Source organism: Diadema antillarum, unplaced genomic scaffold (genome assembly GCF_040938485.1).
Source record: "Diadema antillarum isolate AM-2024a unplaced genomic scaffold, OU_Dant_1.0 seq00000750_RagTag, whole genome shotgun sequence".
Taxonomy (NCBI): Eukaryota; Metazoa; Echinodermata; class Echinoidea; order Diadematoida; family Diadematidae; genus Diadema; species Diadema antillarum.
In genome coordinates, this window is record NW_027271644.1 from 160,372 (window position 1) to 232,460 (window position 72,089).

Sequence of the window (72,089 nt, forward strand, 5' to 3'; positions counted from 1 at the left end):
ATTCCTGAGACCTGTTACTATGAACCAATGCTTTGTGGAATATGCATACATATACTTTGATTATAACGTCAAGGCGTGATTTGTACATGATTAAACATTCAGGATTAAACCAATGAAGCCAAACATCAATATTTGCAATCCTACACAAATTTTGAACTTCTAAAAGTCTGACCTCACATTGTCCTTGGAGGTCAAAGTTGGATATACATAGGGTACCGTAATGGCCAATGTTCTGTGGGATGAGAAGACACTTCTTGTAGCATAAATGCTAATAGCATAATGCATAATTGCACACCAGGTATACAGTTAACCATTGAATATACATCAAATATCAATACCGTTTGTATTTTGATATTTTGAGGTCATTGACCTGTCACAATCCTCAGCGGTCAAAGGCAGAGACGTGTAAATAATTTCCCTTGATCTGAGGAATAAGAAACGATTCAGTTGTAACACAAATGAATGTTTAGGACATCGTTATCATGTTTATCATCAACCAATTGCACCAAATATCAAAATTCTGATAATTTGAGGTCATTGACCTCTGGAGGTCATTAGAGGTCAAAGCTAAAAACCTGTCAAGGATCTGCGGAACATTGAGGCAATTCCACTGTTTAAAAAAAAAAAAAAAGGTTTTAGTACATCATTGCCGTGTTGATCATTAATCAATGACAAAATATCAATATTCTGATATTTTGAGGTCATTGACCTCTGCAGGTCATCAGAGGTCAAAGGTAAACCTGTCAGGGTTCTATGGAATATGAAGACAATTCCACTGTAAGAAAGATGAGTCTTTAGTACATCATTACCATATTTAACATTAATTAATGACGCAAAATATCAATTTTTATCAAATTTTGAGGTCATTGACCTTTGGAGGTCATCAGAGGTCAATTCAGACTTACCTCCCGATCTTAAAATGAATCTTATAACATGTACTAACACTGGTGAAAGTTTCATGCTTTGGCAAATTTTGCACAATTTTTCGGCTTATTTGCTCTACTATATATATATATATATACATATATAAGCGTTAACTATATAATCTTTGGTCACTGCAGGTAGCCCATTAGGGGCCTACACATCCCCATCATACACCAATAAAGTTGTGGTCTTCCATGGAACCCGCAATAATATTGATTCCTGTTGTGCATGATTGATGAGATATCACAGAATATTCATTGCTTTTTTATCTCTTTCCTTATGATTCTCTCCCCCCCTCCTTCTTGTCAGATTTTTTGTTTTGTTTTGTATTGTCTTGTTTTTCGCACTCTCACCCGTTTTTATACGTATTTATACGTACTACTAGTAATTATTGGATGAGGGTCTACCACGGCGAGCAAAACTTTCACAGCGCGTGCACACACTCACTGATGAACGTGTACGAATCGAATCGTCGCGAGACCACAGAAATACTCACAGAACTCTTCGCAACACACAACCACAGAATATCTGTGCACACAACCCGAGCGGAGTAAGCATAGACGTTTTACGAGCGGTTTTATTGAATTTGATTGCCAAAAGCCACAGGCTTGCGTGTAAATAAAAAATACGCTGTCGGGCAGTAGCTGGGCGTATGCGGTCACTTTTGAAGCAGTGCGCATGCGCATCGACGAGTTCATCGTTCGTAGCAGATTTCTAGAACGTGTTCACCCTTGTTTTGCCGTCGTTTGAAAACTGTGACGACGTTGTTTGGATTTTTGGTAAGCACACACAAAATACCAATGTAGAAGTCACAAAATCATTGAAAATGGACCCAATTGACTTGATTCTGCGAGCGGAGAGGAGTGGAAGCGTAAGTTCTTTAAAATTAACACATTCTCTTGTGTGTGATTTCCCTCATTTCAAAATTGTTGCCGTATAATCCATAAAATGAGCACATTTGTAAGCCGATTTGCATCACACAACAACATGAATATTCATCATCGTCCAAAACACCGCTGATATATACGCAGGTAATTTCCTCCAAAAGTCTGTGAAGATTCGCCATGATTGTAATCTTGCAACTACCATGAAGATGACGTCACTGAGCTGTCGTCGTGTGAAATCGAAATGGTAAAAACGTACGTCTGCGTGCCTCGTCAACCCTGCTTCAAAACATGACCGCATACGTCGCAGTCCACCAGTGAACGTGCAAATCGAAAAGGCCCTATTGCAGCTACTATAGTACTCAACTCAACGAGCAATCAGATAATGAGGAACTATATAGGGGGTGCAGGTCCTGTGCTTTGGCACTGTTTTACATTAATATCTACCTAGTAAAATATTCTCCGCAAGGCGAGTAAAGACGAGTGTGAATCGATAGTCTTGCCTATGATTATGTAAATTATTTTGAGTAGTTTTATGTAGTTTTTATTTGTTTTGTATCTATAATGATGTATTATGCTATGAGAACTTTTCATTGCACGGACTAACTGAAAAACAGCCATGGATGATGTTGGTACCATGATTGAATAAAATGAATGAATGAATGAATGAATGAATGAATGAATGAATGAATGAATGAATGAATGAATGCAAGAAGTAATTCAATAACACAATACTGTCTCCTGAATTGTAACTCACGCTTCGTTATCTTGCGTCTCCATCACTGAATGCCTCACAGTTTTATGAGACTCAGACAAGCATCACAGGCGGAAGCATTTGGACCTAAAATATGGGCATTCAACCGGAACAACCGTACGGATATATGCAAGCCGCTAGACAGCTTTTAAAAGTGTGTCTCTCTCGAAAATCTTCTCCAGTCATCATGTTGTCGCCACTGCACCTGCTCGTGTTTGTTGGCCTTGTCCTGAGCTCCGCACAAGGTCTTATTCCGAAGTCGTCAGTAAAACTTGTCGACAATGGCTATGCCGATGTTGTTGTCGCCATACACAGCCGAGTGAATGAGAGTGATGAACTCGTTCAAGTAATTAAGGTAACAAAAACACGATGTTTTTGCTCTCCTTATTATAACTCACAGCTTTCTTGCGGATGTAACGTCGATAAATACAATGAGTTTAAAACCTGAGTGAACGAATACATAGGAATATCCCTTCATTCTCTGTCTTTGTTATCATAAGACATATAGTGGTCCAGCTGATGGATTATTCATATTAAACATTTGTTTCTTTTGCCGTGTAATTGTGTGCGTGCTTACTTTTTTTATGATTATGTGTTAACTAGGTTGGGCTCACCTATGATTATTTAGTCTTGTATGTACCTTGTAACCATCTTAAATAGGCCTCTTGCTTTCTTTCCCTTATTGATATTATTTTCTCATTATTTCATTTAAACAAGGATGTACATTCTTATCCCACAAGGCAATCTGGTAAATTTCATCTACAAAATCCAAAAACGGTGATGGCTCTGAAATCTATCAGACACACTGGACCTGATATTTGGAACTCTCTTCCTTCAGAAATTCGAACTTTAAAGTCTATGTATTCTTTCAAGAAAGCTGTAAAGATAATGCTGCTTTCTGGATATCAGTGATCTTATAATGTCATTGCAATTGTATTGTATATGAAATTCCCTCGTGGAATTATCGCCGTTTTGAATTTATTGCGGAATGTTATGTAACCGACCATGACCTGTAACTGTTCACCTGTACCTCGGTGAGAAAATACTTTACTATTCAGTAATCCAGGTGATCTAACTGTTCACCAGTGCCTCGGTGAGAAAATTTGTTGCGGAATGTTATGTAACCGACCATGACCTGTAACTGTTCACCTGTACCTCGGTGAGAAAATACTTTACTATTCAGTAATCCAGGTGATCTAACTGTTCACCTGTACCTCGGTGAGAAAATACTTTACTATTCAGTAATCCAGGTGATCTAACTTTGTGTATTAGCGAAAGCAGACAGACCTCTCCCCTCTCCTTTCTCCTATCCTATCTCTATGCAAGTCATCCCTCCCCTATTTTCCTATATGTTATGTATTATGTACGAGGGCTGCATGCAAATCAAGCATTGCTTAAGCTGTATTCCTTCTGCGTTATTCATTGCATCACTGATATGTTCTTTTGTACATTGTAAAGGCAATGAAGAAACTGTATTGCTTTATGATTATTCTAAAGGTAATGAAGAAACTTACTTTGTTAGCAACTAATGTTTATGTATATCTACACTGCAAAAAACACCGAGCTGGTGTTAAATTTTCGGTGCTCATTTATGGTGTTAAATTAACACCTCCGGGTGTCATTTCCAAATATAAAACTTTTTTTTTTGAAGAGTTTCTTAGTAACTGCACTTCTTGTTGATTTTTAATTTGAACAAGACGATCAAGAATTTACATTAAAATACTATATTTTTGAAAAAATGTGAAAATAAATTTACACCACAGTAACACCAGCTGGTGTGGTCTCTTATTGAAGCTGGACGGGTGTTAAACCATTGATATTAACACCAACAAATATCAAATCAACACCATGTGGTGTCATTTTTTAATTAACACCAGTACAGTGTCAAATATCACCAGGTACAGTGTCAAATTAACACCACGAAGTGTCAGGTGAACACTTTTCAACACCATCACAGTGCATTTTCTACACATGTGGGTGTGGTCCTCTATTAACACTTGATCGGTGTTAAATTTAACACCCATGGTGTCAAATCTAACACCGATGTTTTTACAGTGTATTTATATGTATGGTACCATCAATGTATATGATATATGTCTATGTATCAGCATGAGCAATGATATGATGCAGGAACCAATAAAATCAAAATCAAATCAAATTATGATTTACATGACATTTTTACTAGTTTTTTTTTTCAGACTAAAAAATTGAGTTTCGATGTTGATGTTGGCTCTCAAATGAGAAGAGGTGCGAAACTGCGTTTGAAACCTGAGAAGTTTCAATATCGAACATTCTATGAATTGAGCTGGTGAAAACTTCCTAATTACCATTTAATTGATAGTGGTCTCTGACGATAGATTTATAAATCAAAAATTCGTACTCGTTTGCGAGACAGCAGTTCCAGCAATATAATTCACTTGCTCTAAAAGTTAGCTCTATCTTTTGATGATGTACCAGCAATTTAATGTCATTGCAATCAATGTATCACATTTCTGGTTTAAAAATAATACTTGTTAGTCCATGGGCCAGGCCAGATATCGGTACCATCTGAGGTGGCAAAACCTTTTTGGTGTCATTTTGTTTGTCGGGCATAGATATGCTTATCAAGCTATGATAGCATTTCCAAATGAGTAGCTTAGTCATAGTAAATGCCCGACAAACAAACTGACACCAAAAAGGTTGTGCCACCTCAGATGGTACCAACAACCCATTTTTCGGGTCTTGGCCCACGGACTATGTACCTTGAACATACTTTGTGTGATCCTACTCCTAATGCAGAATATCTTCACGATATAACTATGACGAAGGGAAACGTATTTATTTAAAGTGTAAAGGGAAATCGTTTCATATAGCTTTCCATCAATAATTATTGTTAGCACTGTTGTTCATACCCCCACTGTTTTTAAACAGCACGTAAACATTAAAAAAAAAATGTATTATCTGTTAGTCTACCTTTAATTTCAATTATCATGCATAGACTCCTGGAAAATTGAGCCATAACTGAGCGGCTTTACCCCTTTTTAAGAGAACACAACGCGTCATGGTTTCATGCCATTGTATGCTTCGACAATGTCTTTGAGGGGAGCGTTTTGAAGAGTCGAAAAGACGATTGTCTTCCTATGTTCAATGGGAAGATCCAGGGAAATTACCTGTAGGTTATAGTTATACCGTCTTCACAGTCTGCCATTATCTACTCTTTAGCCTCCACCACAAGCCATTATTTAATTATCGACTCATCTACCTGCACCCTTCTTCCATCCGTTAACGTATAGGGTTATCTCCCATAACGCGTAGTTCGAAAGTTACTTATCTGCTTATGCGACGTAACGAAATTCTGTTGTTAAAACTGTAACCCAACTTTAATTAAATTTAGGTGAAGTGTATTAATCATGAGCTCGGTAGACACAATGTGATTAAGTTATTTGCATTATTTTACGCGTATACGTATTATTACTAAGTTTTGAAATCTGAGTTTGCGGTTATCTATCTCTTCTCTCAGTACTAATCGACGCATATGCTTGATATGAACAGAAACGTTATGAAATTACCTATAAAATGGCACCCTACTAGTTCTAATTATGGCTTACGTACACGGAGGAGCTTTGAAATGTTGGGTAAAAAAAGGCAAAATGGAAAAGTTGTAAAATGACCTAAAGTTGGTAAGCCACGGATTTTTGTCCTTTTTAACATGTTTAATACTGACAAGTGAGTTTCTTAATGCCGTTTGGTTGTTATGCGTCCTAACATCAGCATTAACTTGAAATCAAAGGAGCTTGTGTTCAACCAAACAAACAACAAACAAAATTTAATATAAGCATTTAAAAACAGTACTCAAGCTACTTATCTCGCGGAACATTCACCACATTTAGACATCAAGGTCATTATCAACTGAAGCGACAGGGGATTGATTTGCATGATCAAAGAAAAATTGAATATTGCTTCTGATGGTTCCATCCATGTGTCAATTAAATCATTACTAAGAGAAAGGGAAAGTAGTAGATCAAATTCGGATCTCGAAACCTTTTTTTCTCGGAGTTCAATTTAACTTTATCGCAACAACTACGTGTGCCTTTTCACCTACTTGCACAAGCAATTGTGGTTAATTCATAATAGTTTTGCGTTGTCTGATGATATTCAATTCAATTCAATTCAATTCAATTCATGCTTTATTTCATTTTTCGAAAAGAACATAAACATTTCACTTTCTTTGGTAACAGAGAATAAGGTTGCATAGTCAAAACAAAGTAAATTGAGAAAAATATAATCGAGGAACCTTGGGATAAGAAATACGTTGTGATGAAAATTGACTGAAGTGATAAAGACGATATAATACGTAAGACATCGAAAAATGGAGGGACCCACTAAAAAGACAATGCTTGTAGAATGTGGGCCCCTCAAGTACAGAATGTCAATAGAAATTGAACTGATGCAAAAAGGGGAAGAAAGACTGGGAATAAAGTCATAAAGAAAAAAATCTGGAAGCCCACTAGGAAGATAGAGTATCAAACAAACATACATACTCAGGCGAGTAAACATAAAACGAGACTGGGACGACGAAACTAATAAAGGGGGACTCATAGACAAGACAGAACGAGACAAGACTAACATAACAGGAAGACAATACAACGGACAGAAAGGCCAAACAGATCCAGTGATCCTCGACAGAATTCATTGAAAATGATACGATTATATAGAAAAGTATCGAGAAATAGATGCAGAAATAATATAAATGAAATCAAATCTACTCTGTAGGTGTCTGAGGACAAGAGGGACGAGAAAATACGTGACAGTATATCACTTGCAATCCAAATTTTTTCGAAAAGGAATTGAAATAAGCCAACAGGCTAATTCAATTCTGTGGGATCATAAGATTGCAATAAAGAAAACTTTAATCTTCTGTTAAATGAATGTATAGAGGGGGCATTTTTTATATCATTATTCAGGGAATTCCAGTAAATTGGGCCAGTGTAAATAAGTGTGTTCTTAGCAAACATCGTTCGTAAAAGAGGTAAATGAAATTCATTGGAGCGTCGAGTGGGATACTCATGGAATGATTGATTACTTTGAAACATAGAAGCAAAAATGGACGGGAGTGAGTTGTTGCTGTACATGTACATAAATTGCCCCAAATTATATAAAAAAGATCTTTAATTTTTAATAACTTATTGGAGGAAAATAACAAATTTGAGTGGGAGTTTATGGAAGGATAACAGGTGACACGGAGAGCTTTCTTTTGTAGAAGGGACACTCTATCCAGTAGATTCTGATCAGTGTTACCCCATACTAAAACACCATAATTAAGATAAGGCAATATCAATGAAGAATATAACATAAGTAATGATTTTTGTTGAATATACAAATTCATTCTATTTATGACGCCTATACGCGAGATTGTGTTGGATATATAATCAATATGTAACTTCCAGGAAAGTTTGTCGTCAACAATAATTCCAAGAAATTTAAAATGTGAAACTCTTTCTAACTGAATATCATTCAAAACTATAGCTGTACTCAGAGTATCAACAGTATTACTGAAAATCATATATTTCGTTTTTGGGGCATTCAAGGATAATTTATTTGCTCTTACCCAATTACTCACTTTTTGTAATTCAGAATTAACTTTTTGAACAAGAAAATTAGCATCATTGTGGGCAAAAAATACATTGGCATCGTCAGCAAAATGGATGAAAGAAAGTACTTCAGATGCCTGACAAAAATCATTAATATAAGTAATAAATAACAGTGGCCCTAATAAACTTCCCTGCGGAACACCACAATTTACTTCTCTTATTACTGAACAATAATTGTCTTTGATTATAACAAACTGTCTTCTATTTTCCAAATAACTCTTGAACCACTCCAAGGCCTTCCCACGTATTCCGTAATGTGATAACTTGTGGAGTAGAATATCGTGATCACCAGTGTCGAAGGCCTTGGATAAGTCCAAGAAAATACTAATTAAATGAGAATGATTATCAATTGCGTGAGCTACTTTATCAATGAAATATAAAAGAGCATGAGTTGTACTATGCTTCTCTCGAAAACCGAATTGCGAATTAGTAAAAATATTATGCAACTTCAAAAAACTAATGGTTCTCTTATAAATGAGTTTCTCTAAAACTTTGGACATTTCATTTCATTTCAATTCAATTCAATTCATTTATTTTCATTCTTTTTTTTTTCCAACAAAACTAACACATAATAAATCTGGAATAACATCATAAACATAAACATTCGACTTTGCAAAAGATAAATGATACAGACAAACAAAAGGATGCATGATAGCAAAAAAATGCAAAAAAAAAAAGAGAGAAAAGTATATGAAAAAAATATGAAAAAAAAAGAAAATGAAATACATAGCATACATGGTATATATATATTTTTTTCTGTATGATTCGTTAATTCATAATCATCCATTCATGCAAAAACCATTGTTACTTCGTTCTTTCCCGGACATTACCTTCTGCCAATGATAAGCATTATTGTGTGTAATCTGTACGACGTAGCTATCAAAATTATTTTGATACGTATTTTACTAATTGAAGGTGCTTCAGATAAACCAGCTCGTACATAACTAGCTTATCTGTATATTTCCTACAAGACCCTTCTTTTTTCGGTTGGTTAGGCACTTCACTCGTTTTCAAAGCGACACATAGCATATGATTGCCGAATGTAACAATTTATGAAATCCATAGTCAAACAAAGAATGAACTTGCGTAGACAAGGTGACCTTGATGGCTGGTCAATGTACTTTTTGAAGCATCTATTTTGTTATTCTTCTTTGAATGCACTAAAAACTAATTTCATTTATCACTGCATAATATACTTCCCTTTTTTAAATACAGTTTGTTGTCGTCAGATGGAAATGCATGAAAGTACCATTTTATGTCATTCACTTCATGAATAATCATTGCAACACAAATGGCTATCTCATTTAGTTTAAAAAATCACATCTGTTCCAATCACAAATTACCTTTTCCTGCGCAAGCGCAAACAACAAACCGGATTATTTGATGTTTTCAACGAACTTTAGTCTTGAAAAGATGATTTTCTGTAAGAGAAATGTTGATAACAATAAACCCCATGTCAACCTTCCATCCCCTCCTCCCCCCCCCCCCCCCCACACACACACACATCAACATCCCTATAATTGCACACCGCTAGCCGATTATCCCAAAGACAAATCAGCTATTTTCAGGAATTTTTACCTCCTATAAGAATGATGCATTTTTCGTCGTTGGAATTGCGTTATGAATAATGTTTGGCGTCGGTCTTCATGCAAACACACGTTTGTAATCAAAAGGAATTTCCAGACAATTTTCAAAATTTCATATCATGTAGTGCATAAATCGACAGCTCCATGATTAGATTTGTGGAATTCATTGTGGTCCTTGAGTAGAGAATCTCATAAATTTCCTTAATATTTTGCATTTAAGAGAGAGCATAAAGTTGTTTGTACTCTAGTGTTAAAACGAAATTATAAGAAGTGATGGTTTAGGATTCGCTTACGGCCTACAATTGGTTATTTTAAAGGTTCGGTTTTTGTAATACGCAGGCTCGTTATTCCCAACGCTCGTTATTCTGAAGGGTAGTCATTCCGAAAAGCCGTTAATTCGAAAATGAAATAAAGTTTGTTAATCCGAAACATTGATCGTTCTTTCGAAGGTCCGTTTTTTGGAAAGTTCATAATTCCAGAAGGAAGTGAAATAAATGTTCGTTATGCCCGAGGTTCGTTAGTCTGAAAATGAGGAATGTTCGTTTATACGAAAAGACAAATTAGGATCGCAAATCGGAAGTTTTCTTAGTGTACTCACCTTCCTTTTTTACCCTTGGATCAATGAAACTTCAGAATAATGAAAATTCCTATCATTTTCGGATTGACGAACCTTTAAATAGGAAAAACAAACATTAGAAAAACGCAACACATGCTAAACGAACCCTATTTCGAGTGTGTTAGCTTCATCACGAGAACGCACGAGTGGGAGCTCATCGTAAGAATGCATGAGTAGGAGTCTCACATAATATTATTTCAGAAGTGATAACAATGTAATTCCAGTACAATACCGGTTGCTAAACAAAGTAAGTCAACTGCGTGGGAGAATTTATGCAAGTTGTTTTTTTTTTCTCCTTTTGTTCTGCAGCCTTGAGCCCCGACTCATGGATTCTTAAGGTGCATGTCATCTTCCATGTTCATTGTGATTTGTTATAAATTTTGAAAACATATTCTTATTCCTTATCTCATGCTTAATGCAATCACTATAAATTCTGAAAGTCTGTACCAAGGATAACCAATTTATAATCATCCAAAATGTAAAAGTCTGAAAATCACCCCGAGTTCTTAAATGCTGATTCTTATGCTCCGTTTTTGCGAGCCTACGGTGGGCAGTTTTACAGAAGAAGTACAGTTTACCTACGACGTGCATTTGTGTGTGTTTTGTTTTATATTCTGTTTAGTTTTTGACGTTGTTCTTTGTTTTAAGTCTTCTGTATTTTTCAGTTATGATTATTCTGTAGTTCTTCTGGTGGTATTAAACTGTCCTGTAAGGTGATCGACCTGGGGTTGATAATTTTGTCCAGGAAGGTTAGTTATCAGAAGGGTAGTTATCAGGAGAGCAAGTGTCACGGAGGAAGGGGTGATTTCCCTATAGTCTACAATTATATCGCAAACTGTTCAAACAGTTGAAACGCCTAAAAGATGTTTCTTGCAGTGTCTTACCAAGGAGGTTTGAGAAATGGAGTTCCAACTGACTGTAAGCATTAAAACTGCTGTCAGTTTTCTTTGGACGTACAAAAGAATTCCACTGGTGCATTTGTGCCTTTGATGATCGGGGTTCGATGCCGTCGTCTTCCCGAGCTATGTGATCATTCATTTGGAACGCTAACATAATGTCGGCTATGCTTTGTTTGTTTTTGTATCAAAGTAAATTAAATTTCAGCTTATGATAAGGCTTATGTAAAAAGAAGTAAATCATGTCCAGGATTATGTCAAAAAATGTAAATCTTAGCCGTACGTTGTGAAAATACGTGAAACTGCACCCTTACTGGAAAGCGGATTTAATTATCTTTCCGATCACTTCCGACCAATGAAAGTGATAATAGTACTATGGTACAATCTTCGAGTGTAATTCTTTATTAATCTATATGTTAGATTAGTTTAAAAACATTCAAAGTCGAGTAATTTTAATTCTTATATCATCAATTTTTGTGGAATCTTTATTCGCACATCCCTGTACGCTCATGTTTCATATGAAGGGACCGCGAGGAGCAAATTACCATCATAAAGACATATCTTCATTTGAGAGAGACGAGTCATGATGCAATGTCACATGAATCGATTGTCTTCCTATCTGTGGGTAGGTCCAGTTTAGCACATACTTGAAATATTTCCTATATAGTGACGGCATCAAACATGGGATCAAACTGAATAACACTGTTGTTACTCCATCTCTTGTACCTCTTTGGTCTTTCCATTTTCAGAGAATGTTCACGCAGGGATCAAGCTACCTGTACACTGCAACTCGGAACAAGCTCTTCTTCAGAAATGTCACTATCATCATACCTACACACTGGACTTCCAAGCCGGAATACGGCCCACTTGGAGAAAACAGATTTGACCTGGCTGACGTCATCGTAGCTCCGGCCAATCCGCTGTGGGCGCCCGATCCATACACCTTGCAGATCCAGGGTTGTGGTAAACCCGGCAGCTTCATTCATTTCATGGATGAGTATTTGACCGACCCAGAAGTCGAGAACACCTACGGCAATCTTGGTAAAAAAGACATTTTTCAAGTTTTTGAATCATTTTATGTTTCTAGAGGGCAAACAGAACTCTCGAATTCGAAGTCTGTTGCGCTGTTTATTTGTTATGGAATTTTACACTTAACAAACAAAATGGGAAGCGCACTTCCTCAACCATGCATTCATTTTTTTTTTATTTGTTTCATACATTCACAGTACAATCAGCGAGTATTTCTTTTCAGTTAATCCTTTGAAGAGAAACAAGTAGGCCTATAGATGGATCATCACAAGAATGCAAATATGTAGTTCACCTGCTACCCCCGACGGACACTAAAGAATTAAAGAAACCTGAAATTGCATGACTACAGATAACTTCAAGTGAAAGAAATGAAAAAAAATAATAATGTGAGACAATAATATGAAGGAAATACATCAACTAGCTAACTCAAACACCATTCATTATGCACGTGAAAAACTTATAATTATGATTAAAGATAAACCGGGAAGATGAACAAAACCAAAACCACAACTTCACATTCCCTCTAATAAGAAATGAAACATTTGGATCTACGTCAACAACACTCATTGCTCCCATAAAATGATTCTTGATATCATTCTTTGTCTCACCACTGAGTACATAGACACATGAACAAAAGCTGTCCTTACGACATTCTCAACAAGGAAAATGCTCCCCTCTATATTATTGGTACAAAGAAGAGCCGCCGAGGACCTAATTTTCATTGCGATGACAAGATTACTGTAGTATGCTCTATGAAGGACCTTCTGTTTTTCATTTCGGCAATTTTAGATGTTATGTGGTTAAGTGTTAGAGCATTCCAGGAGCTTTGCAAGTTCATCCCGCTGAACCTTTAGACCTGTATAGTGCTATTGGGATGATTATTGTTCTGTATATACACATCACATCCTAGAGTTGGTGGGGCTCATAACAGGGATCCTGAAGATGGCGTCACACTGTCCCAAAATTGATATACAAGAGAATCATGCGAATATGGCATTTTCAGTTTTCTACGAAGTTTGTCCTCGAACGTAGTCAAAATTCATCAACAGCAAAAGCAAGTATGACACCTACTAGGTAACACGATGCCACTCTAACCACGCCAGGAGACTACACGAAGATTTGAAGCTTCTTATGATATGAACCATCGCAAAATCTTCTGACTATACTTTGGCTTGCCGAAGAAGTTAATGCCGGATCCTGAGAAAAATCCATTTGCAGTCATATACGATGGCTTAAGATGCTCCCACAAATGACCCGAAGTTTACACGATCAGAGCCGAATATGTAAAGTTTCTGTTTTTCGCGTGTCCATCTTTGCTCAAACTTGGGACAGTGTGCTCAACGCCTGTATTAAGCATCTTATAAGCCATCATAATTATAACCACCGGTGGAGTTTCTCAGGGTGCTAACACTCAGTGGTTCTTAGTCAACTCTTAACCAGGCTCGGATCAACTTTATATGGTGGCCCTGAAGTACGCTCGACTACAGGTCATGTGCGTCGTTAATTTTGCGACCAGGTCGCGAAATTCGCGATTTGGGACGCCAAGTTCGTGACTCGGGACGCGAATTTCATGACCCGGGACACGAACCTGGCGACCGGGGACGCAAAATTCGCGTCTTGTGGTCGCAAACTTCGCGATATTGGGTCGCGAATTTCGTGACCACAGGACGCAAATTTTGCGTCCTCGGTCGCCAAATTCGTGTCACCGGTCGCCAAGTTTGTGTCCCGGGTCACGAACTTGGCGTCCCAAATCGCAAATTTCGCGACCTGGTCGCAAAATTCACGTACTTCAGAGCCACCATAACTTTACTCGAAATTGAAAAATCCATATCCATCCTGTGCCAATTTCGAGACAGTGTGACGTCAGCCTACTTATGAATTTTCCTGAAGGACACACGATACGAAGATTTTACCCCTCCGCTAACAGCAACGAAGTGGCAGTTGTGCGTAGACCTTGAGAAACTACTCATGCTTACAGTCACGATGGTTTTATTAGGGAGGGGCTCCACCTTCCTGGTTTTATGATGCTTCTTACCAATGGCACAATGTTTACTACGATCAGAGCCTAATTTGAACGTTCCTTTTATTTCGTGTCCATCGTTGCACAAGTATGGGACAATTTGACGCCTATGCAGAAATCAAAACCGACGATTGTCTCCATGTTAAATGCGCAACGTTTCATTGTAGTCCCGTTAGCAACCAGTCAAAGTCGTGAATTATATTATTTAACGTGACGTCACTTCCCACAATATAACTCTTTGACTTTGCATAAGTCACGTGATTTCCAGAGTTATGACTAATCATCGACCAGTAATTTTAGACCATTTAGTATTACCTGACAGGGAACGAATTGATACCATGGGACTGGGGCTCCACACACAATATTTTTTTTTTCCTTTTCTGGTTTGTTTTGTTTTTGTTTTAGACTCACCAAAACTACATGTATATGATTTCTTGGAGTTACGTCTCCTTCCGGCATCTGTCCAACATTGTCCCTTGACCCCACCCCTTTCACTGAAAATAATCCACAATCCCCGAGTATTACCATCATTACGTTTACCATCATCACCATCATCATTATCAGCATCACCGTACTTAATTTGGGATATTAACTCGCAGGGCGAGTGCTGGTGCACGAGTGGGGACACTTCCGTTGGGGGCTCTTCAACGAATACCCTGACCCCGTGGGAGACCGAGAAAACGTGGCCTACTTTTACCAGTCAACCCTGCATAATAACGAGTGGAGAGCTGTGACGTAAGTGTGACATTAAAGGTTCTTGCTCCGCATATGAATACTAGAAAGTTTCATGTCAATTAACAACATGATGTGGGGTAATAGGCCGTATCACTCACGTTCCATTTGTCCTTCTCAAGAGCTTTTAATTTGAGAAGATGTTGTAGGATTGTATTAAAAGTATTTGGAATTGTACTTTATAACGTTGTACATCATGGAGTGTAATTTATAAAACATTTCACCTTTTGACATTGACCTTTTGTAAGAACCTAAATGTCACAGTTTCGGTTATATCATAGAAATAATCAAAGTTGGTTCAAAAACCACCACGATAGAGTAACATATTATGCAGTACACTTTTTACTTCACTAGACGTAGGTTACAAGAGATGTTTTACGGTGTAGTGGATATAATGCTCAGAAAGACGTTAATATACTCTCCCTTCACCTTACATATAGCAAACTCATCTTAATTCCAAATTAAGAAATGATGTTTTCGAACGCATAATCCTCATTGATCCAGAGTAGAGTCGCACTTAACGTGATATATCATAATAAATATATGTGTATGTGTGTGTGTTATTTATATATACACCTAGCAAAAAAAGAAAGTAAATACTTTTTCAATTTTATATTTCTCATAAAGTTTTTGGCTAAATGTTAATGTATTATATATCATATCATATGAAAGGTAATTTAATTGGCTATCAACTTGGTAAGTCAACAAAGGAAAAACTTGAAATATGAGTGAACACCTTTGCTTTTCTCTTCCAAGGCACAAAAGTAAAAATTGCAAAAATGAACAAGTTGTTATTCATGCCTACATGCTCTTTCATGAAACAATAAGAACAAAAGACAAATCTAACACAATAAAAACATAAATCCAGCTGCAGAAATATACGTATGATCTCTCTAATATCTTTGAAGCCAATAAATATCAATAAAGGCTAAAAATGATAAAGGAAAATGAAGAATTTTCGGTCAAATCCAAATTAAAATTAAATGAGAGAAGCAATATTAACAAAAATGTAGGATTTTGAATTGATTTCTCAGAGTAGGAGAATTGTGAATTATATTTTGTTCCTGAATTTGTCTCAATAATTCTTGAATTGTTAAATTGAATGAATGAAATAAAGATATTCTGTTCATTTACTCATTTTTGTGCCCTTAATTCCTATATGTCATTTGAAGTTTGAGTTGACAGAAAATTCTTATTTGCCCCTTAAGTTCCCCACTGTGATTTTGTTTGAGGTTATAAAGCAACAAAAACAACGAAAATTTATTTTTGCCTTTTCATTCATGTCCCCCATTGTGCTAAACTTGTTATTTTTTATCATTATTATCTTAAAGGGCTTTGCAAATGAAAGACAATATGGCAATTTTTCCGATTTTGACTCTTGTACTTTGGAGGACAAAAACAAATGTGTTCACTCCTGCTTGAAGTTTCCCTTTAAATTGACCCAATAGACTGATAGCCAATTAAATTACCTTTAATATGATTATAATACATTGATTTTGTTTGAGTCTGTTAGTATCTTCTATGAAAATTATGAACTCGAAAAGGTGTTTACTTTCTTTTTTGCTGAGTACATACACACACACACACACACACACACATATATATATATATATATATATATATATACAGTTTGTGTGTGCGTGTGAGTGTGTTTGTATTTATGTATTATACATATACCTATTCAAACTTGGCACAGACGTCTCTTTTATTTCATATATGATAATCAAACGGCAGTAGATTTCAGGAGCAATTTTGAGTTCGTGCTATATGGTTCTCTTGAAAACAAGTACTGGCAACTCGTAGTGTTTATTTCATTTTCGTCTCTAATCAAAAAGAAAAGTTCTTCTCCACAGGGTACGAAGGTTAAAAATTTGTAAAAGCATCCTCGACTTGACTGGCAGTATTATCATGACAGTTTGTGTATTTAATTCCCTATAGCGCTTCACATCAACGTTTTCCCAATGCATTAACAAATAAAATAAAAATATCCTCCTACCTCGAGTTCACGGGTGACAGTTGTGGACCGCAAAGCCACTATTTTGTGAGAGTGACTCACTTACTTTGTCTTCTTTATCTTGCTTGATAGGTGTCCAGATGAGAGCTACTTTAATATGTTCAGGTACGTGGAGCCATCTCCAGGCTCTTATAGGCCTTGCTCTGGTAACCCGAGCGACGGTTACGAAGAGGGCTGTGTATCAACCGTGAGGAGCCGTAACGGAGCAACAGCTTCCATCATGTTTGGAAACTTTCACCCTCAGGTTAATACTTTCACACGTTTGTTTGTTTGTTTGTTTGTTTGTTTGTTTGTTTGTTTGTTTGTTTGTTTTTTTCAAACATTCATCAGCTCTGCCTCAATATTTTCATTTTCGACTTCCTCCCCCTCACCCAACACTTCTTTTTTCGTTAGTTTTGAAATGTGGTGATTCGAGTGTGAAGTTCTTTGCTTGTCTTTTTTTTTTTGACTGATGTACCCGTAGACGTAGAACAAACATACAAACAATACTTATTTTTGTCTCGTTTTCCCCAAGACATTTACTTGAGCGTCCATGTGGGAACTTCATCCCCCTTCTTCCCCGATTTGTGTGCTTTTTCTTCGTTGTGTGTAGGCGTGCGTGACGATTGTGTTTACAGTGCTTGCGTATGTCTCTGGCATGTGCATTTATGTGAGCATGTTTTCAATAATCATTTATAGCGGAATGCACGACATGGGATCGAACTGGTCCCAAATTCACATAGACGGTTTAAATTTACTCGTATGGATGATTGCCAGGTGCTTTTGATACACGAAACACACACACACACACACACACACACATGCACACACAAACGAGATTCATCCTTTGTGGGCACTTACTGTCAGGCGCATGCGCCTTGTATAGAAGCCACACTCGTTTTAATCCATGGACTGAATGTCAACCATAGATTAAGATCAAGGATTAGGGATGACCTCTAATTCCTGGGACAGCAGTTCGAAAAAAAAATGGCGGGAAATCCTTCTCTAGGTAGGATGATCACGAGTGGTGCATATATTTCTTGCAAAATGAAGATTGATTTCATTTGTCAAATTCACTCGATAATTGTTCCATGATATCCTTTCAAAGTAAACATTCACTAATTCGATTCTGGTCCCCATGCCCTCACGAAAGAGAGTAAAAAATGGAATATTATTGAAATACTATGCATCAATTTACTCTTACGAGTTTACCACTTGAAACATTTTGTTATTGAATGTTATACCATTGACTCTTTCCTTCATTTACCTTTCAGATTTTACCATTCAAAGTACCATTCAAACTTTCTAGAATTGGAAGATCTAATTTGCATATTGAAAGGTAAATGAATGGTAACACTCAAATTTACCTTTCACCCCTTCCAAAAACATTTCAGTGATCAAATTGATTTGGTCAATGTACGTGTCCTTAGTACTTAATAACACAATCATAATAGTTATCGCCCTCTCTTTCTAGATTGAACATTTTTGTAGCAATGATACAAGCGATACAAGTAATCTGCATAATCGCGAAGCCATCAACAAACACAACCGTCTATGCGACTCAAGGAGTGCATGGGAAGTGATGCTGGAACATCCGGACTTTAGAGGTATGGAGACGGGGTGCACGTCACGAGACCGACATCTACGAGTCATACAGTCCGCGAGTCATCCAGCTCACAAGTCATACAGCCCATGAGTTATACAGCTCAGTACATAGAGTACATTAGTCAGTGTTAGTTCGACACTAAGCTAACAAGGCCCACGAGACCGACACATTAAAGGGACTGTACAGTACTGGGTGAGGTGGGGATTCATGTTTTTACATTCCTAAGTGAGATCATGAGAAACCTCTTATGAAATATGAAAGAGCATGTAATTTTAAGAAGGATTCAACGTTTATTTGATGAAAATTGGTTTTCAAATGGCTGAGATATCCAAAAAAGTGATAATAATAAAAGACTACAGGCCACAACTTTATTATGATCTCTTTGTTTCACCTTGTTTTTGGATATCTCGGCCACTTCAAAACCGGTTTTCATCAAATAAACTTTTGATACCCCTTAGAATTGCATGCTCTTTGACATCTCATAGAGTAGTTTCTGAATATCTCGCAAAACATTAAAAGCTAAATTCTCACCTCGACCAGAACTGTACACACCCTTTAAGCCCAGTTTGTATCTGTCGAACTCGTGGGCTGTTTTTAGCTAGTATCGAACTCATGGGCTTCATTTGCCTAGTGTCGAACCCATGGGCTGTGTGACTCGTGAGCTGTATGACTCATGGACCTGTTTTCAATGTCGAACTCGTGGGCCGTATGACTCGTGGGTGTCGGTCTAGTGGGATGACCCCATGGAGACGATCTCAAGCAGCCTTTGTAGTCTGGTAGGAATGGGGGGTCCCCATGCACCCCCCGAACACATTTTTTTTCACTTACTTTTTTGTAACCCTTAGGGTGTCTAGTTAGTGAATTTTTTTGTTCCCAAGAAAAAATCGTGTCCCATGGGGGTCATTGGCGGCCATCTTGGCAGCCATCTTGGATTTTCAGGGAAATTCATTATTTTCCATAACTTTTGAACTACACAGCATAAAATTATAAATAAAGCATTTCTTCAGGGTAAACGTAACACGAGGAATCATTTGCAATGGTTATTTACATGATTAAAGCAAGTTTGAAACAAGAAAAGCCTACAATATGCACATTTTGGTGTCATTTTCACCTAAAAATACCCAAATAGTTTAACTTTTGAATTACACAACAAACAGGGACAAATAAAACAGTACTTCAGAGTTGATGCGGCATGAGGAATAGTTTGAGATAGTTATTTACATGATAAAAGCAAGTTCCATACAAGACAAGTCCAAAAATGCGAGGAAAACCAGTGTCGTTTACTCTAGAAATATTCCAAAGTTGTCCATATACATGTACATGACAATCTCATACCTTCTAAGAGTAACTAACCACTTTTTCTTAACAGTCTGGTAGAAATAGGGGGAGGGGGGTCCCATGCACCCTTCTTTTTCTATCCCTTAGGGTGTCTATTTCATGATCTTTTATTTGTTTCCAAGTAAAATCGTGTCACATGGGAGTCATTGGCGGCCATCTTGGATTTGCAAGGAAAATCATTAATTTCTATAACTTTTGAACTTTCAAACATACAAGGAAAAATAAAACATTTCTTCAGGGTAAATGTGACATGAGGAATCGATTGAGATGGTTATTTACACCATTAAAGAACGTCTGATACAAGGAAAGTCCAAAATATGAAAAATTCTGTATCGGTTACACCGAAAAGTACCCAAATAGTTCAACTTTTGAACTATACACAACATACAGGGACAAATAAAGCATTTCTTCAGACGAAAAACAACATGAGGAATCAATTGAGATTGTCATTTACATGATGAAAGCAAGTTTGATACAAGAAATGTCCAAAAAAATGAAAAAAATTAAGTGCTGTTACTCTGGAAATGGCCCAAATATTTCATGCTACATACATGGCAAATTGCATACTTCACAAAAGTGACTAACAACTTTGTCTTTAGATCATTGCCCAAATAGGCCTTTTTTTGTTTGGTATCAAAAATAGAATCTGAAGAGAAAATTAATTTCAAGCATTGTCACCCCTCACTTGGTGAAATCGAGTAAGAATGTAAGCACTATGGTAATTCATATGCAAATACAAGTGTACCCTTAAAACAAGTGGTCAAAGGAGGTGACACATGATGATAATGTTGATCACAACATGTGAAAGTGACTAATGGACAAAGATAAAACTTGAACTGAAATTTAACACTCTTTGCGCGTTCAATTTCGTTTCATTTTGTATTAAAAAAGAGTTTGAGTTGGGATATTTTCAAGGAAACAATCACCGTGCCAAAATGTCGAGCCGATTTGAAAAATTTAGATGCCAAAATGTTTCCATTTACACTCAGGATAAAAAAAAGCAATTCATTCAAATGTATTTGTTTAAAGCTTATTGTCCGAAAACAAAGAGAAAAATTTCATTTGATAGCCGGAAATCTACCCTGTGAATAGGGACTGTATATCAATGTGGATTGCTGGTACTTTAATTTAGAAATATTTGCATATGAATCGCTTTTGTGATTACATCCTGTATGCATTCAATTCAAGTTCACATTGATTGGAATTAAGTTTTCTTTCGAATTCTGTTAAAAGTTGTCTAATACAAGACACAATATCCAAGCTATTATCAAAAGACAAAATGATATTTTAAATGGGTTAGTCAAATACCGATTAGTGTTTTCCTGAACACGGTCACGTGATGGAGGTACATTCGTTATGTTTGCCCATGGGCGAACATTCTTGTAATGTTCTCCAATGGGAAAACATGTTCACGTAACAAATGACAGGACTAGGACCGCACAGCACTTATAACCTCCCTCAGTAGCATTTAAAGTATGTTCCCTCCGCCGCCAGTCATCATCTATTATATCTTAACATCTCTGACGTGTGTATATGCTTTTCATGAAGTATACGGAATTAACGTAGTTATTGAAATAATGCCTCCGGCACCACTTCGTGGCGGAGGCATAAAAATAAAGTAACACAATATGACTTCACTTTTCTAAAAGTATTCTGAATTGTCATCCTGTGTAACTGTACAAACACAGAAGCGGCTATGCGATATATCAGCTTTCCATTTCACACTTCTTTAATGTCTAGTCATCATCAAAACGATCATTGTAATCAATGTCTGGCTCCTCTTCTTCATCCTCCTTCATCTCCTTAGTAATTTTCTGAAGCAAGTCAATGAGGGAAGTCGGAAAGATAGGGCCACTTGACCACACTGGCTCCATCATAACAAAGGCTATCTTCTGCCATCCTTGTCCAGGTTCAAATGGGTCATATACAGAGCATCAGAAGATTGGTTGGTCAGCTCTCTTTAAGATGGCAAGGCGATGGGTCACACAAGGTGGATGCATGAAGAAATCCACATTGGAGTTTGTCGTCATTTGTTCGCCCTCTCCCATCATCTGCTTTGGATGCTGCTGCTGTAAATAGACTTCTCCGGCTCTTATGGTCACACATTAGGCATGTGAATGCTCCATTGTCTTCTGTCACCTCTTACTGGCTCTACAGACCATCCATCACCAAGGTTTAAGTGGGGGACATAAAACATTGGCACATTTTAAAGTCATATTCTAAGATTTCAGCAGTGTTCATTAGTATGTAATATTGAACAATTTACCACATTTCAGTAAAATATTGCTGAAATTATAATATTAGAATACTCTCACTTGAATGCTGTTTGATACATGGGGTGGCTTTGTAGATTCTTTAGGGGTCCAACTTTGCCCCTACTCTTGAAGGCACTTGTTACATCTTCCCCTGTAAACACATGTAGTCCAAGTTTTGTGGTACAGTAGCCAGCTCCCTTTGATTCTGTATGCCAGTTCACCAACATTCACAATCTGGCAATGCTCGACAGTCTATTTATCAAGGAAGATAGTGAGGGTGACGGAGTAAGCATGGTGCAAGAAGATCAAGAAAATGTCTGTGTCTGGTGTCCTTACCACAGCTGCTTTGTACCCAACCTTAATAGTGGAATACTAGAGGCAGAGCGCTACCCTGGTGTCCTTCTCCTGGTTACAGCAGCTCATGGATAGAGCTTATTGTCTCGTGGGATGAATAATTGAGTGAACAAAAAGAATGTAACAGGAATCACTTAAGCTTCAGAGAATGTGATTTCCGTTACATTCCTTTTGTTTACACAATGATGTGTTCCAGGAGACAATGGTGCGATATCCATGAGTGACTGTCTAACCAGTACAAGGAGACGGACACCACCGTGACGGTCGTGCTCTACCTCAAGTGCGCTGCTAAGCTTGGGTATAAACAAGGTAGCTTTGGTGAGGAATCCAGACAGACATTTTCTTGATCCCCTTGGTCCATGCTTAATCCATTCTACAATGTAGTATCTTACTTAATAAATGGACTGTCGCATATTGCCAGGTTGTGAATGTCAATTAACTTGCATAATCAATAGAGTAAACGGGAGCTCATTACTGTACCAAAATACTTGGACTGTATGTGTTTACCGGGGAAGATGTAACAATTAAAGTGCCTTCATAGGTTGGGAAAAGTTGGACCCCTAAAGAATCTACAAAGCCACCCCACATGCCACATAGCATTTAGGTTGGGAAAAGTTAGACCCCTAAAGAATCTACATAGCCACCCCACATGCCACATAGCATTTAGGTTGGGAAAAGTTGGACCCTTAAAGAATCTACAAAGCCACCCGACATGCCACATAGCATTCAGGTGAGAGTTGTTTGATATCATGATTTCAGAAATATACTGAAATCTGATAAGTTGCTCAGTATTATATCATAATAAACACTACTGAAATCTTAGAATATGACTTTACAGTATGCCAAGTTGAGTGTTTTTTCCTCATAAATCTTGGTGGTGGGTGGTCTGTGGAGCCAGAGGTGACAGATGCATTGAAGCATTCACATGCCCAAAATGTACAGCAAGGCCAGGGAGAAGTCTATTATAATGGCGTTCGCAGCATCATGCTGAAACAGATGATCAAACCAAGGTGGATTTCTCCTTGCTCCCACCTGGCAGAGGCAACCTTATTTCACACTTTCAATGTCTGAACCACGTGAACCACCTTGCCATCTTCAAGCGATCTGACTAGCCAATCTTCTGGTGCGCTACCTCTTTAATCCAGGACAAAGATGGCATAAGACAGCCTTCGGTATCATGGATCCGATGTGATCAAGCGGCCCTACCCTTCCCACTTCCCTCATTGACTTGCTTCAAAAAGTTACTGCGTAGATGGAGGAGGATGAAGAGGAGGAGCCAGACATCGATTACAATGATCGTTTTGATAATGACTGGAAATTACAGAAGTATAAAACCAAAAGCTAACATATCACTTACCACATCTGTTGTTTGTATGATTGCACAGGATGAGAATTCAGAATACTTTAGACAAAGTAAAGTCATATTGTGTTACTTTTTTTCGATATACGTTAATTCCATACTTTATAAATAAATATATACATATATATATATATATATATATATAGAGAGAGAGAGAGAGAGAGAGAGAGAGAGAGTGAATTTCTGGCCGTCAAGTGAAATTCATATGTTTACTTTCAAACAGGAAGGCTTTAAACAAATACGTTTGAATGAACCATTTTTAACTTAATCAGTGTTAATCTTAAATACGTTTTAATGATAACATTCTGGCACCTAAATTAGTGAAACCGACAGAGCATTTTGGCACAGTGATTTCTTTTATGAAAATACCATTACTAAAACTCTTCAAATATAAAATTAAATGAAATAGAAAATGCATGGCACAAAAACCTACATTTTTTTCAAATCTACCCAAACCCAAAATTCAAACCTACATTTTAGGTTTGAATTTTGTCGATTAGTCACTTTCACATGTTGTGATCAAAACTTGTTTGTTCACCTCTTTTGATCTACTTTTTTAGGGGTATCTTCTAATTTCTTTTCGAAGAATTCCGATTCCCAATAATACACTGTCAAGCATTTTTCTCGTGCTTGTCGTCCCGTGACACGTACAGAGTAAATTCAATTCTATTTGTATTACTTCCGCATCTTATCTTTCTATTTTTCCATATTTCCGTATCCTTTCCACGCATCTCATTATTTTTTCGATATAGTTTTGTCGAGAATCGCTGAATTTGTTTTGCCTTTCTGTCCGTTGTATTGTCTTTCTCTTATGTGAGCCTTGTCTTGTTCTGTCTTGTATTTTAGTCCTCCTTTATAAGTGTTGTCGTCCCAGTCTCGTTTTATGTTCATTCGCCTGTGTATGTGTGTGTGTCTGTTACTCTGTCTGTTTATTGTTCTTCGAGACTTTTTTTCTATCTGACTTTATTCTCAAAATTTCCCCCTCTTTGCATCAGTTCATTTCTATTGACATTCTGTACCTGAGGGGCTCACATTCTACAAGCATTGCCTTTTTAGTGGGTCCCTCATTTTTCGATATTTTGTGTAATGTTATATCGTCTATATCACTTCAGTCAATTTTCATTGCAACATATATGTTATCTCACGGTTTGACAATTATGTTTTCTCAATTTTCCTTTGTTTTGATTATATATTATGTAACCTTATTCTCTGTTACCAAAGAAAGTGAAATGTTTATGTTCTTCTTTTCGAAAAAATGAAATAAAGTTTGAATTGAATTGAATTGAATCTGCATATGAATTGCCATCTTGCTTACATTTCTCATTTGATTTCAACAAGTGAGGCGTCAAAATGCTTGGAGTTGCATGTTGCATGCTTTTTTATACAAAACACCATATTTGAGCTATGGTCTAAAGAGAAAGTGCTAAGTCACTTTTGTGAAGTAGTTTGTCATGTATGTATACGGATTTTGGGTACTCTACAGTGTAAATGACACTTAATTTTTGTATTTTAACCATCTCAATCAATTTCTCATGACACAGTTACCCTGAAGAAATTTTATATATATCTCTGTATGTTGTGAAGTTCAAAAGTTACAGAATTTACTGATTTTTCTCTCAAATCAAAAATGGCCGCCAATGTCTCCCCCCCCCCGACATGATTTTAACTTGGAAACAAAAAAAAAAAATCATCATATAGACACCCTAAGGGATACAAAAAATGAGGGTGCATGAGGATCCCCCATTCCTACAAGACTATTAAGACTTTAGTGGTTAGTCAATCATATGAGGTATATATTTGTCATGTATGTATATGGACTATTTGGGCAATTTCTAGAGTAAACAACACTTTTTTTTACATGTTTAGATTTTTCATGTATCATACTTGTTTTAATCATGTAAATAACCAGCTAAATCGATTCCTCATGCCACATTTACCTTGGAGAAATTATTTATTTGTCCTTGTACGTTGGAAAGTTCAAAAGTTATAGAAATTAATGATTTCCCTTGCAAATCCAAGATGGCTGCCAATGACCCCCATGTGACACGATTTTTACTTGGAAACAAAAAAAAAATCAAAAAGACACCCTAAGGGATACAAAAAGGAGGGTGCATGTGACCCCCCCCCCCCCCCATTCCTACCAGACTGTTAAGAAAAAGTGGTGAGTTCACTCTTAGGAGGTCTGAGATTTTCATGTATATGTATATGGACTACTGGGGAATATTTCTAAAGTAATCAACACTGGTTTTCCTCACATTTTTTGACGTTTCTTGTATGGAACTTGCTTTAATCATGTAAGTAACTATCTCAAACGATTCCTCATGCCGTATCAATTCTGAAGTACTGTTTTATTTGTCCCTGTATGTTGTATAATTAAAAAGTTAAACTATTTGGGTATTTTTCGGTAAAAATGACACCGAAATTTGCATTTTTTAAGGCTTTTCTTGTTTCAAACTTGCTTTAATCATGTAAATACCCATTGCAATCGATTCCTCGTGTCACGTTTACCCTGAAGAAATGCTTTATCTATAGTTTTATGCTGTGTAGTTCAAAAGTTATGGAAAATAATGATTTTCCCTGAAAATCCAAGATGGCTGCCAAGATGGCCGCCAATGACTCCCATGGGACACGATTTTTTCTTGGGAACAAAAAAATTCATTAACTAGACACCCTAAGGGTTACAAAAAAGTAAGTTAAAAAAATGTGTTCGGGGGGTGCATGGGGACCCCCCATTCCTACCAGACTATTGCTGAATGAAAACTCTTTCTCTTCTTCTTCTTCGCTATGTTTTCGTCGTCTTCTTCTGTACTACTTCTGTGTAGTTTGATGAAAACCTAAACAAAAATAAATAAAACGTGTATGATTTCATCGTATAGAGTCCGTGCTATAGAGTATTCCGTGCTATTTAAAGTTAAATCATTAAAGTTGACAATTTCCAAATGAAATATTCTTATTCAATATAGATCAGTTTAGGATAGATATGTTATTTGCATTTTGTTTACCTAGTCATGTATAAGTTATGTTAATGGATAACTCTTTTCCATCTCTGTATTTACTCCTTAATGTGATTCTTACCAAGAACGCATTGTTTATCTGATACTATTCATTCTTTCGTGCAATGTACATAATGTATTTTGTACTATATTTCTTAACTTGTGGTTCTCCACATCTTGGCTGGTATAAACCTACTTTGTATTATGTATCGCCTTTTTGTTCGATGGAAGTGAAGTGATTGAATTGAAACAATCAAGCAAACAAAATGGTATATTTTATATTCGTACACATGCGACATGCTGATGCAACATTTGGAATATATGGCAATTATAAACCATCTCATTTTTTCATGACAATGTAATATGTATTTCAGCCACATGAAATAAAGTTTAGGTGAGACGATGATTTTATCGGCTCACTTGTTACCCGTGCAATTTATACGCAGATGATCTTTACAAAATGCATGTTTGACAAACTGAAATAAGCATAAACAAGAACAACAAACATATTCTCGTTTCTGATAGCCTAACAATGACTTGCGAGGAAAACGATCTGAAAATTACGTAACGTACTTGTACAAAGACCAGTCTTGTTGTGCATACTCTCGTGAAGATAATAAAGAAACTTTCATATTTTGGACTCTTCTTATTATTGTGGATTCTGAATTTTAATCTTAAATTTCAAATTGACTAAGGCAGGTAATATTCTTTGGACCGAGCCCATAAATGACTTGTTCATATTGGTTTGGTTTGGTTTATTTCTGCATTTTCTTTCTCCAAATACAATAACAAATGAAAAGAAAGTGATGCAAAGTATGTAAAAAAGAAGAAGACAGTATAACATACAAATCAATATAAGAAATATCAATTTCATAACAACATCAGTCTGTAATAACATGAATCAAAGCAACATATCAAGGCACACTGTATCTATATATGAACAAAGGAGAAATCACTACAGGGGACAGTCATCATAAGCAGAGCTTGACGTGGATGAGGCCCTATCTTATATATATATATATATATATATATATATATATATATATATATATATATTACAATACCAATAAATCTACACAGAAAACTCTTAATCTTAATGTTATACAGTACCAAACACATTTTGCTGAAGAAAAATATGCAACATTGTCACACTGAGGACATATCTATTTTTTGGCGTGTTATCTCAAGACACACCGAGTTCATCCCCAAACCTGACGTCTGCTGACCTCACTCCAACCTTCAACCTCGTTCAGTTCGAGTTTGCAAGAGACGCTTGTAGAGTTGTTTTGGTAATCGATACATCAGGAAGCATGAGCACTGTAAGTTAAGTCCTTATTTTATCTTCAAAGTGATAATTTTACATAATTTTCTATCATGACCTTGGTACAGTTCCCATAATTTTGGCTCTTCGAAACAAAACAAAACACTAATGACCCCTAATAGACAAAACTACTAGCTCTACCCTTAACCCCCATCCCTAAGGGAGCTATTCATATTTTGGGTTGTAATTTATATTCATAATAATTGCCTCATCCCCACCTGTGACACACCCAAACACACACACACTTGTGAACACGCCAAGGAAACCCAGGGGACCGAAAGTCCCGAGGAATGTTTACAAAATACTAGAACCATGAGTGCATTATAGAGTTGAGCATGTTCAAGTTCAAGTATGGTGCCATGCAGTAAGTGCATTACTCGAGGTAAATAGGGTGATATGCCGCCCTCAGGACCTTCTTTCGGGTTTTTTTTTTTGAGGGGGGGGGGGGGGGGGGCTGGGGACCAATTTCTATATTGCTAAGTCCTTCTTTAAAAATGTATGGTTCAATTTTCACCAGGATGTATGGGCATTATCGGTCAGATGTACAAATGGGAACCATGCCCGGAAGTAGAGAATTTTCATTAAAAAAACCCAAGATGTTATATAGAATCAGATGTTATAGACCTTTTTTATAATTGCTATATTCTTCTTGGATAATTGTTAGTCTGAAACAATGAGTGAAAGGTGAACTTGCGTCGTACTCAGGTGTGCTCAAGACTCACTGAACGTCTATTCCCTCTTCTTCTTCTTCTTCTGCTTCTTATTTTATTTTGTTATGTTTTAATTTTGGGAGGGGAAGTTCATCCTGACTTATCTCTTCAAAGGTGCATTTTGCACGGAGCAGAAAAATGAAAATGATCAAAACATTATCATAACATCTTAATAGCCTCTTTTCTTGTATGTCGAAAACTTATGAGGCTAACGTAAAACAACAAGGGCACTACTTTAAAGAAAGAGATTGGAACCTTTACAATTTATGCGCGCCTTACAAACTTTACACATTTTTAGAAAAGCGGATGATAATCATTAGAATTCTTGCAATCTCGTAGAAGACCTTATCATTTTTTTATTTAATTTCTTTCAATAGAACAACAGAATAACTCGCGTTATCAGCGCCGCTACGACATTTGTGGACCTGATTCCCCTTGGGTCCTGGGTTGGCATAGTCACTTTCACAAATTCAGCATCAACCAGGCACGGGCTGACTCTAGTCGCCAGCGAGACGGAACGCGCATCCCTCAGCGATGTCCTGTCCCTTGGAGCTAATGGAGGTACTTGTATTGGATGTGGTCTAGAGAGAGGTCTTCAGGTAAGAATAATGACCTTTAAACTTCCGTAAACTTGCGTAAATATTCAATCTTGAGTGATACACGCCATTAAAACCAAGACAACAACAACAACAACAACAACAAAACAATCCGTAAATATTCTTAGGAGAATGATAAACTCCTGATAAATTCAAATTACAACAACAACATCAGCGACATCCGTTCAAACAAGAATATCATTGGACTTTTAAATCTAAAACATACATACTCAAAATCTCAATGTTCAACCTAGCCTATTTGTCATGGTATAACGTCAACCACAGAGAACAGGGACTGAAATTATTAAAAGAAATGACAAGGGTGAGAGCCGACAATTTGTTTTATTTGTTTGTGTGTGTGTGTGTGTGTGTGTGTGTGTGTGTGTGTGTGTGTGTTTCGCGTGCTATCGCCAACGAAACTATGATATCGGTCAACCCTCCATGTGAATTAGATTCATTCATTCATTCATTCATTTATTTTTTATTTCCAACAAAAACATATAAATATATTACAAAAATTGAATACAGTGCATAAATTTCATCATACAAAGTAAAGGATAAATTTACAGAAAACTTGTAGGTATAGGAAAATGTTGGAAATGGGGAGGAATGCTTAAAAGCTAAGGAGGAATGCTAAAAAGATTAGATGACGTCAGCTTACAACTTTTCTTTTGACCTTCAAAGATGTATCTTTCGCGAAGCTTTTATTCAATCTGCATCAAAAGAACCTCTTGTAAATATTAGCATTAATGACTTCTGAAAGACAAAGTATTGATACAATTTTATCGAAATAATTTTTTCCTCATATCCAATCAAGAATCACTGAGAAAATTTAAAGTATGGTTGTTGAAAAAAAAATACATTTTCATGGTCTATTGTGGGTGAAATTACTGCCTTGGGAAATAGTTCGTGTTACTGACTGGTTTTTATATGGAATATGGTTCTAGAATATGACTGAGCACCGTCGTCACACCGGGTCACACGCTAAACATCCCTTGGATAGGACATAAAATAGAGGTCCCGCATGTGAGAGAGAGTCTCAACTCATGCGCGTATTAAAAGATCTCGCTTTATTTATTCATCTCAAAGAGCAGGGTGCATATCCCGCTGAAGTGGTACCATGTCGCATCTAACTAGACCTCAAACCATGGATGACCAGCTAGTGCAGCTGAATATGAGACATCTAACCATCATCTCGAATGAAACAGAAAAACATGAAACATGGGGAGATGAGGTGGCTCAGTCGGCAGCGCGTCTGCCTCCGACCCAAGCGACCCGCGTTCGATACCCGAGTCTGGACTGAGCAATGTTGTGTGTAAGCATACCGTCCCCTCTAGCAAGAGGCAAAACACTCTGTCCCTCACATAAGACAAAAAAAATGGTGGTCCCGTGTATGAGAGAGTCACGACTCATGTACGTTCATTAAGATCCCGCTTCATTCATGCATCGCAAAGATCAGGATGTTTAACCCGGTGAAGTGGTCCCACCTGACATCCTACTGGACCCTATGGAATATAGTGCAGTTGAATATGAGATATCCAGTCATCTTCTCAGACGGAAAATAAAAACATGAAACATCACCAAACACAGTCGAACATGTATTTTAGAGTTAATGTTTAATCGCGTAGTGGTTGTTGCATGGAACTAGAGTAATCCCATTGTCATGATCGTCGACTGCAGTTGTACGATTCACAGGTTCCATAATCAGTATAATTCTCTTGTTATACGATCAACCAGGTGTTGAGATCACATCCCTCTGGGGATACCCAAGGAGGTATCATCTTCCTTATGAGTGATGGATTCGATAACGGCAACCCGCCCTTAGCCACTCATCCTGTGCGAGACACACTCCGGGATCCAGACACAGGTGTCCGGGTCAACATCCTCACCATCGAGCAATCCACATCAGATCAGCTCCACCCTATAGCAGAGGAAACTGGTAATGTTGATTCTAACATCTAACATCATAACATATATAGAGAAAGCTGAGGGGGATGGCGAAACGTGGATTAACTTGACATTCAGTGATACAAGTCATGTGTGACCTAACTTTAAAAGAAATAACATGAAATAACAACGTATGAAAGATCAACTTAGAAACATGTTAAAAGCATCTCACAAGCAATGATAAGGCGGACCTTTTGTGGGGAATCTACCCTCGTTAATGCTAACTGCCTGCGGTCAACTCAACCTTTCGTCGATTTGTATGCTAAAGGGTCCACTTTATCCAAAGATGGGCAGTTACTGGTAGTTACTGGCAGCTTCTACGAAACAGCTTGTATTCATCTATGTTCGCTGTTGTATTCAAGAACTACTTGCAGTTGTATTTTACCTTGTCTACCTAATCACTCATATAACTTATGATATTTTATTAAAGAAGATAGATCATAATTTTATTTTTGATTGTTGAGGGTGATTGGCTTAAAAGTTTTTTTTTAGAAGTAAAGTGGCCATGTTCAAATAGATATGGTGAGAGGAAACGGAGACAAATTGTGATGGAATTATTGGGATCGTGATTTCTGTTTGAGATAAAGTTGTTTTTTTATGATGTCAACTGGCACCAGAGAGTGTGCATTCAAAAAGTCATCTCTTTTTAATGAAAATAAAGTGAAATATGACACTTTTTATAGTGTCACCTTCGACTGCTTATTTCAAAAAAAAAAATTGTATTTACTTTCTTTTTCTTGGATGAAACAGGTGGATCTGCGGTATCGTATGACGTGAATTCCGCGTCCAATTCAATTAATGACGCACTGCAGGAGTTGGTGCGTGAATGTGGAGAACTAACTAACGTGTCGACCAGCATATCAGTAAATATGTCAGCTACATTTAACTAACCCCAGTTAAGGAAATGATGGTCTGCATATGTTAACTTGTATGTATGAACATTCAATGTATTGGAAATAAGAATATCCTATAGTGCAACTTAGACTGCTTTATGACCAATGAAATCTGCGTACACTTCGAAGCAATAAATGAAGTAGGTGAGAATAACTTTCTGAGCAACATGGAGATTCTTATATTTCTTTTTGGGTCTGTAAATTCTAGAATAAAACCCCTATTTTGGAATCTTTTCAGGCTTACTTAAAAAATAACACAGAATAGAATATAGAATTAAAAAAAAAAGAAAGGTAAAATTGCCACACATTTCAAAAAAGGGAGTGTGAAATTTAATATTAAACAGTGAAGTTAACCTGCAAGGTATTTTTGTCATATTTGTTTGATATGTAATGTTCTATGTATTCATTTCGTTATGCTGCATCTTTTTTTCCTATATTATGTGATTCTGTAATTCGCTTGCTGTAAATGCAATCTATTTTTGACCAATAGATACTAAATTATGGGGAAAAAAAAAACTTACTAAGGACTGGTGTTGACAAAATACATTTTCGCATTTGAAAGTGCAATTCCATGTTTTTGTTTTTGTTTTTTACTTTATGTCTCACGAACAGAATAAAATCAGGCTGATAGAATAATTACCCCTCCGTCAAAATGGGGCATGAAATTGTTAAAAGGTAACGATAAGTGTACGTGGCTGTATTATAACGCCTCCAATGACATAATGTAACTCGGTTTTAAATGCAATCATTAGGTGATCCGAGAATCCTCTCGGATCACCTATTGTATCTGTACGGATTCTTTCTTTCTTTCTTTCTTTCTTTCTTTCTTTCTTTATTTCTGGACAAAAGTTGTGCAGAGGTTAGCTCAGAAAGTGCATTGCCTACCAATGTCAAACTTATACCATATATGTATCATGTCGCAAAGACGACAGCGCAAGTAAAATCATAGTGATCAGTCGACCGTGACGTCACTATGACGTCATTATATGAAAACACATTTTCATGCATATCTCATTAATGGAATGGAATATTTCAATGAAATTTACGTCACATATATTTCAAGTCAAGCGAATTTTACTCATATTTTCAAAATTCATTTTTATTTCAAAACGCGCGCGTACGCGCGCGTTGAAATATTTGTATGCTCTAATCGAGCTCAAATTTTTTTTACACACGTTTCAGACCATTTGGAGCATTTTTTGAAAAATTGAAAAAATTGGACGGACGCGTACGCGCGCGCACATATTCGCACGCACAGCTAATATGAAAAAGAAATTTTCAATTTTTTCACACGGATCGGATGCCTAAAATGTCAAGGAATATTTCTACCAAGTTTCAAGTCAATCCCACTCAATATGACGTCATACGGGCCCGTCAAAGTTGAAATTCCGCGCGCGCGTCAATGGCGATATACAGTGCAACAATGCCAAAAAACTGCCAATTTTAAATCCGATTTTACTCGTCAGGATGGACGGTGACCCCCCATTTTCTTTACAAATTCTGAAAGCTGATGAGTTGTACATGTCATTTCATGGGTTGGCAATGCTGGAAAAATGATTAAAATATATCAAATTTCTTAATAAAGTTAAAAAAGTAAATTTTCAAAATGACGTCATCAAATTTCAAGTTCATTCAAGCATATCTTACTTATTCTTTAGTTGATTTTCGTCCAAATTTCAATATGTTGTAGCTTATTAAATGGTCTTTCAGATATATAATAACAACAATTTGATTGGATGACGGCATCACCTCGTAAAAAGGGATTAAAAGTAACATTGTTAAATTTGACCAGTTTACGTGTTATCTCTATGGGAGTGCAGTTTTTCTGGAAATGAAAACTGACATGACTATCTTTATCGAGCACTAGCTCACTTATGCTTCGGTGAATTTCTCCCATATTTTAGTATATTGTAGCTGAGACTTTGGGCTATCGTTAATGTGCCCTTCGTTTTTTCATACGGAGTCGGCATCATGCCCAAAAACTTGGTTGAAATTAAAGCTTATCTTCCATGTATTTTCATATTCCTTTCTTTCTGCAACTTTCTTTGCAATAACTCAAGAAAAACAAGCTCTATCAGCCCAATATTTTGCACATGTTTAGTTTATGTCACGTACATTATTTCATAAAATAACAACTACTTGATCGGGCACCTTCTTGGGTATGTAAATTAGGGTCAAAGGTCAAAAATGTTTCATCCTGTATCTTGGTGAATACATGTCTTATCTTTCCCATATTTTGCATACGTAAAGACCATGTTACAAGAATCATTTCACAAAATAACCACTTTTTGCTCAGACGCCATCTTGTCTGTGCAAAGTAGGGTCAAAGGTCATATGTACTTCTTTCTTTATCTTCATTATGACGTGTTATCTCTATGGGAGGGAATTTTTCTAGATGTGAAAATTGACATGATTGTCTTTATCGACGACTAGCTCAATTACCCTGCGGTGAATTTCTTCCAGATTTTAGTATGTTGTAGCCAATGTAATACTCTTTAAATTTTGTTAATCAAAGTTTTAATCGGATGATGTCTTCACCACGTGAAAATGGATATAATGTAACCTTGTCAAATTTAACCAGTTTACGTGTTATCTCTATGGGAGGGAATTTTTCTGGAAATGAAAATTGACATGACGGTCTTTATCGAGCACTACCTCACTTACTCTTCAGTAAATTTCTCCCAGATTTTGATATGTTGTAGCTGAGACTTTGGGCTATCATCAGTGATTCTCCATTTTTTCATACGACGCCGAGATCACGTCAAAAAACTTGGTTGACATCAAACTTATCTTCGATGTATTGAGATATTTCTTTCTCTCTGCAACTTTCTTTGCAATAACTCAAGAAAAACAGCCCCTATCATCCCCATATTTTGCACATGTTTAGTTTATGTCACGTACATTATTTCACAAAACAACAACTACTTGATCAGACACCATCTTGGGTATGTAAATTAGGGTCAAAGGTCATAAATGTTTTAACCTGTATCTTGGTGAATACATGTCCTATCTTTCCCATATTTTGCACTCGCAAAGGCCATTTTACAAGAATCATTTCACAAAATAACCACTTTTTGCTCAGATGCCATCTTGGCTGTGCAAAGTTGGGTCAATGGTCAAATATACTTCATTCTGTATCTTCGTTATAGTGTATACCGAATTTGGTAACAAAGATAGCAGACCTGACTCTCTTTTCTAAATGAGAATCCAAATATCACACGTCCAATGTCTCTAAACACAGATGAAACCTATATGGTCATGCCTATTGCGATCAGGACTCGAATCATTGATTAAAAAAAAATCGGATCACCTAATTTGTCAGTCTTGACAAATTCCAAGTCTAGTTTTTTTCTTGTCTCGATGTTTTCCAGTTACTAAGCGAAGCGTTTACTTTGAATTCTGGAGCTAATCAAACTGGAAATGTTTGGTTCGACGCCCTCATTGGAAGGAACACTCGTTTTCTGCTGACATACACAAATGCTGCAGGTATTATGACCATTAAACATGTTAAAGAAGAAAACCACTCCAGAATTTCATGAAATAATTTCACAAGAAAGACAAAAAAAAAAACCATGCTGAACAGTGCAAAAATATTGAAAACCGGATAAGAAATCAGGAAGTTGTCGGAGAACACTTCTTGATGCAGTGGTTTTGAATATTCATGTCAGCAAAGTTCTTATTCATTTCATATACAGAAGTGACAAAAATCTCATATTTCACCTGTATAGATATAAAATGTGCCTTAAAACCACCCAAAATAAATAAGAATAGATGTCAACTCTGACACATTTTGGTATGGGAATATGCTTTTACCTGTATTAGCCAAAAATTACAATTTTTCCGAATTTCATATATAACATATATAAAATTTTGTAAGGGCATGACATCATCAACACATTCATAAGAATGTTCACAAGCCTGATCAAGAAATGTATTCCGAAAAAAAAAATGAAACTTCAAAATATGATACCTTTCATGTTTCTTATCTATTCGACTCTTTCCCTTTTTCTTCTGTTGTGTAGGGAAGATTTTTGTCTTTCTTTTAGAGTTTATTTACTTGTGGGATGGATTTCCTTTTTTAGGGCACTGCACAATAAGTGTTACAGTTCTTGTACATATGTGTTAACATTATTGTAGGTATTTACCTCGAAAAAAAAGAGAAAATGAACATATTCTATTTGAAAAATTTATGTGACATCTTCTTATCCACTCCTTGCAAGAGACAAGGAATGAGAATGTATAGAGACGACCAAGAAAAAATATATATACAATGTAATAAATGACCTGAAACAAGCAGAATTTCTGTTTCGATCTGCACAGACCAAGTCACAGCTCCTGACCAGTATAACAGGTCAGGAGAGGGCCGAGAATAGTTAAATGATGACAAAAAGTAAACTTGTAAGGTAGATGGATTAGTTGCGTTTGCATTAGCATTGGTGGGTGTACCGTACGAGTCAAGTTAACCAGTTATAATCCTGCTGCGCTGTTTTCAGCAAGAGCATTTATCTTTAACGCTCGTCTGCATGTGAGTGTATTTACAAGAGTATTTCGTAGTGTGAGCTCGTTGATGCTTTATTCGGGGAAAAAAGGTGTTTTTTCCGGGGTGGGGGTAATGTCGTACACATTCACATAAATAAGGCAGAATTTCCATAAAGTGTAATTTTGAATATTTATGCTTGAAAGATTGTATATAAAATTGCCAATCTGCTATTGTATATAAGTAGTATATTAGCGTCAACATCCTTTACAGGCTGAGTTATCATTTCTTCCAGGTATTACAATTTATCTTCATTCATGTCTTTCCAGGAATAACGGTCTCCATCACTCGCCCCGACAACATTGTGATATCATCAACCAGTCCCGAGTACGACGAAAATATATCGAGAAGAACGATAACAATATCGATATTTGGTGTGGCGCAGGTATAGAACTGAACATTCGTAATAGAATCCCAACTCCACACTCAGTCGAGTTTGTGTCAAGATTCCTAGACAAGACAAGTTCCCTGCATTTTACTTTTTTAAATTTGTGATCTACAACCTCTCATTATAGACCATGCCGTAAGTGTGTCCTCGGTAATAATGTGTACCTGAGAATACTCCATTCGGCAGTGTTCGCAATACGTACGCGATTGTGCCGGCCACGTTTTGGATTTATATCAAATACGACACGGGCGCTCCACCAGCCATAAAGTGTCTTAACGAATTTTGTTAAAATTTTGAATAGAGGATCGCTAGAATGCAGAATATGTAAAATTTCAGTGATCACAAGGAGACGAGTCCTTCTTTGGTATGGTAGACCGTTCTCCAAGTGCTCACAGAGCATAACAGAGCGTATATCCATCATAGTATGTCCACTTATGAGTATAGTGTATTATTTAACCTCTTTGCAAAGAGCGCTGTGCGCCATACCAGATTTCTATCAAAAAGTGGGACAACGTAACTGAGCACGATCAACGAGATCAAAACAGAGGTTTGGATGTATATCAGAAATCACGCAGGCAGGCCTAACCTCTTTGACGCCGTTGGAATACCAGATGTTCTTCTTGTGTTGAAAAAAAAAAAGAAATGGGAGCACCATGTTATTTTGGTATAAAATGCAGGTCCTTCATGATGTACTCTCAAGTCCTATTCTTTGATGATATACTTCCGTTGCGTGACAACGTGTATTTCTTCTGAAATAGCTTTACACAATTGAGCATAAGGTAGAGAATTTATGAAGTGATAATGATTTTATCTCATTTTCACTTTTCTATGTATCATTAACATGAAATGGCATCTATTACAATACAATGTTTATCCATTTGATTGAGCATCCACTTTGTTTTATCATCACCCTCAACTATAGAGCGGACAGTGGACGTACAACATCCAGAATCAAATTAGCTCAACGCAGTCTGTCACGCTATCCATCACGTCAGATCCAGTTTTCGAGGATGAGGACCCAATCACCATCACATCGGAGATCAATAACTCCGTTTTGGACTTCTCGAATGACATCGAACCGGTGGTTTTGTACGCACAGGCCAAAAAGGGTTTTCAACCGGTCATTGCTGCAAGCATCAAGGCTTTTGTCGATCGACCTGGCGGGACACCGTTGGAATTACCGCTGCTAGACAACGGAGCAGGTATCATTTTAACTCATTCCAACGCTTTCCAGTGGCAAATATGAACGCAAAATATATAAAAGTATATTTAAGGGTACTGTTTACCATTGGGAGCAGTGATGTAAAAAGAACTATAAAAGATATCAAATTTGATGCACAATTAACGTAGGTCAGTTGTATCACAAAACATCCTAACATAATTTTTATTTTAAAAAAATCGCAATGAAACCTGAAATATATGGAGATATCACTATTTATCTCAATACACCATAACTTTAGACAGTTTAGTCTGGAAACTTTTTTTTATTATAATTATTGTTAACATTTTGTATATTATCTAACACTATTTACCGTTGTTTACACTGATTCAAATTGTTATTTTTTTTTCTATCCCTTGCTGACATGTTTGAAGTATTTCGAAGCACTACAGCTGGGTTTTTGCTTCATCTGTAAACTGTAAATAATGTCTTTAATAGGGGCAGACATAACTGCAAACGACGGGATATACTCGAGAAATTTCCTTGGCTTTACATCAAGTGGTTTCTATGGCCTGAGGATCGTCGCAGAGAATGATGGGAACGCCAAGATCCTAAGCCAACCCAGCGGTTCCAGAGCTCAAGCATACATCAGCTTTAATGATGATGGCACGGTAGCTTCCAGGCCATCGATTGGTATGTTGTACAAAAATGAAAAGGGAATATCAATAGCCCGTTTTTGAGCTTCATTGGTCTCCCGTATGATGTCGAGGCCGCAAGTCATTTGCTCACATTTGAATGGAAGATTTTTTTTCGCTTTTAAGATAGATATGCTGCGTTTAATTCTTTCGAATGGCATTCTCAATAATGTTATGCCACGAAAAATATGTGTATGGTTTATGTGAAACTAGATTATAACATTGCATTGTGGCTTGAAGGAACTACTGTGTTATGTCCACCGGAAATTTCGTGACAACTGTGACGATTGATCGTAGTTACATAAATTGCTTGCTAACAGTGAGATATACACATACATTTAAGTGAAGGCATACCAAATAAGGGACAGTGTCTTTAATGGTCTCTATTCCAGCTGTCTGAAATGATTTGTGATATTTAAGGAATGAATTGATGTGTAAACGTTTTAATTCCTTCGTTGGCGCAACTCCTAAGCAAATAGGCAATGTGACAAAGTTCAAACGGTTACAGCTTGTTATTCCGAAGGTTCGTTATTCCGAAGATTCGTCATTCCGAAGGTTAGTTAAACCGAAAATGAAATAAGGTTCTTTATTCCGAAGATTCGTCATTCCGAAGTTTCGGTAATCCGAAAATGTGATGAGGTTTGTTATTCCGAAGGCTCGTTCATCCGAAAATGAAATAAGGTTCGTTATTCTGAAAGTTGTTGTTGTTGATGTTGTTTTTATTTCCGTTTTCATATAAAAAATACACACATTACAAGTTGCATATACATTGCATATACGTACAGAAGAGACGGGGGATTGCCTGTTCAGTCATTTTTTTCAAAATATGTCTGTTCTTCCACAGGGTCCCGAAACAAAGCTCGTTGTTCCGAAGGAAATTCGTTACCGACCCTATATCACTTCGGATCAACGAACCTTCGGAATAACGAACGTTATTTCATTTTCGGATTAACAAACCTTCGGAATAACGAACCCTATTTCATTTTCGGAAAGAACGAGCCTTCGGAATAGCGAATCCTATTTAATTTTTGGATTAACGAACCTTCGGAATAACGCCACAAATGTTCGGATTAACGAACCCTTTTTCATTTCCGAATTAACGAACCTCGAGGTATAGGGAATTTGTGTGTTTCGGATTAACGAACCTTCGGAATAACGAACCTTCGATATAACGAACCTTCGGAATAACAAACAGCACCCATTCAAACGACTTTAACATCAACACAATACCTTTCTCATTCGACAGGTAGTTACCCGGTACGTTTTGCAGGCGACATGGTGCAGGAATTGGAGGTTGAAGATGCTCCTTCCTTTGTCAGAGGTTCATCTACTGGATCCACGAGCATCAATAATGTGCCACCCAATATCGTGAACATGGACGTGTTTCCACCGAGCAGAATTCTCGACCTCCAGGTGACTTCGACGTCCGTTGAGAACCTCACTGCCGTGCTGACATGGACCGCACCGGGGGACGATCTCGACTCAGGAACGGGTAAAGGTTTTCATTGACGTTGACACTGACAGAGGATTATTTCAATATACTTTAGCATATTTACACTTCTGCTGGGTACAATTCATAAAGCGTGTTTTTTTCTTTTTCGACAAATTTGTCGAACAAATTTTCTCTCAGTCAGTTAAATGGAAGGATTTCAGCAGCTTATAACAGTATGTCAGGCAAAATATGTAACAAAACGCTTCATGAAATGCCCCCCTCTCTGATGTCTTTACATGCACTTGGAGCACGTTTAAACAGGAACCGTCCTGCATCGTAGAAACACAATTCTTTTGTATGATTTTCAACTGTTTCTGTGCTACAAATATTAACCGAGTGTCTTGTAATGAAATCAAACAAATAAAACCACAAAAAGGTAGTACCTTCAACAAATATAATTTATAATAGAATATATATATATATATATATATATATATATATATATATGATATATATATATATATATATATATATATATATATATATATATATATTATATTATATTATATGAAGTAACTCTTCTTTTAAACATTAACATTCCCCGAAATCAACTTTCCATCTCTCTAGTCAGGTTTTGCTAATCCTGACTACATTATGTAGTACATAGACCACATCAGCAATCACATCTGTGCCATCCAGCTCGATATGCTATCAGGGTGTGCTCATTTTACGATCTGCTTACAACGTTTTGAACACGCCCGAAAACCTTACATGTATACTGCCACCAACTCTACCATTGTTGACTTCACAATGAATCGCAGGAGAATCGCAGTCCTGCTCAGGGGAGATCTGTCTGAATTAAAAGGAACAGTTAGAATAGGCATTAGGGCTTAAAGGGATGGTGTAGGTTCGATTGAGATGGGGATACAGATTTTAACTTTTTGTGAGATGATTAGAAACCACTTACATATGCAATATCAAAGAGCATACAATTCCAGAGGAATGTAAAGTATATTATTTTGTTGAAAATCAGCTTTGAAATGATATCCCAAAACAAAGCAAAACGAAGTAGTCCTCAGGAAAGATTTGACAGTCTGATATGAAAATTTAATAACGCCGTCGCTTTATTAAATTTCTTATATATAGTTGTTTGTGATAGCGAGAATTCGATGAATTGGATTCTGCTCTCATTATTATGTTTCAGCGACATTATATGACATCCGTGTGTCAGACTCTATGGATATGTTGATGTCTGACTTTGAGGGTGCCGCCAGGGTGAATGGTTCAGATTTGCTGGTCCCGCAACCATTCGGGTCGCCGGAAGAATTCGTTGCCTCTGTCGAGAACGTGACGCAGGTGGCTGCTTTCTCCTATTGGTTCGCCATTCGCGCCTCTGACGACAGCGGCAAAAGTGGCGACGTGTCCAACATCGCAGTTGCAACATTCAGGCGTATTATCCCTGTCCCAGATCCTACAACCACAGAAGAGCCAACAACAACGCAAGAAATAACAACAACACAACTAACAACAACACAAGAACTAACAACTACGCAAGAACCAACAACAACAGAAGAACCAACAACTACACAAGAGCAAACGACTACACAAGAACCAACAACAACAGAAGAACCAACAACTACACAAGATACACAAGAACCAACAACCAACGACTACACAAGAAGAACCAACAACTACACAAGAGACTACCAAGAGCCAACAACTACACAAGAGCCCACGTCTACACGAGCCAACAACTACACAAGAGCCAACAACTACACAAGAACCAACAACAACAGAAGAACCAACAACTACACAAGAGCCAACAACTACACAAGAACCAACAACAACAGAAGAACCAACAACTACACAAGAGCCAACGACTACACAAGAGCTAACAACTACACAAGAGCAAATAACTACACAAGAGCCAACAACAACACAAGAGCCAACAACTACACAAGAACCGACAACAACACAAGAGCCAACAACTACACAAGAACCAACAACAACGCAAGAGCCAACAACTTCACAAGAGCCAACATCTACACAACAACCAACAACATTAGAACCGACATTAGCCGCTACAACAGTCAAAACTCTGACTATATGTCCATCTAAAGTCTGTCAGAATGGCGGGGGTTTCAACCCGCAAACATGCGCATGCAACTGTCCAACCGGATTCCAAGGGGAAAATTGTCAATGTAAGTTGTAATTCGAAGAATACTTGACAACAGAATAAACTTACAAAAATAACATATTACATACAAATGCTTGCTTATAGGGGTTATGTTAAAACAATAAAGCAACTGAAAGATTGTTTTTTAACCGTGCTGAAATATTTTGATTATATTCATATTTTTCAAAAGCTAATGTTCAGATCATGATGACTACTGTGCATAGCGTAAATTTCACTCCCGTGTGAAATTTGCTATCAGCACCGACGCCAAAAGTTTTAGATTTTAACAGCAAAACTGGTAACTCTGAAAATAGTTCTAAAACAAATAATACCTAGAGTAGAATTTTTGTGTTTGTGTGTGTGCTTTGCTGTTGTGTTCGGAATTGGAATATCTGTCAGTGACAGTGTGAACTTTGCTGTAATAGTATACATGATGATTGGTTTGACTCGGGATATCTAACCATGTTATGCTGGTCACGACTTTAATTTTGGTTGCGTTACACAAAGCTTTTATCTTCCTTTTGAAATGTTTGACCAAAACAGCTTTTAATGAATACCCCCTTCGACGTGGTCTTGTGGTTAGAACGAGAACTGTAACATCTCAAACGATGTTAACATTCTTGAACTCTGGAATATTTGAATTCAAAGCAGTCAGTGAAATAAAATCCAAATAATTGTAAACATATCTATCGACAGGAAAGTTTTCGAACATTATTTAAAACTCTTTCGGTTTAGCCTAGCGTTGTACAATGTTCATCAATCAACGACAGCTTTTCGTGCAGAAATAAGACCTATAGGCTGTTGCATTCGTGTATTTCCACGTGGTCACATCTCTATTAATCAGACTAATATGACATTTAATTAATTGTCTTCTCCTTTTGTGCAATATCCTCTCCTTCTGCCCTTCTATCAATCTGTTGTATACAAGTTCATCGTTAACACTAGTTGTGATTATAGCATATAGAGCATATAGCATATAGAGCCTTAAAATCGTATTATGGTATTGTAAATTTTATATGAATTAACAAGTACGCATACTCTTATTGTACTTTATCGCAAAATTTCAACGTGTAAAGAAGTATGTGTGTATGTGTGCATTCGTTCTTCTGTAAGCTGCGGTGTCTTTGTGTCAAAACATGGGTACCTAACTTAAAACATTCATTTTCACTATCCTGTTAAAATCTGCAGTTGACAAGCAACAGCTTTCGAGTGGAGTACAGCTGTTCTTTGGCATCACGCTTGGAGTGGTAAGTTACGCGAATTAGGATATCCTATTTCTAATAAACCAAGGATGTGTATCCACGAGTCCTTCATCAATTGTACATGATCTTCGTATCGTAAAATTCCATACAAACATGATTAAAAAATCGAGGGCTAAAATGGCAAATTCAGGATTTAATAATTTTAGTCATCTTCATCTGAAACTTTAAAAAAAAAAACCTCCCAAAGGAATTTTAATCATGATATTGCGTTCTCGTTTTGGGAGGTGTGCCCGAAACTCGACACTCTTAAACTTGAGGTCCCGAGATCGAATCGAAATTCCCCTGTAGACAAAGATGCTGTACTTGTTTATACCTCGTTAGCTGAGTAATAAAATCAATATGTAACCGTCAATGTTTTAATTACGACGATGATGATAGCACAACGAAAATGCTTGAATCATTTCTTTTCTTACACTGAAGAGACTGCTCTTAAGTGCTTTAAAAACCCTCGACTTCTATATTTGAATAAAAAACAATACTCATTACTCCTTCATATTATAAAACATTATATAGTTACCGATCATAACTTTTCATGCAATTTTTCGGCTGTCTTAGCATGTCATTTGTTATTTCAACTGTCTTCTCCTTCGTGTCTCACAGTGCATAAATCTGTTGTCACCTCTTCGCGAGATTGTTGCTGTTGCCATCAATAACTACTGCAACGACGAATTTTCAGTGTGCTGTCCAAATCAAGGACCACGACTCAAGTACGTGCAACATCTTGCTGAAGTTGAAGTTTGAGTTAAAGCGGTATAGGGGAGTAGATAGTTTCCATGGCTACAGGAATCGTTGTTATCGTTCACAATAAAGAATGTAATGATGGTAATGACGTCAACACCTTACTAGACTTGCAAACAAATCTTAGATAATTCTGTTTTTTTTTACTGACAGATACACTAAGATTGAATAGATGTATAATATGTTCTTCGATTCCCGCCATTTGCTGTGTACATTGCGTCAATGATTTGCTTTACGCAAAAACAATATCGAAGAATTCGGACTATATATTTTTGTTTGTTTGTTTTTAAGCGCCGAAGATCTGAATTTTGTCACTGCGGCTCATGTTCTGATAGCGGACGGCTTCCCAGTAGAATCGAGGCTGCAAATCGGTTGTTACGTCACCATCGTCGCTCTTCCTCCGGAAAACCCCGATCTCTGTGCAAATGGGGAATCATCTGGAGGACGACGTCGGCGAGATGTCTACGACCGGATTAAACGCCAAACAGGTTAGTGAGACAGCAATACTGTACTCTTCTATGCTATACGTTTGTCCCCCAACATGAAAGTAAAACAACGTTCCTAAAACTTTAAACGTGTTAAATGTAACGGTTATGGCTTGTATCCTTGCGACACATAGCTACTTAAAGGTACGCTACCTTTGGGTGCAGTAATTTGATAAATGTTCGAGATATCACATTTGATGTACAGGTGTATGTCACTTATATCACAAAACATCATACCATACAAAAATTTCGCAATAAATCCTGAAATATAAGGAGATATCACTTTTTTTTTTCTCAATAAACCACAACTGAAGACGGTTTAGTTTAGAAAAATTTTTATTATAACAATTGTTCACATTTTGTATATTAAATAATACTTAACATTGACTATACTGGTTCAAATTTTTACATTGGTTGTTTCTATCCCTAACTCGCATTTTAGAACTGCGTTGAAGCACTACAGCTGTTTTTTTGTTTTTGTTTTTTCTTCATCTGCAAATGGTAAATAATGCCTTTAAGGATAGCATTCCAACAATTCACAGTCTTTTTTCCACTGAATTCAGGACAATTTTACCGAGTCAAAGTATCGAAAACCTATGCATTCTTTGCGTTTAGACCAAACGTACATCCCACAGGACCTTCTCCACCAGTCAATTCAGGAGAATATGAAGACCATAGAAGACGCCCTCAATGTCTCGATCGCTGACATCAGCCTACCTACTGTCGACGGTGTTGAACCAACAACCACCCCACCGACGCCCGACACGGAGTTTCCCACATACCTCATTGCCATTATCGCAGTGGTGGCTGTATTATTCGTTGTGATCTTCCTGTCGCTTTGTTTGCTTAGCATGCGCATGTGAGTGTGACGAAATATTGCTTATGACAGGTACATAATTGTATGATGTATGAATAGTTTTTTCACACATCAACGAACAATGCACATGATTTCAAACTCACGTGTGTTGTGTAATGCTTTATGCAAATTCTGCCAGCAAAACAAAACAAAAAAGAGATGACAAACAAGCTCAGATTTGGAATAAATCTGTCAACCTCTGAAAACAAAGGTTTAATCGATACACAGTCAATTTGATAATTTCATCAAGACAAGAAAAGCAGGCAGAGCGAGTAAAGAATAACGACTAAGGCAGATGTAACAAGGATGTGGTAGTAGGTAGTAGATTTCTGAAATTGGATATTATATTCCGTTTACTGAGTAATGACCAACGAAAACATAATGATACATAATATTCGGCTGAATACCTTTAAAGGTAGGGAATCCCATTTGCATGCCTTAAATGAAGAGTTGTATAAATACAGTGGTATGTTGAAGAGAGTATCATTTTAGAAACTCCCATAAAGTATTGAAAGTGGAAGGTAACATTTAGTACATTTTTATTTACCGTTAGATTTTGAATTGAATTTTTTTCGGGGCTCACCGTTTAAATTCCAGTACATTACTAGGCTAGCTTTGCAGACCCATGTACTGCATGTGTGTCCATCATGTATATTTTGTGAAGAAAGTTCATCAAAACTTACAAACATTTCTATATACATTCTTGCCACACACTCTATATGTTATTACTTCAGCTCTTATACTTTTAGATTTGTGTTTATAGATTAAAAAAATACAGAAGACTGCAACAAAAAGGCTTAAGTGTGGCTGACACACAGAACTACTGAGTAGTTGAGTTTTGTGCATTATTCAAATTGTAGATAACTGTTGACTTCCCCTAAACAAGTACCCTGAGGTTCATATTGAATGTTTTGCTGCATTTTGGGAGGTCTGTAAAAGGTATCCCCTACCTTTAAGGCCGCGCGTACGTCTCCTAATTTCAATATCAAACTTTGCCTCCCATGAGCGAAGAGGCAATGTTGACAGTATACCTATCATATATAATAACAGCACTTGTCACTGACAAACCATCATTTTCACTATCGACTTCATCAGTGTTGTTCTCATCATATAATCGATTCACTTTGAACATTGCTCATGTGATCGTGATCGCTTGCTTTCATTTCCGTCATGAGACATGAGCCCAACATCAACAGGGCCAATGTACCTGCCCTTAACATGATACCTATTTAAAATTAATAACCATGTTGTTACTTCCTTTGCCATTGTGAAGGCTATTCCTAACTCCGAAAATACAGTATTGAGTGTGTTGTCTTTCTTTTGAAATTCTGTCAGGACTATGGTGAGGGAGGCTCAACTTCATAAAGATGCGAACCCATGGGGACAACGTAAGTAACTGACGTAAATTATTCTTCGTGGGTGTAACTTAAATGTGTCTTTCATTCGCATGGTCTGAATACTGGCAAGGAACTGGGGTCAAAGGTAAGCTTTCTATTATTACTTTCGTTTTCATATGCTTCACGGGATAGCTACTGAATATCAAATTGTTTCTTCCCAGAATACCGACGGGACCATCCTACCATGCGGGCAGACTCCGCCAATTTTTCACTGAGACACCAAGCTGGAAACAGAAAGAGATCAGAAGTGTATTACTCTTCAGCGTCACACACGCCTTCGACTGTTGAGAGAAATGTCCTCGCTGGAAATCATCACTACTACTATTGAGCTTGCCGCTCAACACCACTACAAAAAGGAAAACCAAAAACCCAAAAAACGGAATAGCAAAAGCGTCAATAAGACGACCATGGTAACAGATATGATGGCAACGATAACGCCTTCTATAACCTGCAAAATCAAGAAGTAATTGATGATGATAAAGGTGACGTGATAAATATTGTAGTTCCTTTTACTTCAAATCAAGTCAAATCTTCTCAGCATAACACTAAATCTCTGAATCATACACAAGTGGCCAGGTTGTTGTATGAATAAGATAATGCCTTCTATAATCTACAAAATCTAGATGTACAGGCTGTAATTGAAAATGATATAGACGTAACGAATATTCTAGTTCATTTTACTTTAGATTAAGTCAAATGTTCCTTGTGGAACACTCTCTAACTCATTATCCCAAATCAAATCAAATATGGAAATGCCTTCTTTAATCTACGCTTATGATGATCGTCCCCTGCATTTCATTTTTATCATTTCCTATTGCTTCCTTTCATATATGAGATTCGTTCTTGAAAAAAAAAGAAAATGTATGTAAGATCCAAACGTTACGAATATTAGCTGTGTAAATGACTATGTAAGTATTTTGTTGATTTTTATTGATTTTGAAATGCAGAAATAAAAACTGAACTGAACTGAACTGAAACCAACGAGTAATTATTGGTAATGATATTGATGTATATTGTTCAGTTTACTTCAGATCTTGTCAAATCTTCCAAGTGGAACACTGAATCTCCTAATTATACCCAGGTGACCAGTTTGTGTGAATAAAATAAGTGCAGTTAATAACAACCCAAACCGTGGAAACGTGATAACGAAAGTATCAGAACATGGAAAAGAGATTGTTTGGTTCATTTAATATTTCGTTGCGATCAAAATGTACTTGAATTATACCTGCTATCGGGCAAATCTTCTATTCTTTTTCAAAGTGGAATAGTTATTATGAGTTTATTGATAAAGACACAGTTTTTTCACCATTTGCTTTTAGACTGTATATGGAGTTTGAACTCATTGTTACCACTTACAACACATTCAAGCATGTATCCAGTGAGTTAGCAAAAAAGATTATCGATCGCAATCATGGATGTTGTATATACTGTACATAGGTGGTAGCTTGGTCGAGGCCCTAAGTACATCAAACTTACCCTCTTTTTTCATTTGAATTTAGATTGGCACATAGAAAACCCATAGTAATGCACATTGTCTATATTGAGTCACTGGCACATAAAGGTTAAACACGAAAGAGTTAATCTCTGTTGCAACTCCTTAATGATGTAAAGTGGGCTTTCCTTAATACTAATCCTAAATATTGATTGGACAGAGATGTTCAAGCTATATCAGTGGTAGAGACTTGTGACGATTGCAATACTGAATGGTTCATGTTACAGATTGAAAGTATTGATAATCACTGCAACGATGTGGGTGTACAAGCGTACATTAATACAATGCCAGTGAATGTCTTGAATCCTACATGCATTCTTGTTATTAAAAAAAAAGAAGAAGAAAGAATGAGAAACTCTTATCGTGTTTCAGGAAACGCGATCCAAATTCTTTGTGTTGTCAAAATAAGTTTAGCTTGATAGGTGTCTAGTTAAGCCCCCCCCCCCCCCCACACACACACACATACACACAAAGGAAAGGAAAGAAAATTCATCCAAAAATGTGCATTCCACTGAATATTTCAGGCTTACTGTAAATACTCTAATCATTTCGTGATCTTAAACTCAGTCTATATATATGGTGTTTTTGTCTCATTTTCAGTGTGATAACTGGAATGATAAAAGAGTGTTATATTTGATTTCGTGGCGATGATATTATTGATATATTGGAACTTATACACGTACTGATATTGCTGAGAGTACATTACATGATAGCTTCTTAGTGTAGGTTTCAATCACTGTTTACGTATACATGTGTCGTCATGTGTCGGCAAAGCTACTGGGGAAAAATCTGAAATCATACTTTCCATTGAATCTGTCCATGTTTACTTTAGATGTAAAGAGTGGTGTGCTCTCATTATCTATAACCATGATTGCAGAGGCTGTGTTTTGTGTTTATTTCTCACTTTTCGGAGTATGATGATGACTATACCAGGATGAAGTAGTGTATTTTTGTGGTGATATAAGGATACATGCAAGTGAATTTATGTTGGTACTCATGAGAGGATTAAAAAAAAAATGCTTCATAGGGTACGAAAAAGTTCAGAAGATGTAATAGAAGATGTAATATAATATCATGTTAACTCTAAATGCTCTCATTATTTCTAACCTTGATTTCAAACATTGTCTTTTGTGTTTATTTCTCACTTTGCAGCATAATGGTTATAATGGTTGAATAGTGTATTTGATTTGGTAATATATGCACGTCAATTTATAATGATATGATTGAGGGGATATCATAAGATATTTGCTTGATAGGTTATAAAAAAAAAGTGTGGAGGTATTGACATAAATTACATTCGTTAGGTTGCAAAGGTAACAACTTTGGGCTTATCTTTGAAACAACCAGGAGGTACTCAAAGCAGATCTAGAACGATTGGATGGACCGGGGTAGGGTTCGGCTTACACACAATGTGTTATATTTCTTTTTTTATTTCGTTTTCTCATTGTAGTCCATTACTACGTGCATTACATTGGTTGCCTGTAAAGCAGAGAATCATACTTAAAACTCTGCTAATTGTATAGACCTTTTCATGGTACAGCACCAGTGTACATACAGCAACTTGTAGAGTTAAAGACTTCATTTCAAACATTTTATCACCTTCGAAGTTCATGAGATCAAACATTATTGAAATAGCCATCGGGGAAATCAATAATTACTCTTGGTGACAGGGCATTTTTGTACGCTGCACCAAAATTATGGAATAATCTCCCTTTGTTTGTAAGACAAGCAGTTACAATTAATGAGTTCAAGGTCAGGTTAAAAAGTCATCTCTTGAAGTAATGTATTTTCTGTTTGAATTTGTAGATATTATTATTATTATTATCATCATCATCATTAGTATATTTCTTCATTTAAAAGGTCAATTTCATTGATACCTTCACCCATGCCAAATCAAATTATTTCTGGCTTCCTCCATGCTGTTTTCAGACAGCAAGTTTAAAACAGGTATAATAGGGCCTGACAATATGATGAAGTTTATTTTTTTATTCAAATCAATTTTCCATGCAAGTACATTTACACTATACATTGTATTTATCTTAACACGGATGTACAATTCAGACACCTACTGAAATCAACTGTTTTGACATACATATCTGTTTTTAATGAGAGTGATTCGCAGATAACGATAGCCGTAAAGACACGATAATAGTAATTAATGTAATAATTATAGTAATAATAATGATAATGATAATAATAATAGGTCCATAATAAATGGGATATTTGGAAGTACATGCTATGATCTAATGATTCGAATTTTATTAGAAACAGCCATGTTGAGTTGAAATGAAATCATTTGACGTACTACCTACAGAATTCCATATACCCAGTGACGATGGATAAATGTTTTTTGTTTTTTTTCGTGACCGATGTTGTACTCAAGAACGACATTCAAAATGAACCGATAGTATCAAATTACGGTGTTTTGGTCTGTCATTTCTGTCTTGGTCTAATCATTACTAAGGAATTTGTGTGCAGCTTTTGTGTATAATTATGTGTGTGCTGTGTTAATTGATAAGGGATATTATGTGCAAAGATGTTACCAGTGTCACGTGATATTGAAGACAAGTGGAAGTGAACTTTATAGGTAATAACTTAGCAGTCACTATCAATTTGTAACACATTAAGGCAGAGGGTAGAAATGAAGAGAACCGATAAGTCCATTTTTGAAGATTTTGACGTATGGTCTCTGTCATAAAGTACAAAACAATACCTTTTAAATGATATATTGGTCACTAAAGGTACATTTTTGAAGTTATGGCCAAAAGAAGCAAAATTTTTCTTATTATTCCCTTTATTTTTCTTGACCTTTAATCGCAAATATCTCCATTTGGCAAATATGGCCTTATCGGTTTTTGTGAACAAACTCTTCAAATATTCTAAATCAAAGTTCATAGTTTTTCATTACCACTGATCACAAATGATGCTTAAAATGATGCAGTCTCTGTAACATATAATTACGTCCTTTTAGTTTCTAATAGAAGACATAATATCACATATTAGAAACTTGATGTGACTCTCTCAGTGACGAAGTAACACACGTTTGGGTTCATCAGAAACATATTGTTCCCATTAGTTTTCTGTTTTCAGTTTGCCGGGTTTCAGTAAACCTTTTCTTAGATTTAGATTTAGGTGACAAAAGAATTCAGTGGTTTGAAACTACACAACTTATTGGTTTAACGGGAGCAAGAATGCGGGAACATGATAAAATGTATAAGCACTCCAAAATATACGGTTTTTTTATACTGCATAATGATGTTGGCTTCCCTGTGAAAGTATAATACTTCTACGCTGTACACCAGAATCAGTTTGGAGGTCTCCCAAATCTGAATGATCTGAATACACTCATCAGACTATTAAACACGAACAATCTCCTACTGCTTTTTTACATCATTTCAGATGTATGCGTATCCCATTTAAGATTCTGTTAAATATAAACACCTGGAATCTTAACAGTGCTGGTTTCATGCAGAGTAGGTTCATTGATATACAAACTTTGCCGAGTTCATGGGTTCAGAAAGGAGATTGTCATAAAAATGCATTTTTGAGGATTAAGCTCCATATTGAAAGAAAGATATTATTCAGAGGGGTGAAGGTTCGGGTAAGAGTTTCTTCAATTTGTCTCCGTCTACAAATTAAATTTGTTAAGATCGCAACTTCTGATCTCTAAATTAACAAACATGTCGTGAAAAAGGTACCCGTGGGACTCGAACCTGTCATCTACTACTGCAGCGACACTACCAGCAGGCTGTCCCTGGTTGCCGGCAGTGACAACAATGAACATGAAACAACCCCCAGGGAGAGGGAGACATATTGAAGAAACTCACATCTGAAGTTTCATATTATCAGACAAAGACCAAGTTGCCAGTAAATCAATTTCTTTTTGCATCTGAAATGACTGATTACGACCTCCAGCCTCTACTATTGTCAAATAATCAACATATTCATAAAAAACAAAAATGGCAATCTTTGCAAGCATTACTTACCATAATAAAATGATAATGATAAAACAGCGCCAGGCTAAGTGGCGATCCTTGCGGGACACCTGCATTACATTATGATATCTGAAATGCAATTTACAGTAGTCTGCACTATACAAAGTCAACAATGAAATATGAAATACACTCAAATGCATCAATAAGAAAATTGCAATTGTGATTGATCTGATTAAACGCTGCTAAACCATAGTTGATACATTTCTTTGCTTATCAGCATTTCTGAACAATTTAAAGGTATGGTATACAGTTTCTGAGATGGGGCTTCAGTTTTCAGATTTTTTTCTTTTTAGATAATGAGAAATCTGTTATAACGTATGAAAAAGCATATAATTCTAAAAGGAATTCAAAGTTTATTTGATGAACATTGGTTTTTGAAATTGCTGAGATATCCAAAACAAGGCAATCCTAATAAGTAGTGGGACCCACCCTTTATAAGGTATTACTATTTTTTACTTTGTTTTTGGATATCTCAGCCATTTCAAGACCAATTTTCATCAAATAAAGCTTGAAATTTGAAATGCGCTTCAAAATAATATTCAACTGATTTGTTTTAAATTATGAATTGGACATTGTGGAGTACAAAAGAATCAAATTGTGCTGTTCTTTCAAATCTACAAAGGAAAAGGAACATAATTTTAGCCTTGTTTTGACAAAATTTGTGCATTTAAAGGTCCAAAGCTTACAAGGAAACAGTGCTTACCACATTAGAAATAAAAACAAAAAATCAAGAGGGCGCTACAACCGTTTTGACAATTAATGAATATTGTTTGGTTATGACTGTACATATGTATTGTTCTAAAGCGGACTAGCAGGTGTTATCGCAACTTTTATGTAGAGGCTACTAAATGATATTAATTAGGCCAAACAAAAATTCACTTCAAAAAATGTAAACAAATGCACAAAACTTATCAAAATCATATTTCTTATCTCACGTGACGAAATTATATCGAGTCATGCTAGTGACTTTTCCCAACCATACATCATTGGGAAAGCACTTTAAGTCATTGACAACTTGCATTCGTATGCTGGCTGCAGTGATAACCAGAATGGGTAACTAGTGACATGAATAAAACACATTATTTTGTTTGAAATAATTTTCTGAGGAAATTCACCACATTTGAAGGTCAATCGGACAAGAAACTTAGCAAAGGACGTATGGTTGAAAGGGGGCCACTCACTTCAGAGCCATTTGCTCGATAAGCATTTAAAAGTTCTTTTGATTTCGCTATTGAGTAAGCGACTGCCGTAGTACAAGTTATGTATATATGTATATATATATATATATATATATATGTATATATATATATATATATATATATATATATATATATCATTGAGCAAGAGTGATTCTGTCCAAGTAATTATTGACTGTTACTTTTGCTCTTCATCTCAGATTTCATCTTGATCAGCAATAGTTGTTTTGAATATCCATTTGAAGAGTTTCTTTGCAAAAACCGATAAGTCCATATTTGCTAAAAAGAATGGAGATATTTGCGATTAAAGGTCAAGAAAAATAAAGAGAATAATAAGAAAAATTTTGCTTCTTTTGACCATAACTTCAAAAATATACCTTTATATGTAGTGACCAATATATCATTTAAAAGGTATTATTTTGTACTTTATGACAGAGATTGTAGTTCAAAATCTTCAAACATGGACTTATCGGTTTTTGAAAACAAATACTTCTGCCAAATACGTCATGTTGATATGAAATAATCCCCATTACATGTTATTCATAGATTCATTTGTCTCTTATATTCATCTTTGATTGCATTATGAACTTCCTTTTTTTATAATCTGAATTAACATCTTTAGTCTGATCCGGATCATCAAATTCATTATTTATGATATTCATTTAACATACTTATTTGCATCATGTATAATCCGCATGTAGACTTTTCAACATTCGATTGAAGTTCAAGTAATGTACTTTTTTGATGGATAGGTTTAATCTAAATACTCTAGTTATTAACTTTTTTTATTCATAAGCGAAATTGAATACTTGGAAAGAATTAGGGACAGGTGCAGAAGGAGTTGAACAACCTTTGCCGAGAATGTACAAGCATTCTGCCATCAATAATTCAGAGTGCACAAATGACGATATTTTGATACCTGAGCAAATGTAGCAACATAGAATGCTCAATCTAATATGAAATTGAATGAAAAAACAATGAAATTAGCCGAAAAACCTATATCATAAAGGAAATTTGCCGTAACTTCACCCATCCAATCTCGATGAAGTCTGAAGTGAGTTTAACAAAAACTTCGATATTCACTTAACAGCAAATGTGGTCCTCGAATTAGCTCTAAAACATTTAACCTACATTCGGCTTTTACAACAGAACACCTGCGGATGCGCGTGGGTGTGTGTGTGTGTGTGTGGGGGGGGGGGGGGGTTGGGTAGCAGGGGTAGCTGTTACCATGACACGGAAGCCAGTACACCTGTAGTCTGCTAATCATTGTCATATCTAAAAGTCATGTTAGTGTGATTTATGGAAGAGTTACCAACAGTGAACATTAAAGGCAACATTAATCATGTCTACTCATCTCCAGTGACAAGAATTTTCGTCTCGTTCCGGTCTTAACCGTGTGATATCGCAATATCATGAATATTGCGGTTGTAATACATTGTCCGCACATATCCTTCTACCCTAGTGCACTGTTAACGTTAAATGTGTAGATTCTCACTCGAGTCCGTCCCTCTCTTCTTAAGTTTTTCTCCCAAAATTTGTGTCAGCTCCTGTACACTAGATTGTCAAATTCTATTTGACTTGGTACGTAAGCTATTAACTAGAAGCCTGAACAAGGGATTCAGTTCGGTGTTTGCAGCGAGGTGACTCCATGTCTGGTGCACACGTCCGGTACAGAAGATAGCACGACAGTTACTCGTGACTTCAATTTTGTAATCACGTTTATATTTGTCGTGTTTCTGACTTTTTCTCTTAATCTCTCTTCCTCTCTCTTCCATGCCTGTATAGGTATTTTCAGAATAATGAATATTAAACGCACATGCATGCACGCACATACATAATAAAAAAAAAAACACACACGTAAATCATTTTTTTTAAAAATTCATAAATATATCTTCACCATTATCATGAGCAAGGTTTTGCTGAATGAGTCAATGAAAGATTGCTGAAAGTTATAGATATGATTCTTTAATGATTTAAACAGTTCACCCGGTGTGCCAGTTTTGCAGGTTTTGTGGTTCTTTTAAGTTAGGCCATTCTTCTGGTCCTTACAATAATTATCGTTTTCTTGTTTCCTTGTAAATTGTGTCAACTTTGACATGATCATAATGATAAAATCCATATATGAAATGCCGATGAACCGCAACTTTGATGATATCAAACTTTATGTATAGTTCATTTAAAATGTTGTAATCAAAGGAAGTCGGGTACGAGCGGAATTCGCTCTCACATAGTCACGTAAACCTCAGTCGGCAATTGTGACGTAGAGAGGAAAGGTAGGCGTGGTCTATTGTCTCTTCCACAAAACAATGAGGAATGTGTCGTTTATGCAGACCGACCATAGGACCTGGGGGGCGTTTCGTCAACGAGTTTGTCGGAGGTTTTCACCGACAAATTTGCTATCAGCCAATCAGACGCAAGGATTTACACTGACAACTGTTAAAAGCTAATGAAATCCTTGCGTCTGATTGGCTGATAGCAAATTTGTCGGTGAAAACTCCGACGAACTCGTTGATGAAATGCCCCCCTGGTGTTACAACGAGTGGTATATATTGTGGGGACACTGCCGGACACACGTTAGTTAATCACTTATGCTGGAAACACTTTCCTAAAAGTTCGCTCTCTTCAGGAATTTGGGAATACCGTTAATAGAAATGTCACCAACAAGGTCTCTAGTAGCCGTGCTTTGGCTTTGTACTCTGGGAATTTTACAAGCAAAAGCTGTAGAGATAGGGGGTAAGTACATTTTTAAAATCACATTCTGTAGATGTTATGTGCTCAGCTAAAGTAGCATTATTTCCGTTTGTGTATGTATGTGTTTATCAATGTGTGTGCGTGTTCGGGTTCGTGTGCGCTGTTCGGGTTCGTGTGCGTTTCTGTTTCTGTGATATGAAACTGAACGAAATTCGAATAAAGACCTATAAATATATATATATATATATATACATGTATTATATATATATATATATATATATATATATATATATGTGTGTGTGTGTGTGTGTGTGTGTGTGTGTGTATTATATATGAAGCAAAAACTTGTTCAAGGTGACGAAAATTTGAAATGCATTTCATGGAATGATACACAGGTAGCAATGAAATGCTCATTAATATCCCAATGAAAGTATGATATTTCTGATATTTACTTGTGACATCCTCAGATGATTTGACCATATACGTTTGTGTTAAGTATGTTTTTCCTTCTTCTTCAATCTAAAGACATGGATGTATACATTTTGTATTCTTGCTTTACTGTCAATCATTTTGTAATCTCTCATTGAGAAAGTGGAAATATGAAATAAATTTGAACTGAATTGAACTGAAATTTTGGCGGCGATAGCACTTGCAAAAACGCGACCCTACTCTAATGCATGTAAGATAATTTATTACCTTCCAGACATTCGGCTACTTGACGGGCCGTCCTCAGATGAAGGTCGCATCGAGATCTACGCCGATTTCAAGCCAGGCGGACCGCAATGGGCGAGGCTGTGCGACGAGGGCTGGACCGACGTCACTGCCGACATTGCTTGTAGGCAACTTGGCTTCGCCGAGGCCGCCAGCGTTGCCGCTCGCTCTTTCTACGGCGAGGGCACGATTAACGACGTTGTAAGAATAGACCGGTGCTCTCCAGGTAAAATGCAACGGAAGCACTAGCCTTTCGCAAAGGCAACTCGCAATAATTTTTGGACGTGCATTAGTCACAGCGAGCGGAACTCCTCTCGCTGTGTGCGAGTCCACAAATTAATTTCACTCTACTTTATTTTATTTCATATCCGACAAAAGTATACAATACAACATGACATTTGCATTTACAAAAAAAAAAAAAAAATAGAGTACAATGTGACTTTTTCGTATTCAAGCAAAATTAATGCAGATCATCTTTTCAACAATAAAAAAAAATGCGAGCTGCCTTTGTAAAGGGCTACGGAATCGCGTAACATGTTCATGACTGATTGCTGTGATTGGATGGGAGATTTCCTTGAAAATTCCTTGATTTTTTGTATTCAATTCAAACGGTTGTCTATAAATATCAACATTTCAAGGTTAATTAAAGAAGTTATGCGACAGTCAAATGGGATATTTCATGATAACATCTGATTATTTCACGTGAAGGAATTGAACTAACAGACTAGTGCACCAGTGCAATAGCAATGCTGAGTGAAGGTGTAATGGGATTCGCAAATGATTTTTTTTTAAAGTAAAAAAGGTACATGCACTTGTTTTCGGCAGTAGAAACATTATTTTTTCTTTTATCACTATCCATAGCTTATTGAACAAAGATATACACATGATATTTAGGAAACGGAAGGAGTTCTCCACAAACTATCGCTTCTGCTCTCTTGTTTTTCCATCTCAATTCTATTTTGCGTTATGCTGTAATGATTACGACAATATTTTTTTTCTTTAATTTCCTTCATTTCATTTGATTTTGTGGCATTTTGTAGATGTCCTTGTCCATGATTAAATGTGTTCATGTTTTCATTAAGACACACACATCGTGCACGGGCAAGCAGGTGGTCCCGAGTTTAAGTCCTGGATGCTAAGTGCTAAGGTCCTTTGAGAAGATGTTTTCACCCACAATGTCCCTCTCGACCCAAGTACTTGACAATGAATGGGGCAACAACAATAGCAGGGCCCCCGGGTGGAACAATGGCAACACTATCAGAGGCTATCCTGGATAAATAAGACCATTCTTTTAATTCATCTCATTCTTGTTGTTGTCAACATGTTTGGCTTTCCCTAGTTATTTATTCCTTTTTGTCTTTTTTTTTTTTTTTTTTTTTTTTTTTTTTTTTTTTTTTTTTGCAGATCAAACTCGTCTTTTACCCGGCTGCCATGTTAGAAATGGCGGGAGGAGATGCAATAGGGGTCACGACGCCGGGGTTGCTTGCGCCGTCACTCCCGGTAAGAATCTTGTCGAGACAGGGCCTCTTTCTCGGAGGAAGCCTGGGGTGGTATTCTGAGACTGTTTTATCTCTGTTGTAAGTCTGTCGTAACAAATCGGTATTCTGAACACCGTTTTATCTCTGTTGTAACTTCTGTTGTAACTTCTGTTGTAACTTGTGTTTTATCTTGCGCACTCTTTGCCTGCGTATACCATTGTCTTAGGGTATGCTCACGCGCGTAACTTTGGGCGCAAACCTATGCACCCATTAGATTACACGGTATTCTGAAAACTGTTTTATCTTCTGTTGTAACTCACACCATGCGCAAATTTAGGCTTCTGAGATAAAACAGGGTGGAAGGTGTTTTAACTCTGTTGTAACTTTCGTTTTAACTTCTGTTAGATAATTTGTCAAGTAAATATTGTGGTATGCGAGTTCAAAATAAAAAGAAATACAAATATAAAAACAATGTATACAGAATTGCAAAAGATAAAGCAGTTTTCCAAATGTATACTCATTCCACAATACAAAATTTAACAATAACCTTGGAAGTATACGCGTAGCAATTATGCACATGGGTAAAAACACAAACACATGAACAGAAAGGTTACCAGCACCGCCGGCAGTTTGTGTTAAGCAGTAAAACACATACTCATAAATACAGAATTTCTTATACCCCCCTACCATGCCAACGATCTTTTTTTAGAAAGTTTCCTCTGAATTATACTTAATTGTTATACATGTATAAAAGCAATAGTCATTTAACTCTATTTATGTACTGCATGTCTATATTATTCATCTTACAAAGTATTAAACTTTTTTTTTTACATAATTTCACTATCTTCACCAATAAGCATTCATTTTCAGACCTTTGGGTGTTTCAAAAATATTTCTAAAATCATTTCTGAGAAATTTCAAAAATCAGACATTCAATACTATTTTTTCCAAAATATCAAGAAGTCAATTAATCTTCTGAACACCGTGAGTGCCGTTAACAAACAATGAATAATTAACAAACACAATACTTATGATAATTTTTCATCCCTCTAATAGACAATCCCGTATAAATAGTAATATAAATAATGATAATGATAACAATGATAACATATAAATGGCATTGCAATGCCCTAGTTTGATAAAGAAAAAATAAAAAGACTCCATTTAAGATAGCTTTTCGATTCCCCCTTAATACAGCACCAACTCTACGTCAAAACCTGTAAGAAGGCATATTAATGATCAAGCTTCTGTTCTAACTTTATTTATCTCTGGCTCTCTTTACCTGCGCATGCCATTGTCCTATTTGTGCGCACGCCAGAGAATGAGCGCTTGTTAAAACGCGCAAAGTTAAGCAAAGCGCATTTGCCCAAGGGAGCAATCTTATTGGTTAAAATGTCTTAGATGCTACTTCTAACAATATTTAGGTGATACGCTATCAGCGTGTCACCTATTGTGATTGTCAAAATCTCTCTTTATTTCTTTTTATTAGGTGATACGCTATCAGCGTATCACCTATTGTGATTGTCAAAATCTCTCTTTATTTCTTTTTATTAGGTGATACGCTATCAGCGTATCACCTATTGTGATTGTCAAAATCTCTCTTTATTAGGTGATACGCTATCAGCGTATCACCTATTGTGATTGTCAAAATCTCTCTTTATTAGGTGATACGCTATCAGCGTATCACCTATTGTGATTGTCAAAATCTCTCTTTATTAGGTGATCCGAGAATCCTCTCGGATCACCTTCTGTATCTGTACTGATTCTTTGTTAGGTGATCCGAGTATCCTCTCGGATCACCTTCTGTATCTGTACGGATTCTTTGTTGGTTCTTCTTATTTCTGGACAAAAGTTGTGTATCTACTTACTCAAAAAGTTCTCAGAGTATCAATTTTAAACTCATACCATATATGTATCATGTCCCAAAGACGACAAATCTAATGTATAATTGTGATCAGTCGACCGTGACGTCACTATGACGTCATATGAAAACACATTTTCATTCATATCTCATTAATAGAATGGAATTTTTCAATGAAATTTACGTCACATACACTTCAATTTATGCACATTCTATTCATATTCTCAAAATTCATATTTTCTCTTAAAACGTGCGCGTACGCGCGCGTTAAAATATTTGTATGCTCAAATCGAGCTCAAATTTTTTTTGCACACGTTTCAGACCATTTGGAGCATTTTTTGAAAAATTGAAAAAATTGGACGGACGCGTACGCGCGCGCGCATATACGCACGTACAGCTCATATGCAATAGAAATTTCCACTTTTTTTACACAGATCGGATGCCTGAAATGTCAAGGAATATTTCTACAAAGTTTCAAGTCAATCCCACTCAAAATGACGTCATACGGGTCCGTCAAAGTTGAAATTCCGCGCGCGCGTCAATGGCGATATACAGTGCAACAATGCCAAAAAACTGCCAATTTTAAATCCGATTTTACTCGTCAGGATGGACGGTGACCCCCCATTTTCTTTACATATTTTGAAAGCTGATGAGTTGTACATGTCATTTCATGGGTTGGCAATGCTGGAAAAATGATTAAAATATATCAAATTTCTTAATAAAGTTAAAAAAGTAAATTTTCAAAATGACGTCATCAAATTTCAAGTTCATTCAAGCATATCTCACTTATTCTTTAGTTGATTTTCGTCCAAATTTCAATATGTTGTAGCTTATTAAATGGTCTTTCAGATATATAATAACAACAATTTGATTGGATAACGGCATCACCTCGTAAAAAGGGATTAAAAGTAACATTGTTAAATTTGACCAGTTTACGTGTTATCTCTATGGGAGTGCAGTTTTTCTGGAAATGAAAACTGACATGACTATCTTTATCGAGCACTAGCTCACTTATGCTTCGGTGAATTTCTCCCATGTTTTAGTATGTTGTAGCTGAGACTTTGGGCTATCGTGTGTGTGCCCTTCGTTTTTTCATACGGAGTCGGCATCATGCCCAAAAACTTGGTTGAAATTAAAGCTTATCTTCCATGTATTTTCATATTCCTTTCTTTCTGCAACTTTCTTTGCAATAACTCAAGAAAAACAAGCTCTATCAGCCCAATATTTTGCACATGTTTAGTTTATGTCACGTACATTATTTCATAAAATAACAACTACTTGATCGGGCACCTTCTTGGGTATGTAAATTAGGGTCAAAGGTCAAAAATGTTTCATCCTGTATCTTGGTGAATACATGTCTTATCTTTCCCATATTTTGCTTACGTAAAGACCATGTTACAAGAATCATTTCACAAAATAACCACTTTTTGCTCAGACGCCATCTTGTCTGTGCAAAGTAGGGTCAAAGGTCATATGTACTTCTTTCTTTATCTTCATTATGACGTGTTATCTCTATGGGAGGGAATTTTTCTAGATGTGAAAATTGACATGATTGTCTTTATCGACGACTAGCTCAATTACCCTTCAGTGAATTTCTTCCAGATTTGAGTATGTTGTAGCCAATGTAATACTCTTTAAGTTTGGTTAATCAAAGTTTTAATCGGATGATGTCTTCACCACGTGAAAATGGATATAATGTAACCTTGTCAAATTTAACCAGTTTACGTGTTATCTCTATGGGAGGGAATTTTTCTGGAAATAAAAATTGACATGACGGTCTTTATCGAGCACTACCTCACTTACTCTTCTGTAAATTTCTCCCAGATTTTAATATGTTGTAGCTCAGACTTTGGGCTATCATCACTGATTCTCCATTTTTTCTTACGACGCCGAAATCACGTCAAAAAACTTGGTTGACATCAAACTTATCTTCGATGTATTGAGATATTTCTTTCTCTCTGCAACTTTCTTTGCAATAACTCAAGAAAAACAGCCCCTATCATCCCCATATTTTGCACATGTTTAGTTTATGTCACGTACATTATTTCATAAAATAACAACTACTTGATCAGACACCATCTTGGGTATGTAAATTAGGGTCAACGGTCATAAATGTTTTAACCTGTATCTTGGTGAATACATGTCCTATCTTTCCCATATTTTGCACACGCAAAGGACATGTTACAAGAATCATTTCACAAAATAACCAATTTTTGCTCAGATGCCATCTTGGCTGTGCAAAGTTGGGTCAATGGTCAAATATACTTCATTCTGTATCTTCGTTATAGTGTATACCGAATTTGGTAACAAAGATAGCAGACCTGACTCTCTTTTCTAAATGAGAATCCAAATATCACACGTCCAATGTCTCTAAACACAGATGAAACCTATATGGTCATGCCTATTGCGATCAGGACTCAAATCATTGATTAAAAAAAATCGGATCACCTAATTTGTCAGTCTTGACAAATTCCAAGTCTAGTTCTTCTTCTTCTTCTTCTTCTTCTTCTTTATTTCTCCGCAAAAGTTGTGTAGAGATAAGCTCAGAAAGTGCATGGCCTATGAATGTCAAACTTATACCATATGCGTACCATGTCCCAAAGACGACATGTCACGTAAAATCGTAGTGATCAGTCGACCGTGACGTCACTATGACGTCATTATATGAAAACACATTTTCAATCATATCTCATTAATGGAGTGGAATTTCTCAATGAAATTTACGTCACATAAATTTCAATTCAAGGGAATTCTACCCATATTTTCAGAATTCCTCGCATCGTAAAGACGTGCGCGTACGCGCGCGTTGAAATATTTGTATGCTCCAATCAAGCTCAAATTTTTTTTGCATACGTTTCAGACCATTTGGAGCATTTTTTGAAAAATTGAAAAAATTGGACGGACGCGTACGCGCGCGCACATATACGCACGTACAGCTCATATGCAACAGAAATTTCCCGATTTTTTACATTTATCGGATGTCTGAAAAGTCAAGGAATATTTCTAGCAAGTTTCAAGTCAATCCGACTCAATATGACGTCATACGGGACTGTCAAAGTTGAAATTCCGCGCGCGCGTCAATGGCGATATACAGTACAACAATGCCCCAAAACCGCCAATTTTAAATCCGATTTTACTCGTCAGGATGGACGGTGACCCCCCATTTTCTTTACATATTCTGAAAGCTGATGAGTTGTACATGTCAGTTTATGGGTTGGCGATACTGAAAAAGTCATTCAAAGATATCAAATTTCTTAATAAAGTTAAAAAAGTAAATTTTCAAAATGACGTCATCAAATTTCAAGTTCATTCAAGCATATCTCACTTTTTCTTTAATTGATTTACGTCCAAATTTCAATATGTTGTAGCTTATTAAATGGTCTTTCAGATATATAATAACAACAATTTGATTGGATGACGGCATCACCTCGTAAAAATGGATTTAAAGTAATCTTGTCAAATTTGACCAGTTTACGTGTTATCTCTATGGGAGTGCAGTTTTTCTGGAAATGAAAACTGACATGACTATCTTTATCGAGCACTAGCTCACTTATGCTTCGGTGAATTTCTCCCATATTTTAGTATGTTGTAGCTGAGACTTTGGGCTATCGTTAATGTGCCCTTCGTTTTTTCATACGGAGTCGGCATCATGCCCAAAAACTTGGTTGAAATTAAAGCTTATCTTCCATGTATTTTCATATTCCTTTCTTTCTGCAACTTTCTTTGCAATAACTCAAGAAAAACAAGCTCTATCAGCCCAATATTTTGCACATGTTTAGTTTATGTCACGTACATTATTTCATAAAATAACAACTACTTGATCGGGCACCTTCTTGGGTATGTAAATTAGGGTCAAAGGTCAAAAATGTTTCATCCTGTATCTTGGTGAATACATGTCTTATCTTTCCCATATTTTGCATACGTACAGACCATGTTACAAGAATCATTTCACAAAATAACCACTTTTTGCTCAGACGCCATCTTGTCTGTGCAAAGTAGGGTCAAAGGTCATATGTACTTCTTTCTTTATCTTTATTATGACGTGTTATCTCTATGGGAGGGAATTTTTCTAGATGTGAAAATTGACATGATTGTCTTTATCGACGACTAGCTCAATTACCCTTCGGTGAATTTCTTCCAGATGTTAGTATGTTGTAGCCAATGTAATACTCTTTAAGTTTTGTTAATCAAAGTTTTAATCGGATGATGTCTTCACCACGTGAAAATGGATATAATGTAACCTTGTCAAATTTAACCAGTTTACGTGTTATCTCTATGGGAGGGAATTTTTCTGGAAATGAAAATTGACATGACTTTCTTTATCGAGCACTACCTCACTTACTCTTCTGTAAATTTCTCCCAGATTTTAATATGATGTAGCTGAGACTTTGGGCTATCATCAGTGATTCTTCATTTTTTCATACGATGCCGAGATCACGTAAAAACTTGGTTGACATCAAACTTATATTCGATGTATTGAGATATTTCTTTCTCTCTGCAACTTTCTTTGCAATAACTCAAGAAAAACAGCCCCTATCATCCCCATATTTGGCACATGTTTAGTTTATGTCACGTACATTATTTCATAAAATAACAACTACTTGATCAGACACCATCTTGGGTATGTAAATTAGGGTCAAAGGTCATAAATGTTTTAACCTGTATCTTGGTGAATACATGTCCTATCTTTCCCATATTTTACACACGCAAAGGCCATGTTACAAGAATCATTTCACAAAATAACCACTTTTTGGTCAGATGCCATCTTGGCTGTGCAAAGTTGGGTCAATGGTCAAATATACTTCATTCTGTATCTTCTTTATAGTGTATACCGAATTTGGTAACAGAGATAGCAGACCTAACTCTCTTTTCTAAATGAGAATCCAAATATCACACGTCCAATGTCTCTAAACACAGATGAAACCTATATGGTCATGCCTATTGCGATCAGGACTCGAATCATTGATTAAAAAAAATCGGATCACCTAATTTGTCAGTCTTGACAAATTCCAAGTCTAGTTTCTTTTTATTCTTCTTTCTTTCTGGACAATTTTGTGTCATCAATATCTCAAGAATGACATTACGGAATAACATGACATTTTCAGGGAACATGTCTCATGACAATATCTAGCCACAATAAGGTTTTCATGACAGTAACATATCTATGACGTCGTCTAGGCGCCATTTTGTGATTTTTGGACCATGTTACATGATCGATCATAACTTCATAACTAAAGGTCATTTCTGTATCATTTTTTGTGGACATAAAGTTCAGGTCACGTTCTATCTTACTTCTTTTGATGCTAATTACCTAGGACATCATTAAGTGCGCGTAAGCGCGCGTCAAAATTTTAAAAGGCTCAAAACAACTTTCCAATGGGAAATCTCGAAGTTTCAGACAATTTTATGCGTTTCAAACAATTTTGCGCGTGCGCGTCCGTCCGCGCATTTTCGCGCGCACAGCGCGTCAGCAACATGAAAATACACTTTTTTTGACAGATTTGGATTCCTGATACTTTGAGCAACAATATCCATTGATTTCTAATCGATTCCTACAAATAACAAAGCAATGCACTTGCGTCAAAGTTCAAATTTCGCGTGCGCGTCTATGTGCAAATATAGTGAAAAAACATGTCTTTGTTTATTTCGCCATAGCTCTTTAAAACGTCAGGTGACCCTATGTTTTTATTGCATATTACAAAAGCATATAAATTGGACATGACGTTTCAAGTATCATTATTTCCATAATTACATTATGACGTCATCATATCGTCATCTGAAATCAAAAAAGTGGAATTAATTTTTTTGAGGTACTGTTTCTGACATTCATTTGCTCGTATCTCTGTTGTTTAAGCTCAATATTATCCCAAATTCAGATATGTTGTACTTTGAACATTTGCCTTTCAAGTCCATGTCATGGTTTTGAAATTTGATGACGTCATCATGCTTTAAATTGTGTTTAAAGGTAAAGACGCAAAATCGGACAAGTTTACGTGTTATGTCTATGGGAGGTGATTTTTTTAGAAACCATGCATTGACTTGACAACGTTTAAGCACCTTTATCTCAGCTGATTTTGCTTCATTTCCTCTGAAACTTATTTATGTTGTAGCTGTGACAATAAGCTGCAGTAATCATGCATTTTATTCTTTGAAATCTCCTCATGAGGTTGACAATTTTGCAATTTAAAACTGAAAATGAGAATGGAATGCGGACCAAACGATTCCTGATTCATCTTTCACGTACATAAGCTTACGTTCCTCTAATTTTCTCGTCGAGACGTATGGTCGAGTGGTTAGAGGCGTCGTCTTAGAAACGTGAGGTTGCACACGTACGGGTTCGATCCTCACAAGAGCACGAAAGAAAATAATATATTTTTTTTACTTTTTTTCTTCAATAGAGTACTACACCTTCGTCCATGTAGAAATCACGTTTGCATGTAAACACACCTATACGCACACACTCACACAGTATACCTTTGTTTTGCGTTGGAGACTGCATTACTTCGACTGCTGCAAAATTATACTTTGCAGGTTGGGCTTTTCAAACTGATATAGTATACTGTCACAACATGAAATTTGTTCATATTAATTCAGTAACACAATGTAGTCGTGGTTACTTTGTGCTGATTTATACATGTAACAAGCTATACATTGTAAAAAAGGTATTCAGTCTTCTGTATTGATGATTATTTGTCAATTAGTGGTTTTTGTGGAGTTTCAGATAGTGATAAAAAGTATGGATGATAAGTGCAGCGATAATTCCTATAGTTAGTTCAAAGCTGTGTTACAGATGTTTGATACATACATTTAGCATTGTGTGTGTGTATATACGTGTGTATACAGGTTGGCCATATGACACATGCTAGACAATTACTCTTAATTGATTAGCAAACGTGATCAGCTATGGAACTGAATATGGTACTAATGTATGATGTTAATGATTCTGATTAAACTGTGACGAGTTTAAAGGGATAGCGTAACTGTGTGTAAAAATAAGGCAATTATAAGGATATTTTAGGGCAATTTGATAACCATGCCTATAATAATTTCATACAGGTACTAATGCCTGCCTCATATTCAAATGATAGATCGTCATGTCAATAGCAAACTGACAACGTACGATGAATGTGTTATATATTGAACAACTGTCTTTCAAGTCCATAACGTTCCCCATATTTTCCCGTCGAGACGTGTCGCCGAGTGGTTAAAGGCGACGTCTCAGAGACGTGAGGTTGCGGGTTCGAACCCCACAAGATCACGAAACAAAATAATTAGCTACTTTACTGTTTTTTTTTCTTCAATTTTGTATTACATATTCGTCCATGTAGAAATCACGTTCGTATATAAACGCACCTATACACACACACAGACACACACACACGCCATATCCCTCTTTTTTGTGTGTTGGAGACCACATTGCTTCGACTGCAGCAACATTTTGCAGGTTGACTTTGTCAAACCGATCATAGTATGTAATGACGACGACTGAGGTGTTGTACTTTGAACAATTTTCTTTCAAGACCATGTCATTGTTTTGTAATTTGATGACGTCATTACACTGAAAATTGTGATTAAAGGCAAGGTATCAAAACCAGCCGATTATAGGTTTTATGTCTGCGGGACGTATTTTTCCCAAGTTGCCAGAAATGGCATAGCGACCTCAGTCGTTACAAGGCCGCTTTTCCGTCTAGCAATGCAATAGATGTTCACACGGCCACGTTAGTTGAGTGGGCATTGACTTTCCCCCCGTTATATCTATACATTGTTGTTGTTTTTTTGTCTTACCATTTCCGTGGATGACCCGTGGTCGAGTGGTTACAGATACGGTTTCGCATGCACGCTCAATATAACTTCAAGGTGCCTATATCACATTCTTTTCTTTGTCGATCACAGATGACTGTCATCTCATGACCACAAGCGTATCACCTAACTCGTCCTCAATGTGACGAGTTTTCATGTCTCGTTTCTATTGGATATGATTATTTGGGTGGGCGTGGCGTTCACGACTTACAACACCGCTAAAACAGTTCTCAGAATACCGATTTACAACTGTTTTAGCGGTGTTGTAAGTCACGGACTTACAACACAAGTTACAACACAAGTTACAACAGAGATAAAACGGTGTTCAGAATACCACCCCAGGGCACTAGAGGCACAGAAGTACGGGCTCACTGATAAACAAAGTGTGTATAGTGACACTACTGATTAACAACAGTTTTGGAAATCACAAATATATATATATATATATATATATATATATATATATACGTATTTAAAGAATGAATCATTATGCTGCATACGACATTTTTAAATATTTCTTTAACTTTAAAGAAAATGTATGAAAACTTAAAGCTTCTTTGATGTTATTATCAAGAGAATTCCAGAATTTTGGTCCAGAAAAGGAGAATAAGGATTTAGCAAAAACCGTCCTAGTCAAAGGCAAATGATATTCATGGGATTGACGGGTTGGATATGCATGAACAGTTTCATTCTTTAAAAACATGGAATCAAACACCAGGGGGAGAGAATTGTTGGTGAGTTTGTACATGAATTGTCCTAATTGCAAACGATAAAGATCATAAATTTTCAGAATATCATTTTCGTGAAATAAATTATTAGTATGACTTCTCCACGATTCGTGACAAATGATACGAAGAGCTTTTTTCTGTAATAATAATATTCTTTCTGTATAAGTAGAAAAAGTGTTTCCCCATGCGAGTATCCCGTAGTTTAAATAAGGTAGTATCAAAGTAGAATATAACATAAAAAGTACATTTTTGGGAAGATAAAATTTGACTTTGTTTATAATACCTATATTCCTTGAAATAACACGACATACAGAATCAATATGCAAACCCCAGGTAAGTTTATTGTCCAGGATCAAACCTAAAAATTTGATGGAAGAGACTTCTTCTATGACCGTGTCTTCCAGAAGAACATTTCTCGGTAAATTTTCCAGCGAATTACTGAACAACATACATTTAGTTTTTTGCAAATTTATTGACAGTTTGTTCGCTCTTATCCAATGAAGTAACTTCATTAATTCACTATTTAAAGTATCAATTAATCGATCGGGATCAGAATCAGATAAAAAACACATTAGTATCATCTGCAAATAATAAGAAAGAGAGGATGTTTGAAGAATTTGACATATCATTGACATAAAGAGTAAATAAAAGGGGACCTAGTAAACTTCCCTGAGGAACACCACAGTCAACATTTTGCGTAGTCGATGCGTGACCGTTGATAAATACAAATTGTTTTCGATTAGTAAGGTAACTCGTGAACCACTCCAAGGCCTTTCCCCTGATACCATAATGTGATAATTTGTGAAGCAGTATGTTGTGGTCTATGGTATCAAAGGCCTTGGAGAGGTCCAGGAAGACTCCAATAGTATGATGAAATGTATCTATCGCTTTTGAAACCCTGTCAAGGAAAGTAAGGATTGCATGAGATGTGCAATGCTTTTGCCGAAATCCGAACTGATAATCAGAAATTATTTTATGAGTGTCCAAGAACTTCAAGAGTCTGGTGTAAACAACCCTTTCTAACATTTTCGAAACGGAGGTTAGCAGGGATATTGGTCTATAATTGGAGACATCTTCCCTTCCCCCTTTTTTATGGACAGGAATTACTTGCTGGACGTGTTCTACTTAAATTCTACTTGCGGGTATACTGTGTGACCTTTGTACCAGTCGCGTGGGGGTTGACAACTCAGTGAAGGAATTCCTCTGAAGGAATGACTGAAGTCCCACGAAATGTCATTATCTTGGCTGAATACGGGGACTACAAAGTACCTGCGAGGGAGTTGCCTGCGAAGTGCTGCCGCTAAGGGCCTCCTACTGGCGTTCTGCGTGGACCTCTCCGGGCATCCCCGCGACTCACCCGGAAAAAGTTTTGGTCATGCTCAAAACTTGGGTGCGGTTAAATCGGACTTGCGTGAGCACCTCCGGGCAACTACTGGCGAGATACGCGCTAGGTACTGTCAGGTGCGGACCAACTGCGGAGAGCTCCAGGTAGCAAATTTGTTTCCCCGCAAGTCAAGCCGCAAAAATTCCCCAGATACGGTATAACAAGGCCTTGAGCATGCTCAAAACTTGTTCCGAGTGAGTCGTGGGGTTCACTCGCAGAGGTACACGCAGAACACCAGTAGGAGACCCTTACCGGCAGCACCTCTCAGGAGTTGGCTCTCACGCAGGTCACACGGAATGCACGCAATTAGAAGCTAAGTAGCACGCGTCTAGTAGGTAAGAAACATATTCGAAAACTGCAAACATTCTTGTTCACCCGCGGAAAATCTTCTACGTGCTGGAAACTACCTCCTCGCCACAAGCCCGCGTAGCTTGCCCGGAAAGGTGTGACACGGCCTTAACCCTAACTAGGCCGGGCTATTTAGGTAGTTGATAGAGCCGGGGGGGGGGGGGGGGGGGGGGCTCCCAGGCCCCCCTCCAGATCTACGCCGTCGACCGCGCGATCGCGATGAAAATGCAACAATCTCCACAGTCAAATTGTTCTCTACTGCCCTCTACAGGTGTCCTTGTGGACTCAAGCAACGGACAACACGCTCACCCTTTAATACGCAATTCAATAGACACAGCATTCAATTCAATTAATGACGATGACTTTTTTGATTTGGCAGGACCTTCTTTTGAACAAAACGAATCAAATATCAATCAAAATGACATTTTTTTATATAATTATGTTTCTGACAGTTTTAATTCATCGCCGCAAGAATTATATTATGATTTTGACACAGAGAACCAATTGCAAAGTCCGTCTTCTGAATATCTTACTCAAACCCAATTTACCAATGTTGTCAAGGAATATGATAGTACTATTTTTTCTCTTTTACATTTTAATATTAAAAGTATTAATAAGCATTTTGAAGAATTGAGGTTATTTTTAAAAGTCCCATCATGCATAATATCTCGGAGGTAGGTTTAACCGAAACCTGGCTCTCTCATGACTCCAGTCTTCCCTTCGCTCTCGACGGGTACGATTTAGTGGTTAATAACAGACAAAATAGGGTAGATGGAGGTGTTGCCATATATGTTAAACAAAATTATGATTATGTAGTCCGCGATGAGTTCACCAGTATGACTG

General features: G+C 36.7%; 1 protein-coding gene across 1 annotated transcript; it reads left to right on the forward strand.

The window, feature by feature from the left end:
• The first annotated feature begins 2,749 nt into the window (after positions 1–2,749).
• On the forward strand, positions 2,750–57,896 carry LOC139738511 (calcium-activated chloride channel regulator 1-like). The gene is made up of 19 exons (XM_071649137.1): positions 2,750–2,917; positions 12,040–12,331; positions 14,939–15,074; positions 17,158–17,329; positions 18,539–18,671; positions 28,159–28,289; positions 29,379–29,600; positions 31,335–31,536; positions 37,244–37,359; positions 38,285–38,564; positions 39,020–39,214; positions 40,463–40,708; positions 41,853–42,098; positions 44,013–44,071; positions 44,687–44,793; positions 45,116–45,312; positions 45,925–46,168; positions 47,501–47,553; positions 57,640–57,896. Exons 1-19 carry the CDS (start codon positions 2,750–2,752, stop codon positions 57,894–57,896), a joined length of 3,456 nt encoding a protein of 1,151 aa, XP_071505238.1.
• The last annotated feature ends 14,193 nt before the right edge of the window (positions 57,897–72,089 follow it).

Bases quoted from the DNA above. Each gene is read 5' to 3' on its own strand.
- LOC139738511 (XM_071649137.1), top strand. From the start codon at position 2,750: ATGTTGTCGCCACTGCACCTGCTCGTGTTTGTTGGCCTTGTCCTGAGC. The intron at 17,330-18,538 runs GTTAATACTTTC...CTCTCTTTCTAG, and splicing joins TTGGAAACTTTCACCCTCAG to ATTGAACATTTTTGTAGCAA. The intron at 45,313-45,924 runs GTTAGTGAGACA...CTTTGCGTTTAG, and splicing joins CCGGATTAAACGCCAAACAG to ACCAAACGTACATCCCACAG.